At 40.8% G+C, this 72,089-nt stretch overlaps 1 protein-coding gene across 1 annotated transcript; it reads left to right on the top strand.

Annotated features, from left to right (window-relative positions):
* Positions 1 to 38,742: 38,742 nt before the first annotated feature.
* LOC114383899 lies at positions 38,743 to 42,748 on the top strand. The gene is made up of 4 exons (XM_028343609.1): positions 38,743 to 38,964; positions 39,061 to 39,891; positions 40,021 to 40,494; positions 42,596 to 42,748. The coding sequence occupies exons 1-4, from the start codon at positions 38,743 to 38,745 to the stop codon at positions 42,746 to 42,748; spliced, it is 1,680 nt and encodes a 559-aa protein (XP_028199410.1).
* The last annotated feature ends 29,341 nt before the right edge of the window (positions 42,749 to 72,089 follow it).

The following is a 72,089-nucleotide window of genomic DNA, read 5'->3' as shown; positions in this document are numbered from 1 at the left end:
ATTTACGAATGCTAGGCAATGACATTCATGGGGGCTCCGAAAAAGGTGGAGAATGGAGGATTGCACTTGAGGGTCCACACTTAGGCAATCATGAAGCATAGCTCCAAACTCGAAGTTGGAGGACACATGAACAGCGCTAGGCAATGACATTCATGGGGCTCCGAAAAAGGTGGAGAATGAAGGATTGCACTTGAGGGTCCACACTTAGGCAATCATGAAACATAGCTCCAAACTCGAAGGTGGAGGACACATGAACAACGCTTGGCAATAACATTCATGGGGCTCCGAAAAAAGGGGGAGAATGGAGGATTGCCTTGAGGGTCCACACGTAGGCAATCATGAAACATAGCTCCAAACTCGAAGGTGGAGGACACATGAACAGCACTAGGCAATAACATTCATGGGGCTCCAAAAAAAAAGGGGAGAATGGAGGATTGCACTTGAGGATCCACACTTAGGCAATCATGAAGCATAGCTCCAAACTCGAAGGTGGAGGACACATGAACAGCGCTAGGCAATGACATTCATGGGGCTCCGAAAAAAAGGTAGGGAATGGAGGATTGCACTTGAGGGTCCACACTTAGGCAATCATGAAACATAGCTCTAAACTCAAAGGTGGAGGACACATGAACAACGCTAGGCAATAACATTCATGGGGCTCCGAAAAAAGGGGGAGAATGGAGGATTGCCTTGAGGGTCCACACTTAGGCAATCATGAAACATAGCTCCAAAGTCGAAGGTGGAGGACACATGAACAGCGCTAGGCAATAACATTCATGGGGCTCCGAAAAAAGGGGTAGAATGGAGGATTGCACTTGAGGGTCCACACTTAGGCAATCATGAAGCATAGCTCCAAACTCGAAGGTGGAGGACACATGAACAGCGCTAGGCAATGACATTCATGGGGCTCCGAAAAAAAGTGGGGCAGGACCGAACGGTCCACCGGGTTTTTCCACCTGAAAGGCAAACATGCTTTTTGTAAAGAAAAATAAATCATTCGCGAGAGCACCATATCTTAGAGAAACAATATACTTATGCCAAGGGTAATCTTCCTTGTAACCGAGAATGAAGGGCAGGATGTTAACTTTTAGCTTTTAAATGAACATGCAAGGGAAACATCGGGCTAAGCTGAAAATAAATCACTCATAGTGTATAAAACTCACACATGCAAGTGTTTTATCCTATTCCTAAACCATAACTGCACCATGACTCTATTTTGCACACGACTTCCTATCGAATCAAAGATCAAACGTACGATCACGGACCAATAGGATTTTCTCGAGGGTAGTGTTTTTTGGAGAGGAAGCTGGGTGTTTCGGTCTTTTCCTCTTTGTTCAGGTGGGGTGGGATATCGCCAGTCGAGAACGACCTTGAATGGCAATCTGAAAGGAAGAGACACCAAAAATGGGTTTTCCTTCGCCGGCAGTCACTTACCCTGCCGAAAATTTATCTGGTCTGAAGATCTTCCGTTCTCTCTCTTCCATTGATTGAGAATTGCTTCTTTTCCATTTTTACTTCCTTTCGACCTTTGATCGGGAATCCTTCTCTTTCTTTCTTTTTTATTGTTCTTTTCTTTATTTTCATCTTTTTTCTTTTTCTTTCTTCCCATTTCTTCCTTCTTTTTTTTTCTTCTCCCCCCATCCCTTTCTTTGGGAAATTGGGTTTTAGTATTCTATTCTCTCTCCCTTGAGGAGATTCCGCTGTCCTTTGCTTCGGGGGAAAGAATGAGGATTCCTTTTTTACAGGCCAAGGTTCAAAAAGGTCTAAGGTTGTGTTTCAATGGGGTCTTTTATCGTGGGAACCCAATCTTGATATCTGGGGCGAAACAAATTTGGGTGTCAAGGTGTCGGTCTCGGGCCGAACTCCCCTATCACTCCATAAGGCACGCGTGACAATGATGATTTGAAAATAACGTGCAAAATTAGTCATGGCTACAGCCAGGTGGGCACTCAAGCATCCCGTTTATGGCATTGTGATACTACGGTTGGGAATTTACACAAACAAACCCAATGTTTCCCAATTATGTTCTTTTAACAGTTCAATGAATTCATCCATTCTTATCTCGGTTATTCCGGAAAATAAACTCTTAGCATCAGTCCCTTGTTTCCAGAAGATACGTTTGCTCTTTACGAATGATTTATACTTCTTAACTATAACATGTCGACCTTCGCAGTCTTTCTTTCTTTTTCCTTTTTGTTTCATTTTTATATATTCACAAAATTATACACCTATGGTCCTCTATGAAGAAATTTTCTTTTGTATATCTACACTCTTATTCATTACAAACTTTTTCTATATACGCATTGGAACTCTCTCTCTTTACATCACATGGTCAAACCCTATTTACATTCAAAGATCTTTTTCGTTTTTCTCCAACGCACACCTATGGTTCATACAAAAGTTTCTTTATATACACTCGTTGTTCACACACACAAGAATTCCTTACCACGCATCATTTACACACAAAAAATCCTTTTATACACACTTTCCTTTTACACATATATATAAACAAAAACCTTTTTCTTTTCTTTATGAACATGACTTTTATTCACAACGCTTCTTTCTTTTTATTAGGATTTTTGGTTCATTTTATTTTTAGGACGACGTTCCTAAATGAAAAACTCTACACGGTTCTGGAATTTCAACAAACGCTATTGACAACAACGAAATAAGCACTAACGCAATAGTCCAAACAAAATATATGCACAAAACAAATGACAAATCGTGACATCAAAAAACAAACGTTAGTCCCTCAAGTCATGTAAATGATAAAGGATGAAACATAAAAGAACATGAATTTGGGGATCCCACGGTCATGTGGCTCCGCATGCCACCGGTCTCTTGGGACACGGTAACAAAAAGTGGGGTGGTCGACAAAAGCAGGGCTTTTGCTCCTACGTATCCTCAATTTGTGATGAGGAACTCAGACCTACGTAGTTCTTGATAACTGTGAGACTAAAAATAGTCTCGGTGATTTCCTCACTAAAATGCAAACATGCTTTAGTAAAGAGACAAAACTTCCAACTGATCAGAGCAACATATGCTCCTTTTTTTTTATGAAAAATGATGTGTCTATCGGGGAAAGAGAGTATGCTGATGAAATTTTCTCATAACCATAAATGAGATTTTGGATGTTAGCATTTCCTTTCTAAACGACCATTTAGAGGAAACACTGGGTCCAACAAAAATAGGAGAAAATCACTCAAAGTGTATCAACCTCACACAGGTAAGTGTTTTATCCGAATTCCGAACCATATATAGTCGTGATTTGATTTTGCAAATCATTTCCTATCAAATCAAAGATTACATGCGTGATCATGGATCAATAGGACTTATTTTGGGAATGGTTTTTAGGTGGGGAATTTGGCTTTGAGTGTTTTTGCCTTTTCCTCTTCTGTTTTTGTTTAGTGCGTGGCGAGAAAGTCGCTAGCGCACAGGATTTTGTCGGCAATCAAAGGGAGAGGACCACTTTAGGTCGTGGTTTCCTTTTTCTTGTTTACTTGGTGACAATTATGTACTGTTCAAATATTGTCTGGTCCAAAGACCTTTCTGGATGTTTCTTTTTCTTCCGATCCTTGATAAGGAATTTTCTTTCCTTTTTTTTGCTTTCTCCCACTTTTTGATTGGGAATTTTTCTTTTTTTTCTCTTTTTTTTTTTGTTTTCCGAGGGCAAGGATTGACATTCTCACCCTGGGTCAAGGTTTATGATAAGTTGGGATTTTGGCTCAAGGCTTGTAGAACGGCTGGTCATGATATATGTCAGGGTTTGGCCAGCGGTTCGGGGATAAAGGGGATGTCCTACATTATTTCCATGATACACATGCAACAATGATGATTAGGAAATTTTATGCAAAACTGGTCATGCATGCACCCATGTGGACACTCAAGCATCAAGTTTTTTATGGTCATGTGACACTAGGGCTCAGGATTCATTTTCCCTATTTAAGTTAACCCATTGTTTCCAAAATATGTTCTTTTATCAATTTGTGCATTCATTCGAGTCCATTTTGGGCGTCCAGGAAAATTTTCACAGCATTCACCCTTCAGGTGTATACACATTCTTTCAAAAACTAGTTATGATCAGCAAATTTTTTCAAAGAAAAGTTGGAAGTCATCTTTTTTCAAAAGCATGTTGTTTTTTAGCTAGACAACCTTTATTATATTTTTTTTTCTATATTTTTTTTCTTCTTTCTTATTCTTTTCTTGCTGCTCCCTTTGCTCTTTTTTTTTTCATGAGGTATTTTGCTACCTAAACATACATATATATGTTTTGTGAGATATTTTTGCTATATATATGCATATCCAAGGTATCTTTCTACCTAAACATACATACATACATACATATATATATATATATATATATATATATATATATATATATATATATATATATATATATATATTTTGTGAAGTACTTTTGCTACATACATGCATATCCAAGGTATCTTTCTACCTAAACATACATATATATATTTTTTGTGAGGTATGACTACCTTCCGAGCTTGTGCTTGTTTTATTTAAATTCCTAGGATCATGAGCAACTAGGTGTGTCCTGCTATGACTTGACAAACAAAAAGTGATCAAATAACAAGCAGAGATTTAAAAGGTACTAGGTTGCCTCCTATTAGCGCTTCTTTAACGTCTTGAGCTGGACGCTTGATGGCTTGTCGGTCACGGACCTAGTACTTTGCTTACCTTTGGCTCTGGACTTGGTCGCCTATTGCTCGGCCATGGGTCGTAAGCAACGCTCTAACCTTTTTGTGGATTAGCTGAGGTGAACTCTAGAGGTGATGGCGGTGCGTCTGTTGCCTGCTGCTGGCCATCCCCAGGCTGCTGTGGTGTTTCGCCCTGTGCCTGCCTGGAGACGCAGTACTTCTTGATGAAAGCTCGATTAGTAGGGGGCCTGATGCCCTTGCTGGGGGCGACAGGCACTCCGTAGAATTGATAGAGGTTCGTAATTAGAGCTTGGCAACCCCAAGACCCTGTTGGACTTCTTCGGGTCCACTGGGTGTCTTGCGGGCGCGATCCCTGCAAACAATAGATGAAATCAGAAATCAGTTGAGCGATGTGCATACTTATCTATGTCATGATGACGTGACCTTGCCGGGGGGAACGGGCACCCTATAGGACTACAGAGGCCCGTAACCAGAGCTGGAAACCCCAGGGCCCTGTTGGACTTCTCCGGGTCCACTGAGTGTCTTTGTGGGTGCGATTCCTGCAAACAATAGATGGTATCAGAAATCAGTTGAACCATATGTATGCTTACCTATGTCACGATGGCATGACCTCGTTGGGGGAACGGGCGCCCTGTAGGATTGACAAAGGCCCGTAACCAAAGCTGGAAACCCCAGGGCCCTGTTGGACTTCTTCGGATCCACTGGGTGTCTTGTGGGCACGATCCCTGCAAACAATAGATGAAATCAGAAATCAATTGAACCATGTGCATACTTACCTATGTCATGACGGCACAGACCAACCGATACATCTACAGGGGGAAATTGGCATTGTGGTCGCCGGGCAGAATGTTACTAAATAGCAACGTCATCCATATCCATGTAAAAGTGGTCATGTTGGTGCGCATGATCCACACTCGTCTTTTTGCAGCGGCAGGGGTGAAATCTTGCCCCGGTATGCATAGTAGATGCGTGATAGCCTCCCTCTCTGGATGTGCTCGCACAGTTGGTCGCCCTCCAATATCAGGGGGTGGCCCAGTAACTGATAAAAGGAAACTACTGGCCCCTTAACTGGGAGCGCAAGTCTCGGTTAAGCATCTAAGGGCAAAGGAACTTATATTCTCCTAAGGTGTGGATATGGAGCACCCTAAAAATGAGGATGCGTAGCCCTCTAAAGGCGAGGGCGTGCAGCCCTCTGCAGGTGAGGATGTGCAGTCCTCTGATGGCGAGGACATATAGTCCTCTAAAGGTGATAGGTACTAGTACCCAAGGGTCCACCTTTATGAGAAAGCAAGAGATCAACTCATCGAGAGGGCCGGTCATCCAACAAGATTGGACACGAGATGTAGGAAATCTATGCAGGTAACATGATTTTTAGGGATGCAGACGCATGCAACCTTTGTCGTGAAATTTGGTAATGCTGGCCTCATATGAAACAATGCAATGCAATGGAAAGTTGTACAATGTTCATGACATTCTTTCCCTATTTTGTGATTTTGATTTTGATTTAAATTTTTTTTTTGGAAAACACAGATTGACTGTCCTTTTGAAAAAGGTGATAATTCATGCAACTTTATCCTATCTTTGCAAACCTCTCCGGGAACTCCCTCAGAGTGTATGTTCTGTTTGATTTAGTCACTTGACCATTTTGGAGTGACGACAATGGAGCCGTTTGACGTTTAATCAATCTATTTGAAATTCCAGGGTTTGTCTCCCCCCCTTTTTTCTTGTTTAAAAACTTCAACGGGTGAGAACTTTTGATCTGCCCTTATGTTCACTTGAGGCTCATGCACGATGCCCCTCATTGCCCCAGTGTTAGGCTTTGAGGTACCAATTGTTATCTTTTGTCATGACCTTGTAGCTGGGAACCTATTGGGTGAAAACTTCTAATCTGCCCCTAGGTTTGCTTGAGGTTTTTGCATGGTGCCTTTCGTTGCCCCAGTGTAAGGCTTTGAGGTACAATCGTTGTCTTTCGTCATGACCTTGTAGCAAGGAACTTATTGGGTGAAAACTTCTAATCTGCCCCTAGGTTCGTTTGAGGTTTATGCATGGGGCCTTTCATTGCCCCAGTGTAGGGCTTTGACGTACGATTGTTGTCTTTCGTCATGACCTTGTAGCAAGGAACCTATTGGGTGAGAACTTCTAATCTGCCCCTAGGTTCGTTTGAGGTTTATGCATGGGGCCTTTCATTGCCCCAGTGTAGGGCTTAGAGGTACCAATTGTTGTCTTGTTTTCACAACCTCGCAGTGAGGAAGAATGAAAGATGCAGTTGATTCTTGCAAAAAGAATTTTCCAAGGACGAGAAATAGTTGAAGGATCTTTCAGTTGATGGATTAAGTCAAATGACTCCTATGTAGAAGCAAGATGTTTTGATGTCTTGATGATGCTAAAGGATCAAGTGCTTCTAAGTTTTACTCAAGACAAGAATCCAAGAAAATCAAGATATATGATCAAGTTGATCTCTAGAATCTTTAGGAAGAAGTTTCCAAATTGAAAATACAAAAGGTTTGACCAAAGAATTCTATCATTTCAAATTGAGATTTTCTCTATGGTAATCGATTACCGGCAGTTGAAAATGTTTATCACAGTCACTAGAAATTTGAATTCAAAATTTATAATGTGTAATTGATTACCAGAGGGGATTTTCAGAAAATAATTGCCAAGAGTCACACCTATTCAAAATTTTTATGAATGACCATCAAAGGTGACTTGGAAACACGAACTTAAAGGGAGTTTTCATTGCCCAAAAAGTTTTATCCTCTTAAAAGATTAAGATTTTTTCTAAACTGAAATATTTTATCCTCTCAAAAAGATTCCTTGGTCAACCACTTGCATATTCAATAAGGAATTTTGATTGATCTTCATTGTACAATCTATATCTTTTAAGAGAGATCTCTTCTTCTCTTCTTCTTATTTCTGAAAAGGGATTAAGAGACCGTGGGTCTCTTGTTGTAGAGGATTCTTGAACACAGGGGAAGGGTTGTCCCTGTGTGGTTCAGACTTTGTAAAAGGAGTTTTACAAAGAGAGTGGAAAATCTCAAGTGGGTTGCTTGAGGACTGGACGTAGGCACGGGAAGTGGCCGAATCAGTATAAATCAAGTTTGCATTCCTCTCTTCCCTTAAACTTCTTTTATTTATTGCTATTTATCTTTTGCTTTAAAGAAGTTTATTTTGAATTGTCTTTTGAGTAATTCATGTTAAGGGTGCATTGTTAATCCGAAAAGAGAGAGTGGAAGTTTAATTGGGGAATAGCCTTTGTATCTTAATTCAACCCCCCTTTTTTTTCTTAAGATAACTGAGGCCATTTGTCCAACATCCTATTCTTGATAACTCATTTCTCTCTAAAAAGACAAACTTTCCGGAATGATAAAATGAGGTCACATGAACGTCTTGAAAACACAGTCAATCAAATGCTTTTTTTTTTAACCCTTTTTTTTTATTTTTATTTTGAAACTTATTTGTTTTGAACTTTATTCGCTGTTTTACGGCACCCCCACCAACGTGCAAGACGAGTAATCTCTGATTGAACGGTCTTGGAAGTCCAAACTCAGGAGCACAGGTCGCTTGAGCAAACAGACCAATGGCTTGCACCCACATTCCGGTGAAAGTTGAATAAGCAAAGATGCGTTTGTGAGAGGATGAGGGACAAAGATATCAACTTCATCCATTTCATTTAACATTGTAACTGTGGTTTACAATAATGGTACAAACTTGAAAATCCTGATGAGTCATTAGAGACATCTAACAACAGCTTTTAAAATTGCCCCATGTGTGGCATCTCTTGTCAATGTCAGGATTTACACGTGATTCTCCTCAAATTTCAGCCAGCCCGCATCAATTAGACCTTGCACCTTACGCTTCAGAGCCCTACAATGCTCAATGGAATGTCCCGGGGCTTCTCCGTGACAAGCACACGTTGCGTTCGAGTCGTATTCTTGGAGAAATGGAGGTTGATGAACCTTGGTTGGGGTTATGGCTACCATTGAATTATCAAGTAGATATGGGAGCAAGTCAGCATAGGACACTGGAATTGGGGTGAATTCTACAGGCTTTCTCGCTGCAAAATTCATTTCTTGGTTGGTGCTCTTGGTTTGTGCTAAAGGTGATGTTCGTCATTGGAAGTGCGGAAGACAGACTTTGTGGTTGTTTTAGGGATGGCCTTTGTGGATAACTGGGCGGTGGGTAAGGAGAAGGTTGGTTATTGGCTGAGTAATGACATTGTTGGGTTGGTGGGAAACTTGGCTGTATAGGAATGGCAGTCACAGCACGGGCTTCTCCTTCATCCTCACCCTCTTTATTTTCCCCAGCTTTTTTTTGCATTTATCAAAGCAAGATGATCAGATTTGCCTCTTTTCAGACCCACTTTGATCCTTTCGTCGGTGAAGACCATATCATCAAAGCTTGAAGGTGTGTAGCCCACCATCTTTTCATAGTAGAATACTGGTAATGCGTCTACTATTATTGTCATCATTGTTTTTCTCTGTCATTGAGGTGCCACTTGAGCTGCCAGGTCTCTCCACCTTTGGGCATATTCTTTGAAAGATCTGTGCCCCTTTTTGCACATGTTCTGTTGTTGCATCCTATCCGGAACCATATCAAAATTGTACTGATACTACCTAATGAAGGCAACCATTAGGTCCTTCCACGAGTGGACTCGAGAAGGTTCCAGGTTAGTGTACCAGGTAACAGCTACCCCAGTAAGATTTTCTTGGAAGGAATGTATCAGCAGTTCCTCATCTTTTGCGCATGCCCCCATCTTCCGATAATACATCCTTAGATGGTTCTTGGGGCAAGTAGTCCCCTTGTACTTGTCAAAGTCCAGCACCTTGAACTTGGGAGGGGTGATGATATTGGGTTCTAGGAACAACTCTTTTAGGTTAGCAAAGGCATAATCTTCACCTCCTTCAATGGCCCTGAGCATTTCCTCTAAATGATCCAACTTTTCCATTTCTGCCATAGATCGAGGGTTTTTACTTGTTGTGGAATGCAAGAGGTGTAGCTGGGGGTGATACTAAGGGCCTTCCGAAGTGTTTTCAAGGGGTATACCACTAACTGCTTGCCCTTCAGTGGCATATCCGAGCCAAGGCTTGAAGTCGGCTAGATTGTGATGGGGAATTTCATGCGTCTCCCCCACGGTTTAAGAGACATGTGCATGATCAGTTTGGGGTTGCTGGCTCTCAATGGGTATAGGAGTGGAGTTATTGACATTCTTATTGGGAGTGTACGCCACATTGGGTGGCGTATAGTTGAAAGGCAAGCCATATGGCGGGAAGGCGTGCTCGTTTTGAATTTGCACATCATGGGGGCCGCCCATACTTCCCAAATCTTTGCCTACCATATCTGAGGCTGGATGATTCATTTGGTTGATGCCGGATGGGGACGTCGGGTTCACCTTAGCAACAATGCTGGTAGCGGCAATTGCAACTGCATTGGCTTCCATTATCTTCTTCACGCTCATCATGGCCTCCATCATTGCGGCCATTTTCTCTTTCATGGCCTCCATGTCGGCCTCCATCTACTCTTGTACCTCCTCTGCTTTACCCATTACTCTAGCTCTAGCACAGGTTCGGTGAGGGCACCGTAAAACATGCTCTTTTTTTTCTTTTTTATAACAATGATTAGGTTCTCTTTTTCTTTTCAAGGAAAGAATGCAATGAGCAATGCAACCAATGAACAACTTGGATGTATGCGAATGATGCACAATTGAAGTATTGCGAATTTTTACACAGGATATGGGGTTGAATCAATTTAGATTTTCAACATGGTCCATGACATCTCCGTCAAGGTGAAACTGGAAGTAACAGGGACATCGACAACCCTAAATGTGTTTGGCAGTAGACGAAGGAGCGATGTAACACGATCCATCTTTTGCCCCAATTTTTTGCAAGATGGTTACTTCCATACTTCAACTTGACTCGATGAACCTTTTTGTAAAAGCACGAGCTTGGTTCAACCCCATAACCCAGGGAATGGCAATTTTGATCGCCAATACTTCAACAACATTTCATAGGGATGAAAGACTCGAGAATACGCATGCTATGCATGGAAAATGTAATTATGAGATTGAGATGCCCGAAGAGACATCCTTTCTTAATTAACCACGCATTAGGTACCATGCTCAATCATTTTGTTTTGTTGTTTGTGTTTTTTTTTTAATTTTAGAAATGGGTTTATGATCCCAACATGGTTGGCTCATGGTACCTAACACATGCAACTAAGAATGCATCATGAATTTTCATGCTTTCTTTTTTGTTTTTGTCTTGCAGGGGAAAACGTAAGGGTTACGCATGAGCAAACATGAAAACAATTAGTATGCAATTTGTAGATCAAAAAGTTTGTTGAACGCATATGCATGATGATGCAATGACTCATGCAAAATGTGATGCTGGAATATGATAACGAACAAATGTAGGAACGATATGTTCATTATGATGCCATGAAGAGATGCTTATGCGATGCATGATATGAATGCATTTACGGACACGAGAGCCCAGAAAATCATCTCTCCTTACTTGCACCTTTAGGGGCGCAGCGCCCCATGTGTGCAGTTAAGAAGACGATATGGATCTTCCGACTTCCCACGACAAAGACGAGACCCACATACAACGCATGTGTGACGGTATGATGCAGATGTGCATGCATGAAACGGAAAGAAAACACAACAAAGGGGTAATTTACATATACGAGACCAACAAGATCCATCTTTTTAATACTACGTTTTAGGCATTATGGCGCCTCAACGTGTGTATTAAAAGTGATGTATCACTCTAGAGAAACAAAATATCACTAGGAAAACTATAAACTAGTGCTATTTACCAAAAAAATGCATGAGAACGAATGGCACGGAGCGTGTTTGCTCTTTGCCCCTATTTGGGAACCTATAGGACAATATCTAGGGGTCTCTAATAACTACTCCCCAACAATTCATAACTCACACGGCTGTTTTCTAGAGGTATCATCACTCAAGATAATAATATTGTGGCGGTATGGAATACCAGCGACAACACATTATAAAGAGAGAAAGCTCTAGATGAGGTTTCACTATTATCAAGCAAGTCGGAGACCTAGCATGATGATAGATTCACCTCCACTCCTTAAATTCCCATGAACCTGGGTATAGGGCCCCTTTTTTACTCAAACCCGTGGGCGCTTAGAATGCAGTGTAAAGAATGCGAAATAGACAACAGTTATTTACATTTTACACAGTTCAACAAATGCACACACGAAGTTTCACAAATCCACAATTCCTTAAAATAGGCCTAACTCACAAAAATAGTCCCCAGTGGAGTCGCCAACTGTCGCAACGTGCCCTTTTGCGGGCGAGGCTCACGGGTGCGCTTTCCAAAGGAGGAAAGATGCGCGGAGTCGCCACCAACGTTTATTTGTGGAAAACGTCGGGAAAACCGAAGGAAACCGGTCAAAATGAAAATTCTAAGTTCGGGAGTTGTATTTACGCTTGAGGAAGGTATTAACACCTCTCATGTTTGTCTCAAAGGACAACAACCTATTTTTTAGAATTGTGGAAATTGCGTTACCTTAACTTTTATTTCTTTTTATTTTTTGAGGTCGACAAAAGCGGGGCTCTTGCTCCTACGTACCCTCTATCAAAGAGGAAATCAGACCTACGTAGTTCTTTCATATGCGTGAATCAAGTGATTCTTTTTACTTGAAGGGTGATCATTTTAAGGCGTTGGACCTTAAAAATGATCCATTTTACTTGGTAAGAAACTGAAATGATAAACTTTCAAAAACCTATTTTTTGTGGACGAGCTTGACTAGGCGAGTTGATTTTAGCCTTAGTTTCACTTTAGTTATTAGTCAATTCAATTAAGAATGAGAAATCCCAAAGAGAAAACGTCCGATTGATTTTTTGCTTTATTTTACTAAAAGGTATTTTTTGATTATTATATTATTATTTTACCTCTTTTTTTATTTCCAACGTGGTTACGGCACGACCGAATGGTCGGAATTCATTTTAATAGAAATTAACGAATACTACAATTCAAATGATCGGTGGAAATTTATTTTATTTTTAGATTAGGCGAGAAATGACTTAAATAAATGACTTAAGCACGTCAAAAGGGGGTATAGAAAGCGAATGAAAACGAGAATAAAAATACATGAAACAAAATGTGGACCACCACAGGTACATAGAATGAATTGAAAAGCTCGGTTTGAAGTATTTACCCGTTGAAGACTGAAGAAAACGAAGAACGAACAATGAATGTTGAAGAACGGTCGAGAATCTTTGCATAATTACTCCTGGAAACGTTACGGAAGCGCCTCGGCTTGGATTTTCTTCACGAAAATAATTTTCCTCAGCAATTTCGAGAGAACAAGAAGTGCCAAGAAGGATGAACCCCTTCTCCCTTCACTCCTCCCCCTATTTATAGCAAAATAGGGGAGGAGCTTGCCACCCAGCTCGCCCAAGCGAGCCAGGTTGCTTCCTCCAGAAGCAACAACCTTTTGGAGGAAGAATCTGGAAGGCCCAAGTGGGCCTGATTGCTATTTGTACCCCCCTTTTTACTAAATGCAGCCCCTCTACCTTTTTTTGGTAATTCTTTTTCCGTAACGTTACGAAAATTTACGAATTTCGTAACGATACTTATTTTCCTTCCGCAAGGTTACGAGTCCTTACGGATTATGTATTTACTCTTTTTTAGCTTTCGAAGAAGTTACGAAAACGCACGGATTGCGAAAAATACCTCCTTTCGATTTCTGTCACATCACGGAATTTTCACGGATCGCGTAAGCCTACTTCCTTTTGATTTTCGGCACGTCTCGAGACTTCACATATTGTGCAACAAAGGGTGCCAAATATCTCGAAGCGTCCAATCAATGGTTGTATATCATCAAATTATAATCCCCGGACGAAATTAGGGTAAGACAGTAGTAACCACAAGGTATTTCATTTTTACAAGTTTGAATATTTTTTTTCTCTTGTTGCTAATAATATGTTACTCTAGCTTATTGTGATATCATTGTGTGTGTGTGTGTGTGTGTGTGTGTCAAGAATGATATGCTTTATCAATTCAAGATACATTACATAGCTTTTCACTAGACTGTGGAATTTAGAGATAGAGATAAAAACAATAATAGGAATTTTATATGAATCAAAAGTGATTATAGGTACAAAGTTTATCTATTTATATTATGTTTAGTTAGAAGTTTAACTAACTTATAAAAAAACCTAGCTGACTATTACAACAGACATGCTAGCTCAGCTATGCTACCTCTGCATAGCTGAGCCTGACTAAACCAACTGCTAGAACAGTACAGTCTAACTACTAATACAATATATTCTATCATAGACCAATGTGCACATACAATTGTTTTCACATCTTCATATTTGGGTTTCACCATACAAGGTCCAAGTGCTTCATTGGTATGGTGCATAATTGACATGGTGTAGCCGTGTAGGTGGACCTTGTTAAAGCAGGAATCTTTTATGAATAAAATGGCTTGGAAGGCACTTATATTAATGTTTTTTTTATCATATGGAGTAAAATTTATTCTTCTTCTAATGCATATATCTAATAATGATATTCTGATTCTATTATGCCATTGTAATGTTAATACCAAACATAGAACTCTAACTTTTGCTTATGAAAGGGGGTAGCTGAATGAAATCACTGATTTTATCAGTCTGCAATATTGATGATCATATTCAACTGTGTGAGCTAGTGGATTTTTATTTAGGAGTGATGTTTGAAGTTTAAGATAATCATGTATGTGTTGACTGTTTCATTCCTCTTTTGTAGTGAGAATACCCAAATTATTGGGGATGTGCTGGTTTATAGAAATCTTGGTTTACATTTCGGAAACATTCACATAATGGATGCCACATATGTGTAGGAGTTAGAGTCATATGTTGGACATAGCAAGTATGGAATTTTTTTCCCACGTGTTGGAACTCACTATGTGGTAGATGAGATTGCTGGAGGTGATTTTCATGGTGACACCTACTGGGTTTCCAAACATCCTCAGGTTCCAATTTCAATTTCAGTTTAGAAGCCTTCATCATTTTCTTACTATATCTGATTGTATGGAAGGAATTTTACTCCCTATAGTGGTTCTGTTTTTACTAAATGGTAATTGTCACCTTTTATATTTTCCTTTTCCTCGTTAGTAAAGTCAAATGAAATTTCTTGCAATGCAGATAATAAAATTTGAACATCCAGGGATTTTTGTTTGTTACTTCAATTTTTAATTTAGTTAATATTGCTTAACAAATTATTTTTTGTTGTTACTTATGTAAGTTTCTTTTGATAACATTTTACAGTCTTGATAACAATACTTTTATCAAGAGCCAATGAACCGGCAAGCAGCCTTCCAGTCATATCCACTTGGTTGGTGCAGACCAACCGGCGGGCATCATGCACAGACAAATCAAACTTCCAATCATCATCCAGTGCACCTTCAAATGGTAGACTGTCACTAGACAATTGGGTCAAATCATAGAATAGGGATTGGTCAATGACCATTTTTATCCCATAGACCTCATAAATCAAAGTTCTTTCTTGAATTTCAAGGTTAGAATAAAAGGCTTTTACCAATTCATAATATACAGGCAATTTTAAAGACATAAAGGGAATGAGATTTGAGTTATGAAATGCTTGAATGCATTTGAAACTCTCATCAGAAAAGAAATCCATATCTATGAACTTAGGGTCAATGATAGAATGAGAGGAAAAGAGGTTTGAGTACCGTGTACGTTGTTCTTCTGATGAGAACAATGAGGATGAGGAAATGGAGGAAGGAATTGGAGTATCCTGAGCCTCGGAGTGTCGTTGGCTTCTACTCGAAGAACCTTTTTGCTTCTTTGATGGTTCCACCATTTGAGAGAATTATTCGAAATTTCAATCAGTTGAAATGAAAGAGAATGAAAAAGATGAATTTTGGGCTTTGTAGGACGTGATTTGGATAAGAAATGAGTAAGTTATGGCAGAAAGAAAATTTGGGAATAAGGGTTTCGCGAGAGAGACAAAGTTGCAGTTTTGTGAATTCTGAAATTTGAATTTATAAGCACCAAGGACGCATTGTAAGCGATTACATCTTTTTCGTAATTGATTACACTTAGCCTGCCTTGTTGTAATCGATTATACATTGTGGTAATCGATTACCAGAGAGCATTTTAGCAGAATTAAGTGCTGAATGAATTCTTAGGGTGAAAGGATTTGAAAGGGGTTCAAAATACTTTATATCTAAAAAACTCTTATATGAAAATAAATATATATAACATAATAAATTTTTGAAAAACTTTATGAATGACTTTTTAAGCAAGTAATTCACATATCATAAAAAATCATGCAAGAATCATAGACATCATCAAATATTTGTTTAAAAAAAAACTTCATGCTTTAAAAAAAATAACTCAATCAAACATATAAGCAAATATTCACAATAGCAAAAAATCAAGACAAACAAATAAAATTTTGTTAGTCATCATATATCAAGTTAATTTAGAAGAAAATTTTCAACCCACTTAATTTAAAAGAGAATGGTTTTGATGTTACCTTTTTCATGATTTAAGTGCTTAGATCTTCAAAGATGGAAGTCAGACTTTTGCTTTTCGCTTAATCTTCTTGAGAGATGTTCTCATCGCTCTCATAGTCCTTGGATAGAAGGTTGATCTCCTTCTCCGAACTATCGGATGAGTCATTGTCATCCCAAGCAATATACGCCTTCTTGGATCTTCTTTCTTCATGGCTTTTCTTCTATGGCCATGATTCATTTGTGGGGCAGTGTGCCTTTATGTGACCGGGTCGATTCCACTTATAGCATTTAAGTGTTGGGGAACCTTCTTGAGATCTCTTCCCATTGTCGAAGTTATGGCGTCTCTCCATTCTTCTATTTTTAACAAATTTATGAAACTTCTTCACAAAGAGTGAGAAGTCCTCTTCATCATCAGATTCTTCTTTTTCTTCTTCTTCTTCTTGCATTGAGAAGGGGGCTTTAAGTGCTATGCTTCTTTTCCTTTTGTCGGTCTCTTAATTTTGGTTGAGACGTTGAAGTTCCATTTCATGTTCCTGCAGTTTGCCAAAAAGAGTGGCAAGAGACATAGAAGAAAGATCTTTACTTTCAAAAATGGTAGTTACCTAGGGCTGCCATTCCCTACTTAAGCATCTCAAAACTTTATTAATTAAATCTTCATTAGGAAAGGTTTTTCCTAAGGAGGCAAGGTGATTAACTATATGTGTGCATCTTTTCTGCATGCTTTGGATGTTCTCATTAGTGTTCATCCTAAATAATTCATATTCATGTGTAAGGGTGTTGACTCTAGATCTTTTCACATCAGTGGTGCCTACATGTGTAAGTTGGAGAGTATCCCACATCTCCTTTGCATTTGAAAAGTTTGACACTATAAAATATTTATCTATTCCTAGGGAGAAAGTGATGATGTTTTTGGCTTTAAGATTATATTGGATTCTTCTTTTATCCTCTTCAGTCCATTTATCTCTAGGTTTTTCTGTTGTTGTACTTGTGCTTGCATCTACTATGGTGGGTACATAAGGTCCTATTTCTATTGCTTACCAAATGTTTAAATCTATGACTTCAATAAAGATTTGCATTTGGGTTTTACAATAGTGGTAACCTTCACCATTAAAGATAGGTGGCCTATGGATGGAGTTTCCCTCGGGAAACAGAGAATTTGAGGAGGCCATGAATCTTGAAGTTGTGAAACTTTTCTCAAGATACCTGCTCTGATACCACTTGTTGGATCAAGTGGCCTCAGAATAATTAAGAAGGGGGGGTTAAATTAATTATGAACGTGTCTTGACTAATTAAAAATTTATCCTTCTTAATGTTACTAGATTCAATTAGGCTTTACTACTAAGTTATGCAAAAGTAAAGAACAGAAACAATAACTTAGACAAAAATAAAGTGGAAATAAAAAGTACACAACAGAAAATAAAGAGTGTAGGGAAGAAGAAGACAAACACAAGATTTATACTGGTTCGGCCACAACCCGTGCCTACATCCTGTCCCCAAGCAACCACCAATTCTTGAGATTTCCAATAACCTTGTAAAATCCTTTACAAGCAAAGATCCATAAGGGATGTACCTTCCCTTGTTCTCTTTGAACAACCAAGTGGATGTACGCTCCACTTGAACTGATCCACAAGAGATGTACCCTCTCTTGTTCTCAGTATCACAACCCAAGTAGATGTATGCTCTACTTGTACCACAAAGGATGTACGCTCCAATGTGTTAAGACAAAGAATTCTTAGGCGGTTAGTCCCTTGAATCTTTGTAAGGGGAAACAAAAGATATCTCAGGCGGTTAGTCCTTTGAAATCTTTTGCTTAAAGGGAAAGGGAGGAATCAAAAGAATTCTCAGGCGATTAGTCCTTTGAATCTTTTGTCAAGAGGGGGAAGGGAGAATCAAAAGAATTCTTAGGCGGTTAGTCCTTTGAATCTTTTGTCAAGAGGAAGAATGGATGAAAAGATAGCACACTTTTGTTTTCTGCAGAATTTCCACTTGCAGAAAAACAAAGTTTAGAAAGATTTTTGGCAAAGAAAAAGCAATGGGCAATGGTTAAAGAAAGATTGTGAAAAAGAATTGTTTGGAAGAATATCATATATGTGTATTGAATGTGTGCCAAAGTCATGCTTTTATAGACTCTTCATGTTTGGTCAAAGAAACCATTGGAAAAGTTGTGACTTTAGAGAAAACCATGTTAAGAGTTATAACTCTTAACTTTTTCTTCAAAACTATTCATTGTTAATCGATTACCACAAAGGTGTAATCGATTACACAATGCATTTTATGAAAATTTGTGACTCTTCACAATTGGATTTGAATTCCAACATTCAGATTCACTTGTAATCGATTACTAATATAGTGTAATCGATTACATTGTTTGAAAATCATTTTGGAACGTTGCAAACCATTTGAAAACATTTTGAAAACCAAACTGGTCACTGGTAATCAATTACTGATAACTGGTAATCGATTACCAGAGAGTAATTACTCTGGTAACTTAGAAAATTTGAGAAAATTCTTTTGTAAAACAAAACTGTGCTATTTGGTTTTTGAAAAAATCTTTTAACACTTATCCTATATGAAGTGTTGACTTGTTGCTTCTTGATTTCTTCTTTTGAATCTTGAATCTTGGATTGGATTCTTGATGCTTGATCTTGAAGTCTTGAATCAATCACTTGGGCTTTTGGCATCATCAAAATTGCTTGGTTCATCATCATGAAGCTTTCTTCTACATTTTCTTGGATAAGAGTGAAAGCCATAAGATTTTGAAGAAGGCTTTCTTTTAAGTTGTTGTCTCACTCTTATACAAAGTTGGACTAGCTCATCTAGGTCTCTATATGGAAGGAGTTCAACCTTGTCCCTCACTTCCATGTTAAGCCCACTAAGGAACCTAGCTACGCTTGTTCTTTCCCTTACTCCCTTGTCTAAGCCTTTGGAGATTGTCCATAAGCTCCCTTTTATAGTAGGAGGCAATGTGCCTTTTCCTAAGGGCACTTTTAAGATCATTGCAATACTCTACTGGAGGATCCCCATGAATCCTTCTTTCCCTAACAAGGGAAGTCCACCAATAAAGGGCATACCCTTGAAAGCTAAGGGTGACCAATGGAACTTTTCTCTCTTCACTAATATGATGGCAAGCAAAGAGTTGTTCAACCTTCATTTCCCAATCTAGGTAGGCCTCAACATTATCTTTTCCATGAAAATAGGAGAGGCTATTGTTAACCTCTTGAGGCCTTCTATCCTTTTCTCTTCTTTGGGAGTGATGTTTAGTATGTGACCTATGCCGCCCTCCATAATAGTTGCTAAGTTCTTCATTTGAACTCTTGCAAGAGTCATGACTACTATAGGAGGCATGTTTTTGTCTTTTCATTTCTTTCATTATTTTTCTTCTTTCTTCCTCACTTATTTTATCTCCTTCATCTTGAATTATTTCTTCCACTTTTTTTTCCTTTTTATTTTCTCTCTTGTTTATCTTTCCATAATTTAAGGGATCTAAAATCATCTAATATCCTATACAAGGGGTCCTTAGGAGTATAACCCTCACCATTAACACTATATGAATAATGAAGACTCATGTTGGTTCCTAAGTTGTGGTTCTTTCTTGTTGGGGGTTTGAAAACAAAAGGTAAAAGAAACTATGGTTGAAAATAGCCAAAATAAACACTAAAAGTGGTGTGAAAGATAAGGTAAAAACTAATTGGTAAAAAGCAAGCTATATAGGCAGTTTGACAATGAAAGGTAAAGGAAATTTAAAGCAAGCTAGATGGTTTCCTATGTGAAGGCTTAGATGACCCTTTGGAGGTCCCAACTGGCTCTTCACTTAGTCTACAAAATTTACACTAAGCTATTACACACAAATAGAGGTTTGGATGGTCTCTTGGAGACTCCTAATACACCCATGGAGAATGTCCAAATACAAGGAATTGCAATAAAAACAATTCAGCACTCAATTGTTCTATTACAACAAATTTAACAAAGCAATTAAGGTCTTCAAATTTGTCTTCAATGCTTGTTTGTTTTCTCGAGTGTTTCACTCAAAATTTGGTAAGGCTTTGATTGCTTCAAGTGCAATGGTGCTCCTAGGATGGTTAACCTCCAATACTAAAAAATCTTCCTTTAAGCAATGCACCAATTTCCTCTTCCAATCCTTATTGTAGGCAACACTTAAACACACACAAAAAGAAGAAGAAGACAAGCAAGAAACCAAAAAATGAAATGGAAGCTAAACCAAAAGGAAATTTAACATGACATTAATTCAATAAGATTCAAGGAAAAATAAAGCAAAAGAACCGCACCACAAGCCAAGGTGGAACACAAAGGAAGTCCTAGAATGACACTAGATTAGATTGACAAATTAAAAACAAGACTCAAAGCAAAATTATAGTTATGTAATTTTGGAAACACATCTAAAAGATGAACAAAGCCAGGAAGTCAAATAGGCTTGTAATACAACTCAAAATAATGAACAATTTTCAAGCAAATCAATAATACACATTTTCTTTTTTTGTTGTTCTAGACGTGTTTTTTGGTGTTAATCTTTATCACCTTTTCTTGCTCATTTCTTTTTCGTTTTTGTTCATTTTTTCCATTGTTTTCATCCAGGTGTCTATTTTATCCAGTTAGAATTTCAGCTTAAAACTCGAAGTATTCAAGCCATAGCATAGTTAAGAAGACAGTGTGCCAGAACTGATAGCAACCAGAATTTGAACCTAGAAATCAAGAATAATGTTTATGTTGTTTGAGACTTGGATAGTTACAATTTGTGTTTGCTTATGCTCAATTATCATGGATAACACAACTCAAGAGAGCTTAAGACTTATTTTGATTCACAAATCCAGCAACAACTCAACACCGCAACTCAATTTCCTCATAGGCATCATATAGGAAACTTAGAAAACAAAAAAAAAAGTTCAACAACAAGACAACTTCTAGGAATTGATTTAGAACATGTTATGACCTAAATAACATGCATGAATTAGACTCAAAATTCAAATGATAGGCTAAGAATTGCAAGAATAAATGAATAAATGTATCTAGAATTCAATCAACAAAATCAAAATTGAACTCAAACTTAGAACACAATGTGACAATTATTATGACTAAACATGACTTAAGACAACATGAATGAAGTGATTCACACTTAGATTTTTGTGTTTTCTTTTCTAATCAATATTTTGCAAGAAAATTGAGATCTAAAGGTTCAACACAAGAAGATTATGATTGTAAAAAGATAGAACCTAAAATCAACACAAAAACATGATTCAATAGTAGATCAATAAAATTTGAATCATAGAAATGCAAGAACAAGTGTAGATCTAAAATTTAATTGGTTTATTTTTTTTGAACCTACTCTAAACAACACCAAACCATAAGAAAAAGGAGGAGATACATAGAGAAGACGATGAACAACAAGTAAGTAAAGTGAATTGACCAAACAAAAGATAAAGGAAGCAAAAGAACATCACCTAGATGAAGATGCTCTTGATACCACATGATGTAGCTCCATGTAGAGCTTGTAGGCCTTGGATCTTCTTCATCAATGGAGTCCTTTGCTTCTTGAAGATCGATGGCAGTGGAATGGAGAAGGAGGAAAGGTGATTAGAGACGCCACTTCAAGGAGAAGATGATTCAAGAACAAGCTCACCACCATAGGAAGCCATGGATAAGAGCTTGAAGGTAGGAGAAGATGAGTGGAGGGAGAGGGAGAGAATGGGCATGAAATTTATGCCTCAAATGAGGTCTGAACTTTGAAGTGTAACTTCTCAAATGATCAAAGTTGAAAAATGCACACACAAGGCCTCTATTTATAGCTTAAGTGTCACACAAAATTGGAGGGAAATTTTGAATATTCTATTCAAATTTCACTTGAATTTGAATTTGAATTTGTGGAGCCTAAATTTCATTAATTATGATTAGTGAATTTCAGTTATGGTTGTCATACCCTAATTTCGTCCGGGGACCTTTGCTTGATGACATGCGACTTTTATTTGGTCCTTGTAAGGTGCTTGGCACCCATCATTAGGCAATTTGTGAAATTCCGGGACGTGCCAGAAAACAAAAGAAAATATTGATGCACAATCCGTAAGGTTCCGTGACACACCGGGAATCAAATGGAAGCATCGTTGCACAATTAGTGAGGTTCCGTAACATTCCGTAAGTCAAAAAAGGGATGATTATGTAATCCACAAGGTTCCGTAACATTACGGAAAGAAAACAAGTATCGTTACGAAATTCGTAAGTTTCCGTAATTTTACGAAAAAAGAATCACCAAAAAAAAGGCAGGGGGGTGTACTTAGTAAAAATGGGGGTGCAAATAGCAACCAGGCCCACTTGGGCCCTCCAGAAGATTCCTCCAGAAGGCTGTTGCTTCTGGAGGAAGCAACCCTGCTAGCCTGGGCGAGCTGGGCGGCAACCATCTCCCCTATTTTGCTATAAATAGGGGAGGAAGTGAGAAGGAAAAGGGTTCAGCCCCTTAGGCACTTCTCTCTCTTTCGAATTTGCTTGGAAAAATTGTTTCCGTGAAGAAAATCTAAGCCGAGGCGTTTCCGAAACGTTTCCGTAACGTTTTCCGTGAAGAATTTCGCAAAGGTTTCGACCGTTCTTCGACGTTCTTCATTCGTTCTTCATCGTTCTTCGATCTTCAACGGGTAAGTACCTCGAACCAAGCTTTTCGATTCATTCTATGTACCCGTGGTGGTCCACATTGTGTTTTGTGTATTTCTATTCTCGTTTCATTTACTTTTTATACCTTCTCTTGACGTGCTTAAGCCATTTTACTTAAGTCATTTCTCGCTTAACCTAAAATTAAAATAAATTTCCACCGAACGTTTGAATTGTATTATCCGTTAACTTCGATTAAAATGAATTCCGACCGTTCGGTCGTGCCGTAACCACGTTGGAAATCAAAAAAGAGGTATAATAATCAAAAAATGTCTTTTAGTAAAAATAAAGCGGAAAATCAATCGGACGTTTTCTCTTTGGGATTTCTCATTCTTAATTGAATTGACTAATAACTAAAGTGAAATTAAGGCTAAAATCAACTCGCCTAGTCAAGCTGATCCATAAAAATAGGTTTTTGAAGTTTATCATTTCAATTTCTCACTAAGTAAAAATGGATCATTTTCAAGGTTCAACGCCTTAAAATGATCACCATTTTTAGTAAAAAAGGAATCACTTGATAAAAGAACTACGTAGGTCTGATTTCCTCATCGCAATTGAGGAATACGTAGGAGCAAAGGGAAACACCCTTGTCGACCACAAAAAGAGAAAAATATAAAAAGGGTATAAAGGATATAAAGACATAAAAAGGGAACGTAAAAATCAAAGTCATGTTTGCACATTCAATTAAAGGCTGCCGTCCCTTGGGACGGACGTGTGGGGTGCTAACACCTTCCCCGTGCGTAAATACAACTCCCGAACCTTTCACTTAAAAGTTCGTAGATCGCGTCTTTTCCGGTTTTTCCGACGTTTTCCTCAAATAAACGTTGGTGGCGACTCCGCGCGTATTCCTTTCGTGGAACACGCATCCCGCGAGTCACGCCTCGCCCTCCCGCCGAAGGGTAGGTTGCGACAGTTGGCGACTCCACTGGGGACTGTTTTTAGAGAGTTAGGCCATTTAACCTTGTGCAATGTTTTACCGTGACTTACTCCTTTGTTGGGTTTCCCTTCATTATGTTCTTATATATATAACTCATTGATGTTTTTTTTGCATTTTTAAGTGTACGCTTGAGGTAAATATTTATTCATTTTATACACACAAACACTAACACTATTTGCACACACGGTGAGTTGAAAAAGGGCCCTATACCCGGGTTCGTGGGAACATAAGGAGTGGAGGTGAATCCATGATCATGCTAGGTCTCCGACTTGCTTGATTACAGTGAACCCTCATCTAGAGTTTTTCTCTTTGAAAACATATTGTTGCTAGTAGTCCCTACTGCTACAGTATGTTCTTCGAAGGGGATGATACCTCTAGAAACCATCAAGAGAGATATGACTACCTTGGGGGTTATTACTAAAAGCCTAGTTAGTTCCTTCCCATATAGGTCCCTTTAAATAGGGGCACGGAGCAAACACGTTGCGTGCCATTTTTCACACTGCCATGCATAAGTATCATATACCCTTTTGCTTATATTTGTTTGTGAATATTGTCGTACTATGTACATCCCCGTGTTGTGCCTTTCACACATGCATCATGCGTGGGTTTCGTCTTTGATCCCCTCACTTTAGCAAACCGACGGAGGGTCCGTGTCGCCTTCTTAAAAACATACGTTGGGTGCCACGCTGCCCAAACGTTGTATCCAAGAAGGAAACAATTTCTCGGGCTCTCGTATTCGTAAATTGCATCTGTGTCATATGCATTTCTTCATGCATTCATCCATTCCACCCATGATAGATGTCGGAGTTTTGATTCGCACTAGATTTTATTTCACTTTAGTAAAACATGGGATCAAGTCAAAAGCCTTCGCTTAAAAAGAGGTTCTATCAAGTCAAAATCAAGAGCTTAGAGGTCACTAGTTTACGAGAGTTGGGGCAATTAATGGGTCAACTTCAACGGCAAGCCTTCCGCAAAGCCTATGGTAAGATTTGGGACCTAGCTAGGGTAGAAGTCTCCATGGAACCGATTGCATCCCTTTCCCAGTATTATGACCAGCCCCTAAGGTGCTTCACATTTGAGGACTTCCAGCTAGTGCCGACTGTGAAAGAGTTTGAAGAAATCCTGGGATGCCCACTGGGAGGAAGGAAGCCATATCTTTTCTCTGGGTTCTATCCCTCCACGACAAGAGTTGCCAAGGTAGTGAAAATCTCAGCACAAGAGTTGGACCGTGTAAAGCAAAACAGAAATGGAGTAGTCGGAGTACCAAGGAAGTGTTTGGAGGAAAGGGCAAAGGCCTTGGCAAAATCAAGGCGAATGGGCTTCTTTTATTGACATCTTGGCGCTTTTGATCTTTGGAGGTGTCCTCTTTCCAAATATGGAAGGTTTAGTGGACCTAGCAGTGATTGACGCTTTCCTCGCCTTTCATCATGGCAAGGAAAGCCCGGTCGTCGCCATTTTGGCCATGCATGACACGTTCGACCAGAGATGTGAAAAGAGTGGCGCAAGAATTGTTTGTTGTACACCGGCTCTCTATGTGTGGCTGGTTTCACACCTTTTTCTCCAAGAAGGTAGGCCCGTCTATCCGCTACAAGGTCACCGCTCGTGCGTCGAAAAAAGAAAGACGAATTGGGACTAACTCTTGGCTAGCATAGAGGGGCGTCTGTTAATTGGTTCCCTCGCTAGAAGGAAGGAAGAATCAGGATTCTATCTTCGTGCGAAGGATTTCCAAATGTTCCCTTAATGGGAACAAGGGGTTGTATAAATTATAATCCTGTCCTCGCCATAAGACAGCTTGGCTACCCCATGAGAGGAGCGCCATTAGACGAAAGCATCACGCCTTTCATTACACGGGGTTTCAGTGACCCCAATGCAAAGGTACACCAAGGAGTTCGCAAGGCATGTGATGCGGTGTGAAGAAAGGACAGAGAGCTTAGGGGAAGCAGTAATGGGATCATCGGCGGCTATCATAAGTGGCTGAGAGTCCAGACACAAGGATTGGATTGGCTCCCAAATCTAAAGACTGTGAGAGATGATGAGGTTAAAGCTTCGGAAGAAAGTGATGAGGTACAAGCCCTAAAGGCAGAGCTTGAAAGAGCTCGGGTAGTCAAAGAGAAGTTCAAGTCCATAGCCATCAAAGTCTGAAGAGAGTATGATGAACTAAGGGACGTCAATATGGCCACCGCTGAAGCCTTGGAACGAGAAACCAAGAAGGCCCGAATGGAAGAACACGACCAAAACAAAGTTTTGAGGGGCTTTATAGGGCAGCAATAGTGAGCTCAAGCTCCGAAGAGGTGAAAGGAATCATCACGGGTCAAAGGCATGATCTTGAAGGACGAGCTAAAGGTTTGCCTTAGGTCGAAAAGAAATTTGTCCCAACAGTTAAGCGAGACTGAAGGGAATATGTGGGCCATCATCGATAAGTGCAAAGAGAAGCTAAATCTAGCGGCGACTCATGAGCAAAGGCTAGAGGATGAGTACGCCAAGATATCAGCAGAAAGGGAAGCAAGGGAAAGGGTAATTGATTCATTGCACCAAGAGGCAACAATGTGGACGGACCGATTTGCTCTTACTTTGAACAGGAGTCAAGAACTTCCCCGATTGCTAGCCAAGGCCAAAGCAATGGCGGACACCTACTCCGCCCCCAAGGAGATCCACAGACTTCTCAGCTATTGTCAGCATATGATAGACTTAATGGACCATATGATTAGAAACCGCTAGGAAGTTTGTATTGTCGCTCAGATCTTGACTAGTTATAACTTTTTGAATAAGATGAATTTATCCCACGTTTTTACTCCAAAAATCAGTGCGAATCAAGTCACTCCCGCATTTTATCTCTAGCATACATTGTATGTTGGTCTCGTCCTTTGTCACGGGAAGCCAGAAGGTCCATATCACCTTCTTAACTGTACACATAGGGCACTGCGCCCCCAAATGCGCAAGTAAGAAGAGATAATTTTTCGGGCTCTCATGTCCGTAAATGCATTCATATCATGCATCGCATAAACATCTCTTCATGGCATCATAATGAACATATCGTTCCTGCATTTGTCTGTTATCATATTACAACCTCACATTTTGCATGAGTCATGGCATCATCATGCATATGCGTTCAACAAACTTTTTGATCTGCAAAATTGCATACCATTTGTTTTCATGTTTGCTCATCCTTTTGTTTTCCTCTACAAAACAAAAACAAAAAAGGGGAAGCGTGAAACTTCACACTACATTCTTAGTTGCATGTGTTAGGCACCATGAGCCAACCATGTTGGGATCATAAACCCATTTCTAAAAAAAAAAAAAACACACAACAACAAAACAAAATAATTGAACATGGTACCTAATGCATGGTTAACTAGGAAATGGTGTTTCTTCGGGCATCTCAATTTCATAATTACATTTTCCGTGCATAGCTTAAAGTATGCCCGAGTCATTCATCCCTATGAGATGTTGTTGAAGTATTGGCGATCAGAATTGCCATTCCTTGGATTATAGGGTTGAACCAAGCTCATGCTTTTACAAAAAGGTTCATCAAGTCAAGTTGAAATATGGAAGTAACCGTCTTGCAAAATTGGGGCAAAAGATGAATCGAGTCACATCACTGCTTCGTCTACTGCCAAACATATTTAGGATTGTTGATGTCCTTGTTACTTCCAGTTTCACCTTGACAAAGATGTCATGGATCATGTTGAAAATCTAAATTGATTCAACCCCATATCCTGCGTAAAAATTCGCAATACTTCAACTGTACATCATTCGCATACATCCATGCTTTTCATTGGTTGCATTGCTCATTGCATTCTTTCCTTGAAAAATAAAATAAAATAAAATAAAATGAACTTAATCATTGTTATAAAAAAGAAAAGGACACGCTTTGCGGCGCCCTTACTGAACTCGTGCTAGAGCTAGAGTAATGGGTGAAGCAGAGGAGGTGCAAGAGAAGATGAAGGCCGACATGGAGGCCATGAAAGAGCAAATGGCCACAATGATGGAGGCCATGATGAGCATGAAGAAGATAATGGAAGCCAATGCGGTTATAGTTGCCGCTACTAGCGCTGTCGCTAAGGTGAACCCGATGCTCCCATCTGGCCTCAAGCAAATGAATCATCCAACCTCAAATATGGTAGGCAAAGATTTAGGAAGTACGGATGACCCCATGATGTGAAAATTCAAAACAAGCACGCCTTCCCGCCATATGGCTTGCCTCCCAAACTATACACCACCCAATGTGGCGTACATTCCCAATGAGGATGTCAATAACTCCACTCCCATACTCATTAAGAGCCAACAACCTCAATCTGATCATGCACATGTCTCTCGACCCATGGAGGAGACACATGGAATGCCCCACCACAATCTAGCCGACTTCGAGCCTTGCCTCGGATATGCCACTGAACGGCAAGCAGTTGGTGGTATACCCCTGCAAAACACTTTGGAGGGCCCTCAGTGTCACCCATAACCACAACCCTCACATTCCACAACGGTTAAAAACCCTCATGCTATGGCAGAAATGGGAAAGAGGAAAGGCTCAGGGCCATTGAAGGAGGTAAAGATTATGCCTTTGCTAACCTAGAAGAGTTGTTCCTAGTACCCAATATCATCACCCCTCCCAAGTTCAAGGTGCTGGACTTTGACAAGTACAAGGGGACTACTTGCCCCAAGAACCATCCAAAGATGTATTGTCGGAAGATAAGGGCATACACAAAGATGAGGAACTGCTAATACATTTCTTCCAAGAAAGTCTTACTGGGGTAGTTGTTACCTAGTACACTAACTTGGAACCTTCCCGAGTCCATACTTGGAAGGACCTAATGGTTGCCTTCGTTAGGCAGTATCAGTACTATTCTGATATGGTTCCGGATAGGATGCAACTACAGAACATGTGCAAAAAGGGAGACGATAATCGTGATGGTAGACACATTATCGGTACTCTACTATGAAAAGATGGTGGGCTGCGCACCCTCAAAGCTTTGCAGATTTGGTCTTCGCCAGTGAAAGGATCAATGTGGGTCCGAAAAGAGGCAAATTTGATCATCCTACTAGGACGACTGAGAAAACTGGGGCAAATAAAGAGGGTGAGAAAGAGGGAGAAACCCATGCTGTGACTGCCATTCCTATACGGCCAAGTTTCCCACCAACCCAACAATGTCATTACTCAGCCAATAACAAACCTCCTTACCCACCACCCAGTTATCCACAAAGGCCATCCCTAAATCAACCACAAAGCCTGTCTACCGCACTTCCAATGACGAAGACCACCTTTAGCACAAACCAAAAAACACCAACAAAAAGGAATTTTGCAGCAAAAAGCCTGTAGGGTTCACCCCAAATTCCGTTGTCATATGCTAAACTTGATCCCATATCCTCTCGATAATTCAATGGTAGCCATAACCCCAACCAAGGTTCCTCAACCTCCATTTTTCTAAGGATACGACCCGAACGCAACGTGTGCTTATCATGGAGGAGCCCCTGGGCATTCCATTGAGCATTGTATGACCCCGAAGCATAAAGTGTGAAGTCTAATTGATACGGGCTGGCTGAAATTTGAGGAGAATCGCGTGTAAATCCTGACATTGACAAGAGATGCCACACATGGGGCAATTTTGAAAGCTGTTGTTAGATGTCTCTAATGACTCATCAGGATTTTCAAGTGCAAGCCATTGGTCAGTTTGCTCAAGCGACCTGTACTCCTGAGTTTGGACTTCCAAGACCGTTCAATCAGAGATTACTCGTCTTGCACGTTGGTGGGGTTGCCGTAAAACAACGAGTAAATTTCAAAACAAATAAGTTCCAAAATAAAAAAAGGGGTTCAAAAAGAAAAAGGGCATTTGATTGACTGTGTTTTCAAGTAAAAATATAGACGTTCATGTGGCCTCATTTTATCATGCCGGAAAGTTTGTCTTCTTAGAGAAGCGAGTTGTCAAGAATAGGATGTTGGAAAAATGGCCTCAGTTATCTTAAGAAAGGGGGGGTTGAATTAAGATGCAAAGACTATTCCCCAATTAAACTACCACTCTTTCTTTTTGGATTAACAATGCACCCTTAACATGAATTACTCAAAAGACAATTCAAAATAAACTTCTTTGAAGAAAAAGATAAATAGCAATAAATAAAAGAATTTTAAGGGAAGAGAGGAATGCAAACTTGATTTATACTGATTCGGCCACTTCTCGTACCTACGTCCAGTCCTCAAGCAACCCACTTGAGATTTTTCACTCTCTTTGTAAAACTCCTTTTACAAAGCCTGAACCACATAGGGACAACCCTTCCCTTGTGTTCAGGAATCCTTTACAACAAGAGACCCACAGTCTCTTAATCCCTTTTTAGAAATAAGAAGAAGAGAAGAAGAAATCTCTCTTAAAAGGGATAGATTGTACAATGAAGACCAATCAAAATTCCTTATTGAATATGCAAGTGGTTGACCAAGGAATCTTTTTGAGAGGATAAGACAGTTCAGTTCAGAAAAACTCTTAATCTTTTGAGAGGATAAACTTTTTGGGCAATAAAAGCTCTCTTTGAATTCATGTATCCAAGTCACATATAAATAGACCTTTGATGGCCATTCATAAACCATTTGAATAGATGTGACTCTTGGAAATTATTTTCCGAAAATCCCCTCTGGTAATCAATTACAAGACTTGTGTAAACGATTACAGGTTTTAAAAATTTGAATTAAAACATTTTCAACTGCTGGTAATCGATTACCAGAGAGCAAATCTCAATTTGAAATGATAGAATTCTTTGGTCAAACCTTTTGTTTTTCAATTCGGAAACTTCTTCCTAAGATTCTAGAGATCAACTTGATCATATATCTTGATTTCTTGTCTCGAATAAAACTTAGAAGCACTTGATTCTTCGGCATCATCAAAACATCTTGCTTCTACATAGGAGTCATTTGACTTAATCCATCAACTGAAAAAATCCTTCAACTATTTCTCGTCCTTGGAAAATTCTTTTTGCAAGAATCAACTACTTCTTTCATTCTTCCTCACTACGAGGCTATGAAAACAAGACAATGATTGGTACCTCAAAGCCTTACACTGGGGCAATGAGGGTCATCGTGCATGAGCCTCAAGTGAACCTAGGGGCAGATTAGAAGTTCTCACCCAATAGGTTCCCTCCTACAAGGTCATGACGAAAGACAACGATTGGTACCTCAAAGCCTTACACTGGGGCAATGAGGGGCACCATGCATGAGCCTCAAGTGAACATAGGGGCCGATCAAAAGTTCTCACCCATCGATGTTTTCAACAAAAAAAAGGGGACAAACCCTAGGATTTCAATGGATTGATTAAACATCAAATGACTCCATTGCCGTCACTCCAAAATGGTCAAATGACTAAATCAAACAAAACACACACTCTGAGGGAGTTCTCGGAGAGATTTGCAAAAGATAGGATAAGGTTGCATGGACTATCACCTCTTTCAAAAGGACAGTCAATCTGTGTTTTCCAAAAAATTAAATCAAAATCAAAATCACAAAATAGGGAAAGAATGTCATGAACGTTGTACAAACTTTCCATTACATTGCATTGTTTCATATGAAGTCTGCATTTACCGCATTTCAAGACAAAGGTTGCATGCATCTGCATCCCTAAAGATCATGTTAACTGCATAGATTTCCTACATCTAATATCCAGTCGTGTGGATTTGGGATGACCGACCCTCTCGATGAGTCGATCTCTTGCTTTCTCATAAGGGTGGACCCTTGGGTACTAGTTACCCTCACCTTCAGAGGACTACATGTCCTCACTTTCAGAGGGCTACACACCCTCGCCATCAGAGGACTGCATGTCCTCACCTTCGTAGGGCTACACGCCCTCACCTTTAGAGGACTACACGTCCTCGCCAACAGAGGGCTGCACGCCCTCACCTTGAGAGGACTACACGTCCTCGCCTTGAGAGGACTACACGTCCTCACCATCAGAGGGCTGCACGCCCTCACCTCCAGAGGACTACACGTCCTCGCCTTGAGAGGGCTACCCGCCCTCGCCTTGGGTACTAGTTACCCTCACCTTCAGAGGACTACATGTCCTCACTTTCAGAGGGCTACATGCCCTCGCCATCAGAGGACTGCATGTCCTCACCTTCGTAGGGCTACACGCCCTCACCTTTAGAGGACTACACGTCCTCGCCAACAGAGGGCTGCACGCCCTCACCTTGAGAGAGGACTACACGTCCTCACCATCAGAGGGTTGCACGCCCTCACCTCCAGAGGACTACACGTCCTCACCTTGAGAGGGCTACCCGCCCTCGCCTTGGGTACTAGTTACCCTCACCTTCAGAGGACTACACGTCCTCACCTTCAGAGGGCTACACGCCCTCGCCATCAGAGGACTGCATGTCCTCACCTTCGTAGGGCTACACGCCCTCACCTTTAGAGGACCACACGTCCTCACCTTCAGAGGGCTACACGCCCTCGCCATCAAAGGACTGCATGTCCTCACCTTCGTAGGACTGCATGCCCTCACCTTTTGAGGACCACACGTCCTCACCTTCAGAGGGCTACATGCCCTCGCCATTAGAGGACTGCATGTCCTCAGCTTCGTAGGGCTACACGCCCTCACCTTTAGAGGACTACACGTCCTCACCAACAGAGGGCTGCACGCCCTCACCTTGAGAGGACTGCACGTCCTCGCCAATAGAGGGCTGCACGCCCTCACCTTGAAGAGGACTACATGTCCTCGCCAACAGAGGGCTGCACGCCCTCACCTCTAGAGGACTACACATCCTCGCCTTGAGAGGGCTGCACGCCCTCACCTTTAGAGGGCTACGTGTCCTCATTTTCAGTGTGCTCCACATCCGCACCTTAAGAGAATTTAAGGTCCTCTATCCTTAAATGCTTAACCGAGACTTGCACTCCCGATTAAGGGACCAGTAGTTTCCTTTTAACGGTTCCTGGGCCACCCCCTAATATTGGAGGGCGACCAACTGTGCAAGCACAACTAGAGAGGGAGGCTATCACGCAGCTACTATGCATACCGGGGCAAGATTTCACCCAGGCCGCTGCAAAGAGACGAGTGTGGATCATGCGCACCAACATGACCACTCTTACACAGATATAAATGACGTTGTTACTTAGCAACATTCTGCCCAGTCATCGTAATGCCGATCTCCCCCTGCGGAAGGATCAGTTGGTCTGTGCCATCCCGACATAGGTAGGTATGCATTATTTCCAACTAATTTCTAATGCCATCTACTATTTGCAGGGATCGCACCCACAAGACACCCAGTGGACCCGGAAAAGTCCAACAGGGCCCTGGGGTTTCCAGCTCTGGTTACGGGCCTCTATCAGTCCTACAGGGTGCCCGTACCCCCCGGCAAGGTCACGTCATCATAGGTAAGTATGCACATCGCTCAACTGATTTCTGATTTCATCTATTGTTTGCAGGGATCGCGCCTGCAAGACACCCTGTGGACCCGAAGAAGTCCAACAGGGTCTTGGAGTTGTCAAGCTCTAATTACGGGTCTCTGTCAGTTCTACGGAGTACCTGTCACCTCCAGCAAGGGCATCAGGCCCCCTACTAATCGAGCTTTCATCAAGAAGTACTGTGCCCCCCGGCAGGCGCAGGGCGAAACACCACATCAGCATTGGGATGGCCGGTAGCGGGCAATAGACACACCGCCACCACCTCTAGAGTTCACCTCAGCTCATCCATAAAAAGGTTAGAGCGTTGCCTACAACACATGCCCGACCCATAGGCGACCAAGTCCAAAGCCAAAGGTAAGCAAAGTATTAGGTCAGTGACCGACAAGTCATAAGGCGTCCAACTCAAGACGTTAAAGAAGCGCTACTAGGAGGCAACCTAGTAACTTTTAAATTTCTACTTGCTATTTGATCACCTTTTGTTTCTCAAGTCATATTGGGACGCACCTAGTTGCTCATGATCATGGGAATTTAAATAAAACGAGCACAAGCTCGGAAGGTAGTCATACCTCACAAAATATATGTATGCGTGTTTAGGTAGTGAAAAATACCTTAGATATGCATGTATGTAATTTAGGTAGCAAACAACTACCTCACAAAATATATATGTATGTTTAGGTAGCAAGATACCTTAGATATGCATGTATGTAGCAAAAAGATACCTCACAAAATACATATATGTATGTTTAGGTAGCAAGATACCTTGGATATGCATGTATATAGAAAAATACCTCATGAAAAAAAAGGGAAAAAAACAAAAATCAAAATAAAAAAGAAAAAATGAACTGAAAAGAAGAGAGCAAGTAAGGAAAGAAGAGAGCAAGTAAGAAAAAAAAGAGAAAGTAAGAAAAAGAAAAATAAGTTGTCTAGCTGAAAAAACCAACATGCTTTTGAAAAGAGATGACTTCCAACTTTTCTTTGAAAAATTCACTGATCATAGCTAGTTTTTGAAAAATGTGTGTACACCTGAAGGGTGAATGCTGTGAAAATTTTCCCGGACGCCCGAAATGGACTCGGATGAATGCACAAATTGATTAAAGAACATATTTTGGAAACATTGGGTTGACTAAAATAGAGGAAATGAATCCTGAGCTCTAGCATCACATGACCATAAAAATTTGACACTTGAGCGTCCGCATAGGTGCATGCACGACCAGTTTTGCATAAAGTTTCCAAATCATCATTTTTGCATTTGTGTCATGGAAATAATGTGGGGCATCCCTTTTATCCTTGAACCAAGCCAAACCCTGACATGTATCGTGTCTAGCCATTCTACAAGTCTTGAGCTAAAATCCTGACTCACCATAAACCTTGACCCAGGGTGAGAATGTCAATCCTTACCCTCGGAAGCAAAAATGGAAAAGAAAGGAAATTCCCAATCAAAGAGTGGGAGAAAGCAAAAAGAAAAGAAAGAAAATTCCCAACCAAAGAATGGGAGAAAGTAAAAAAAAGGAAGGAAAGAAAGTTCTTGATCAAAGAAACTAGAAGAAATGTGCAGAAAGGTCTTTTGACCAGACAATATCTGAACAATACAGAATTGTCACTAAATGAACAAAAGGAAGGAAAGGAAACCATGACCTAAAGTGGTCTTCTCCCTTTGATTACCAACCAAAATCCTGTGCGTCGGTGACTTGCTTGCCTCGCGTCAAATAAGAACAGAAAAGGAAAAGGCCAAAAACACCCAAAAGCCGAAAAAAAACCCACTAAAAGAACCCATTCCCAAGGGAAGTCCTATTGATTCATGATCACGCATGTAATTTTTGATTTGATAGGAAATAATTTGCAAAGTCAAGTCATGACATATCTATGGTTCGGAATTAGGATAAAACACTTACCTGTGCGAGATTGATACACTTTGAGTGGATTTCTTCTATTTTTGTCGAACCCAGTGTTTCCTCTAAATGGTCATTTAGAAACGAAATGCTAAACATCCAAAATCTCATTTATGGTTATGAGAAAATTTCATCAGCATACTCTCCTTCCTCGGTAGACGCATTGTTTTTCACTCAAAAAGGCATATGCTGCTCTAATCAGTTGGAATATTTGTCTCTTTGCTAAAGCATGTTTGCATTTTAGTGGAGAAAACACCGAGACTTTTTCAAGTCTCATAAGTTATCCAGAACTACGTAGGTCTGAGTTCCTCGTTGGAGGATACGTAGGAACAAGAGCCTCGCTTTTGTCGACCACACCACCTTTTGTTGTCATGACCCAAGAGCTGGTAGCCCGCGGAGACACCTTACGGTTATCCGCACCTCGTCATTCAGTGACCCCAAGTGTGATTGATGAGCAGAGGCTAATGTGGTCATCTGCGCCCTTTCCGGAGATGTCAGCATCTTCCGGTGGAGACTTTTTCAAGTCTCACAAGTTATCTAGAACTACGTAGGTCTGAGTTCCTCATTGGAGGATACGTAGGAGCAAGAGCCTTGCTTTTGTCGGCCGCCCCACAATCTCTGTCATACTAACCCTGAGGTCATGTGACATGCGGAGACAAAATTTGGTCATTCCGCACCCCTTTGCAATTCAGACACAGTCGTGTTCGATGGCACGCAGAGACAAATTATGGTCATTCTGCACCCTTTTGTCATCCAGAGGCGGCGGGCCCGATGACATGCGGAGACAAAATTTGGTCATTCCGCACCCCTTTGCCATTCAGACACAGTCGTGTCCGATGGCACGCAGAGACAAATTATGGTCATTCTACACCCTTTTGTCATCCAGAGGCGGCGGGCCCGATGACACGCGAAGATTTACATCATCTTCCGCACTTACAAGATCTGTCATACTGACTTTTGAGTCACGCTGACGGGCGGAAATACCCGAGTGGTTATCCGTATAAACATTCTTTTGCTATCTGTAAGACAGAACGCTTGATAGCATGCAGAGACTGACATCGTCTTCTGCACCTTTTGTTCCCTCGGGAATGACAAGCCATTTGCATGCGGAAATTTTATGGTCACCCGCGACTCTCGTCAACCGAGAGGAACAAAATTAGTGTCTTATCTTTACTTTCCTTTTATCTCCAATAAAAGACAAGTAAAGAGGGGCAACTGTCATACCCTAATTTCGTCCGGGGACCTTTGCTTGATGACATGCGACTTTTATTTGGTCCTTGTAAGGTGCTTGGCACCCATCATTAGGCAATTTGTGAAATTCTGGGACGTGCCAGAAAACAAAAGAAAATATTGATGCACAATCCGTAAGGTTCCGTGACACACCGGGAATCAAATGGAAGCATCGTTGCACAATTAGTGAGGTTCCGTAACATTCCGGAAGTCAAAAAAGGGATGATTATGTAATCCACAAGGTTCCGTAACATTACGGAAAGAAAACAAGTATCGTTACGAAATTCGTAAGTTTCCGTAACTTTACGAAAAAAGAATCACCAAAAAAAAGGTAGGGGTGTACTTAGTAAAAATGGGGGTGCAAATAGCAACCAGGCCCACTTGGGCCCTCCAGAAGATTCCTCCAGAAAGCTGTTGCTTCTGGAGGAAGCAACCCTGCTCGCCTGGGCGAGCTGGGCGGCAACCATCTCCCCTATTTTGCTATAAATAGGGGAGGAAGTGAGAAGGAAAAGGGTTCAGCCCCTTAGGCACTTCTCTCTCCTTCGAATTTGCTTGGAAAAATTGTTTCCGTGAAGAAAATCTAAGCCGAGGCGCTTCCGAAACGTTTCCGTAACGTTTTCCATGAAGAATTTCGCAAAGGTTTCGACCGTTCTTCGACGTTCTTCATTCTTTCTTCATCGTTCTTCGATCTTCAACGGGTAAGTACCTCGAACCAAGCTTTTCGATTCATTCTATGTACCCGTGGTGGTCCACATTGTGTTTTGTGTATTTCTATTCTCATTTCATTTACTTTTTATACCCCCTCTTGACGTGCTTAAGCCATTTTACTTAAGTCATTTCTCGCTTAACCTAAAAATAAAATAAATTTCCACCGAACGTTTGAATTGTATTATCCGTTAACTTCGGTTAAAATGAATTCCGACCGTTCGGTCGTGCCGTAACCACGTTGGAAATCAAAAAAGAGGTATAATAATCAAAAAATGTCTTTTAGTAAAAATAAAGCGGAAAATCAATCGGACGTTTTCTCTTTGGGATTTCTCATTCTTAATTGAATTGACTAATAACTAAAGTGAAATTAAGGCTAAAATCAACTCGCCTAGTCAAGCTCGTCCATAAAAATAGGTTTTTGAAGTTTATCATTTCAATTTCTCACTAAGTAAAAATGGATCATTTTCAAGGTCCAACGCCTTAAAATGATCACCTTTTTTAGTAAAAAAGGAATCACTTGATAAAAGAACTACGTAGGTCTGATTTCCTCATCGCAATTGAGGAATACGTAGGAGCAAAGGGAAACACCCTTGTCGACCACAAAAAGAGAAAAATATAAAAAGGGTATAAAGGATATAAAGACATAAAAAGGGAACGTAAAAATCAAAGTCATGTTTGCACATTCGATTAAAGGCTTCCGTCCCTTGGGACGGACGTGTGGGGTGCTAACACCTTCCCCGTGCGTAAATATAACTCCCGAACCTTTCACTTAAAAGTTCGTAGATCGCGTCTTTTCTGGTTTTTCTGACGTTTTCCTCAAATAAACGTTGGTGGCGACTCCGCGCGTATTCCTTTCGTGGAACACGCATCCCACGAGTCACGCCTCGCCCTCCCGCCGAAGGGTAGGTTGCGACAATGGTTCACCCCACTAATCCAAGATCAAGTCCTAGATTCTCCACTAAGTGTGCTTAGGTGTCGTGAGACATGTAAAGCATGAAGGACATGCACAAAGTGTAACTATATGATGTGGCAACGGGGTGTTGCAAGCAAATGCTCACCTCCCCCTTCGGCTGGTCCAAAATTTAATTGGATTGGGCTTCTCCCAATTCAATTAAATTTCTCTCCCAACACACACATCAAATAGTGCACTTAATGGATGTGAAATTACAAAATTACCCCTAATACAAAAACTTTTTAAGGTGCCCTAAAATACAAAGGTTGAAAAATCCTACATTATTAGGGTACCCTCCCTACACTATGGAACCCTAAATACAAGGCCCAAAATTAATGAAACCCTTATCTAATATGTACAAAGATAAGTGGGCTTATACTTAACCCATGGGTCCAAAATCCACCAATGCCTGAAAAACCCCTTATTCTATATATGATTGTGTTGGATGAGTCGATGGGGTGTATGCTGGGACAGCACGATGAGTCCGGGAAGAGGGAATGGGCCGTCTATTACTTAAGCAAGAAGTTCACGGCCTGTGGATGAACTACTCTTTGCTTGAAAGGACATGTTGCGCCTTGGTATGGGCAGCCCACCGTCTAAGGCAATACATGCTGAGCTACACCACTTGGCTGGTATCCAAGATGGACCCAGTCAACTATATTTTTGAAAAGCTCGCTGTCACCGGACGGATCGCTTGGTGGCAGGTTCTGCTGTCAGAGTTCGACATTGTTTATGTCACTCAAAAGGCAATAAAGGGAAGCACCTTGGCAGATTACCTAGCTCAGTAGCCCATCAATGATTACCAACCTATGCATCCGAAGTTCTCATACGAGGACATCATGACCTTGTTCAGGGAGGAGGTGGAGGATAAAGATAAGGACAAATGGATAGTATGGTTCGATGGCGCGTCCAACACACTAGGCCATGGAGTAGGGGCGGTGTTGCTTACCCCCGACGATCAATGCATACCCTTCACGGCTAGGTTGGGCTTTGACTGCACAAATAACATGGCCGAGTATGAGGCATGTGCCCTTGGGATCCAAGCAGCAATCAACTTCAAGGTCAAGCTGCTCAAAGTGTATGGAGACTCAGCCTTGGTGATTCACCAATTGAGAGGAGAATGGGAGACTAGGGATCATAAGTTGATACCCTACCAGGCCTACATCAAGAAGCTGATAGAGTTCTTCGATGACATATCCTTCCACCACATTCCTAGGGAGAAGAATCAAATGGCTAATGCGCTTGCCACTCTAGCATCCATGTTTCAGCTGACTCCGCATGGGGACTTGCCGTACATTGAGTTTAGATGTCGCGGCAAGCCCGCACATTGCTGCGTAATAGAAGAAGGGCAAGATGGTAAACCTTGGTACTTCAACATCAAGCGATACATCAAAGACAAGGAATACCCACAAGGGGCTTCTGACAATGACAAGAGAACATTGAGAAGGTTAGCAACCAGTTTCTTCCTGAGTGGAAGCATTCTATACAAGAGGAACCATGACATGGTTCTGCTCCGATGTATGGATGCCAGGGAGACTGAGCAAATACTGGTGGAAGTTCACGAGGGTTCCTTTGGAGCACACACCAATGGGCATGCTATGGCCCGAAAGATCCTAAGGGCAGGGTATTACTGGCTCACCATGGAAAATGACTGTTGTATCCATGTGAGAAAATGCCACCAGTGCCAGGCATTCACGGATAATGTCAATGCTCCACCCATGCCTTTGAACATCTTGGCAGTGCCTTGGCCATTCTCCATGTGGGGAATAGATGTGATTGGGGCTATTGAGCCCAAGGCTTCGAACAAACATTGCTTCATTTTGGTTGTTATCGACTACTTCACCAAATGGGTTGAAGCTGCTTCATACGCTAGTATGACAATGAGTGTGGTGGTCAGGTTCATCAAGAAGGAGATAATTTGTCGGTATGGGTTACCCAGGAAGATTATCACGGATAATTCCACCAATCTAAACAACAAGATGATGAAGGTCATGTGTGAGGATTTCAAAATCCAACACCATAATTTCACGCCTTACAAGCCCAAGATGAATGGGGCAGTTAAGGCTGCTAAGAAGAACATCAAGAAGATAGTTCAGAAAATGACCGTGTCATAAAAGGATTGGCACGAGATGCTCCATTTCACGCTACATGGTTATCGAACCTCAGTGCGCACATCAATTGGGGCAACTCCTTTCTCCTTGGTATATGGGATGGAGGTCGTGTTTCCGTTTGAAGTAGAGGTCCCTTCTTTAAGAGTTCTGGCTAAGTCAGGGTTGAAAGAGTCAGAATTGGCCCAAGCACACTTTGATCAACTGAATCTTATAGAGGGTAAAAGATTGGCTGCCATGAGCCATGGACGGTTATATCAAAGCCGGGTGAAGAACACTTTCAACAGGAAGGTACGCCCATGCAAGTTCAGCGAAGGGGATCTCATCTTGAAGAAAGTATCCCAAGCTCAGAAGGACCATAGGAGAAAATGGGCTCCAAATTACGAAGGACCATTCGTCATGAAGAAAGCATTTTCGGGAGGAGCATTAGTGCTTGCCAGCATGGATGATGAAGAACTGCCTTCGCCCATGAATTCCAATATCGTAAAACGATATTATGCTTAGTGCTTGGGGTAGCTAGATGAGTCAATACATGATTGTTCTCCAAAGGCTCATTGGGATCTCCAAAGTTTTCCAATCCTTTGCATTTCAACATTAATAAACATTTGGATTGATGATTTGCATTTCAACTTCTTGTGTTGTGTCTTTTTACTTCTTTAGAGTACACACTCTCGATCTTGAATCCAGAGCCATTTGGCTCCATCAATGGGGTGCCATAAGCGTTTAAGTAAAATTGAACATAATAACACTTGTTTAATTGTTGCACTTAAACTTCCTAAGCATAAGCATGCATGCATTTACATCTTGTCATCCTGCGGATCGGAGGGTAAATAAAGATTCAGTTTGAGTAGTGATCAATATCACACCAAATTGGAACAAAGGTAAGTGAAAGGTGATATAGGTATTTTGTGGTTTGTTTCACATTTTACTGCATGATGCCATTTCCTTTAATAAAAAGCTTAGGGGCAGGTATAAGCAGGTGCTAGGCCTATGATCAATCAACCATCATCCCACGTCTGGCTCAAGACGTTAAAGAAGCGCTACTAGGAGGCAGCCTAGTACCTTTAAAATTATTGCTTTATTTATTTGTCTATTATATTTGAATAAGCCTATTTTTTTAATTATTGCGACCATAGGATTTTAAAATATATAAATATGACAAGGGGGGTAATCAAATTTTTGCAAAGAATTTTTTTTAAAAAAAAAAGAAGAAGAAGAATTAGCTCGCCTGGGCAAGCTGGCTCACCTGGGAGAGTATGTATGCATCAAAAGTTTAAAAAAGGGGGGAGGGGTGAAGCTTCATTCACCTCAAAACCTTCCCCCACATTCAAAAAAATGTTGTGCTCACGGGATTCATGAGTTTTATAGCCCTAGGTCTCCATTCTAGCCTTTTTGCTTCCATTTGTTGTGTTTTGGTTCTTCCCTACAAGTAAGTGCACTATCCCTTGATTCTTTGGTTCTCCATTGATTTATTTTAGTGCTCTAGTGGTCTATGTTTGGCAAATTTCTGAGGCCATTCATGTTTGGATTCATGTTTAATTTGTTGAATTGGGGGTTTATAAGGGATGGTCGTAGGCCTAGTGTGAATTTTGAGATGCAAGGGCATGTTGCATTGCCCCCGTTCCTTACTTTTTCATGCCTAAACATGCGCCCACCAAGTGTTCGGTGAAATACCTTAATGGCATTTGCACATGATTTTGTGAAACTTTGCTTGTGGAACGAATTGATGCATGTGTGACTGCCATTTTGAGTGTATGGACAGTTTGTAGAAGCTAGAATAAAGTGCCAAAAATAGGACTTAGGCCTAAGAATCCAAGCTTTTTGGTCTTGAATGTAAAATTGCATAAAAATGAGAACATGTTGGTGAGGTTTCCTTTAGGCTAGCACTTGGTTCGGGCTACATCATGATGAATACTTTGCACCTAGGTAGGAAAATGCCCTTTCAGGAATGAAAAATATATGTGAATAAAATGTGGACATATAGCAAAAAATATATGTATTATATGCTTTTCAAAAAAAATGTGAATAGGTAGGAAAATGCCTTTCAAAGATGTTAATAGTTAGCAAAAATCCTTTGCAAAACAATATGCATGTGAGTAGGTAGCAAAAAGTAATAAAATATATACTTGTGTTGAATAGGTGGCGTACAAAAATACCTTTCAATAAGTGTACCTATGTGAATAGGTAGCATGGGATGTCTTTCAATATACATGTGAGTAGGTAGCAAAAATATATATATGTATGATAGGTAGGTAGCAAAAATGCCTTGCAAAATGTATATATATAGAATCATGAAAATGCCAAAAAATGTGTGTGTGTATGTATGTGTTTATGTAGCATCAAAAAATTCTTTTCAAAAAAGTAGGTATATGTCATAAAATTCCTTTCACCAAGATGTATGTATGTGCATGTATATAGATGTGAGTCATAAAATGGCACACATCAACGCGTAAGTTTTTAATTACACGATGACGTTTGCGTTGTTAGAGGAAGAGTGCAAGGGTGCACCATTTTTGTTTGATTAGCCTTTATTGTGATAAATTGATATTTCTTGTAAACTAACTTTACAAATGTTTCCTTGCAGGAAATGGCTCCAAAGAAGCTCCCAGCCAAGAGATCCAGGAAAGATGCCACTGGAGAGGGTTCCAGTGCGGCCCCACAGGCAGATATGGACTTTGATAGACACAGGTTCTGGAGTGCAGGGCACCAACAACGGTTTGAGGCCATTAATGGCTAGTCGTTCCTCAGAGAGAGGCAAGTCCAGCTGAGGGACAAGGAATATGTTGAGTTTCAAGAGGAGATTGCTCGAAGGCAATGGACCCAGCTCGTATCACCCATGGCTAAGCTCGATCCTAACATAGTCATGGAGTTTTATGCTAACGCCTGGCCTACAGAAGAGGGAGTCAGAGACATGCGCTCCTGGGTGAAGGGCCAGTGGATTCCCTTTGATGAGCATCCCATCAATCAGTTTCTGGGGCATCCACTGGTTTTGGAGGAAGGCCAGCACTGTGAGTTCTCTCATAGGAGGAGTCAGGCCTTCAGCTTCGATGAGGAGGCTATCAGTCAGTTGTTATGCGTTCCAGGGCAGGACTTTGCCTGGAGCATAGCGAGGAGACGGGTGCGGATCATGCGCACTAGCATGACCACCATCACGAAGATCTGGATGATGTTGCTGCTTAGGAACATTCTCCCTAGCGATCATACCTTTAGAGTCAGACCAGTTTCCACTGTTGAATGACCCTAACAAAGCATGCATCTACGTGATCTAGGTAAAGTCATACTAGAATGAAAATCAGATAGCACAGAGAACACACAAAACATCATTAAATAGATAGAAATATATTTACATCAGGTACCTACAGGAAAGATCCAACAGAGGATTTAGCTTTCCATACTAGGAAGCCTTCTTAACAATAAAGAGAAGAACAAGATGAAAGATTGCAAAAATACAAGTGGTGAGGATGTCTCCTTCACCTCTAGGATCTCACAATCACTCACAAACTCATCTCAAGCTCTCAAACTGGCTGCTGCTTCAAGCTCTGGTCTCTGTAGATCTTCACACAGCAAAATCTCTCAAAACTCTTTGAAACTTGGACCTTTCTCTCTCTAGAAACCCTAGACATGCAAAACTCTGAACCGCAGTCCAAACTCTCTTCACAAAATCTGATTTCAGGCTTAAATAGGTGGCCTTGTTCGTGCTCGTGTGCTTAGCGCACGTATGGACCGCTTAGCGCACGTTAGTGATTTTTGGCTTAGCGCGCCTTACTCGCTTAGCGGATGAACTAAAGCGATGTGCTTAGTGAATCTGTACAACTCATCTTCTTCTGGATTCTTCCTCGCGCTTAGCCCAGGAGTGTTGCGCTTAGCAGATGCTCGCTAAGCCAGCAAATTGGCTTAGCGAGAAGGTGAAAACAGCCTTTTCCAAAGCTTGCCTAGTTAACCTAAAATTGAGAGAAAATTATTATTGAACACACAAAATAAAAGTACTAAGTATTTATTACCTATACTTAACAGAAAATACTTATAATCTTACAAAATAACCATAAATTGGGAGAGTTTGATACAATTTATACAAGTTTTATACACAAAAGTTAGTCATTTTCACCGACTAAGAAGTCCCCCAAATTTACAGTTTTGCTTGTCCTCAAGCAAAAAGAGAACAACTCACTTGTCCTCAAGTGACAATGACATGCAGTGACTATGTACAAAGGTGTATGCTACAAAGTGACTGATTGCATGATAAGAGAATGGAGTAAAATGCCCTCATCACTTGTCTTTCACAAGGTATGCAGTTATCCAAAGAGAAGAATAAAATGTAACCTGAACAGATAGATGAAGTTAGGCATAAAACAGATATCAAGGAAAGTAGCTTAAACCACAGTCTCACGGCTACTGTTTCACTCAAGCACAAGTGTTTAAGCTATTCATTAATAACAACTAGCAAGAGGTCCAATCTTTGAATTTCATCTTATGCCATAAAGTCAGAAATGTATAAACAGAATCAGAAGGACTTTCTCAGGTTTGTAGTGGGGCTTGGCTACAAAAATCATTGGTTTTTCTAGGATTCAAAGGCTTAGATTCTAAGAGAGCACAGATCCTTGAATTATCCCAAGGGTCTTGTATTATACAAGTAGCTTTCTCACTATTTTTTCCTCTTAAGTTGCTTTTTACCTTATTGTAACAGCACAATTTATTCTTTTCTTTCTCTTTTTTTTAACATACAACTTATTTGTTGTGTGTGCTGATGCTTAACCTTTTTCTTTTCATTCTAATTGACTTTCCTCCCCCAAATTTAGAGTAAATTTGCCTTGAACCATATGCTCTCCTAAAATCTAAACAAGGTATCAAGAGATAATTATTTAAGTTTAGGGTTCAAATTTTTTACAGTATCATTCAGCTCAAAAAGGGAGCAAAGGATGCAATTATCATTCAAGGTAAGTTGTTTGGTCAAAAGAGCTTGTGTATGTACAATCATGGCCTTCATCATGTCCTCATTTATACATTTCATTCTAAAATTCAGAGATTCATGCAAAGATTATTACTCACAGCTAGTCGTTCACTCCCAGTTTAAGGTCATACTCTCACCGGTTTTGGTTCAAGCTTTTCTTTCACAATCAATCTGTCTACTGACTAACAATTCTAATTGCAAGTTCACATTCTTGTTCTTTCTTTGTCTAACATACACACTTACTCAAACTCATGATAAGAAACACAAACTCCATCACAATCATGCATTCAATTTAAAATAAAAGCATACAACCATTTTCATAAGTCAATAAAAGTGCTTCACTGCTATACCATTAAAAACCAAGTTGAACTATTCAAAATGCTTTAGAATAAGCATACTAACTATTCATAAATAAAACTAACAGTATATGTAGACATAAAGAAAATACTATACAAAAAACCAAAGTTATAATAATAAATCAAAAAGAAAAAGTATCATCAGGAATCAAAATTCCTGTGACTGGTCCTGTGTGTCCTGTGTCTGACCATCCTCCTCATCTGTTAGATGCCATATTGGAGTAGCTGGAAGAAAAGTGTCCAAAGGCAGGACTGGTATGGTCTGGGCCTCATGTATCTCTAAAACAGGAGTGGAAGAGTATGCTGCGTGCTGAGGTGAAGATGGATCCACTCCTGGAAATGCTGCATCAGCTGATGTCGGCATTGGTCCAGGATGATCAGCCTCATTGGATCTCGTCTCTAATCTTCTTTTTGCAAAATCAAAAGCTCCAGGGATGGTGGCTTCAGATGAGTGATCATTTTTTGGTTCTGGCTCATGCTGTTGAGGTGCCTAGGCTGTAAAACTTTCATTATCTCCCACAAAAGAAGGTCGGGCTCCAGGCCAGGCCACCTTCTCAAAGAACTACTCTATACTCATAATTAGCCTCTGTTGAACTAGTTCCTGCAAGCTTTGTATAATGAGAATGTGTCCTTCAAAAAAGCTTTGAAATTTGGCATCTGAAGTCTGAGAGCTCTGGGTAGATAAGTCTGCTAAAGCTGGAAGTGGGGCTAAAGTAGAAGATGCAGGGATGCCAGCTATTGGTGCAAAGAAAGAGGGAACATCAGTTGCTCTGAGCTTGATCTTCCTTGCCTCTGGAAAATTAACTGTTTGGTCATTCGTATTCCAATAGTTCCTTATGATATAAGCTAAGTCAATGGTCAGCCTTAGGTTTTCATAGGAGGTAAGAGCATCAGATCCCACTCCCCTCGATCTACACAAGGCTGTGATTAAAGTTGGGAAGTGTGGCGTCCCTAAATTAATGACTGGTTTGATAGTAATGATTTAAATAACAAAAACCATGGTAATTTTTTTTCTTCTTTTCCCTTTTCATATCTTTCTCGTTTTCACAATAACTAGGTGTAGAAGGAAAATCCTCACTATAAAGTCCTGAATGGCCAGTTCACAACTCTATTCGGAGTCATTTCTTTCTTACCGCTCATAATTGTCTACATTATTTTGCTGTTTCAAAAGGAATAATATACCAGCCATTACTTTAGGTCGTCACGTGAAAATAAAAGGATAAAATACAGTCGATAAACTCTTTTACAAATAAAGTTGCTAATGCTTTCTTTTCAAATAACAAGATTGATCATAAATGCATTCATCATTTAAAGCTGTCCAAAATATGGGAGTTTTACAAAATGCGTAGTGTCATCCAGAGGAAAGGTGTCCACAGTGGTGGCTTCAGCCACATGTATACAATCATCAAATTCCTATACAACAGGTCTACCCATACAAAAACAAAAGAGTAAACCTAACAGTCAGTCCTAGATACACCCACCCTCAAAAAGTATATAAAACTAGTCCATGGAACTGTCCACTATGATGAAGAGCCTCCACTGGTCGCCATCTCTCTCGGGCCACTATCCTCTGTAGAGTCTGCCTCAGATGCCGACATGACTTCCTCGGGAGAATCCACCTCAGGAAGTGGGTCCTCATCGCCCTCTAGAAAGTCAAGATCATCCACAGCAGGCTCAGAAGGTAGCTCCTCGGGATCCTCCTCAGGGTCTTCCTCGGATGATGTCACCTCGATCACTTGGACTGACTCCACTAGACGATATGGTGTAGGCGTGGGTAGTATCCACTCCACAGTGCGCTGAAGCGTACGCGCCGGTTCATCTGGATGCACCAATAAAGTAGCCGTAAATCGAATAGTGCCCCGAAATCGGCACCTCGTGTTGCCTTCGAGGGTCTCCCAAGCTCCCCCTAGGCACTCCATCTCTACTCGATCATGGATTAGCTGCGCCGCCATCATGATCTACAAGGAAGAAAAGAAAGGGGTAGACTCTTTCACAAGAATCTAACTATGCCGCAACACAATGCTTCTCATAACCATTACATGCAAGTAAAAGGGGTATCTTAAGGCTTTTCATCTCTGGTAATTGATTACACAGCCTTGGTAATCGATTACCAGAGGCCAAACTCGAATCACACAGCTTCAGGACATGAAAACCTGAAAAAGGCACTGTGTAATCGATTACACATACCTGGTAATCGATTACCAGTGACCCATTCCTCTGTGTAATCGATTACACAGAATGGTAATCGATTACCAGAGGCCTCTACAACCTGCTGCCTTCAATTCTAAGCCTGGTAATCGATTACACCCCCTTGGTAATCGATTACCAGAAGCCCTCATGGCTTCCTGACCTTGTTTTCAAGCCTGGTAATCGATTACACCCCCTTGGTAATCGATTACCAGAGACCATCTTAGCCTCCTGTCTTCATTTTTAAGCCTTGTAATCGATTACCCACCCTTGGTAATCGATTACCAGAGGCCATAACCCATATATCACACAAGATTCACAGCTGGCCAGCCACCACAAGCCTCCTTGCTTTGTGGTCTTTGTTCCTTTTATCTGTTGACTGCCAGGAGCTCGCCTGCTTAGGTACATCACAGGTTCTCATTGACTGACTATGCCCGGGTTGGGTCGGGATTGGTCAAGCTTGGTTTTGGGCAATAGCACCCCACCTGACGTCCCCAAGGTCTCCTGACCCCCGCGACATATCTCCAGGTACCACTTTGTGGTCAACGAATAAAAGCAGGAAGTTTCACCCTTCTACACTTGCTCATCTCAAGCTTGTAGGATTATGGGGTACCCATCACATGTGGTACTAGGTGGCGGTCGGGCGATGGTGCACAACAAGTTTTCCACCTCCACAAATCGCGCATAAACCCACCATCCCCTATTGCCCACCTCCATCTGAGCTCACGTACTCCCACGTAGCCCATATCCTCGTTTCTCTCAACACAGGGTCCCCATCAATCCTCCCAAGCTTCCCCAACATCCAAGTAACTCAACATTCAAACAACACAAACCATCACAGCCAAGAAAATAGGGCAAAGGCAGAAAACTCTGCCCAAAACACCAACCAAAATCACAGCTTTTCTCACTTAAAGACCCCAGTAACAATTCCTTCGTTCCAATTCGTTAACCGTTGGATCGACTCCAAAATTTTACTGGAAGTCTCCAGTACATAAGCCTACATTTTGACCGTTGGGATCTATTAGAAAACATCCAGAACTCATTCTACATTACTCTTTCCACAACCAGCAAATACATAACATTTTTCTGCACTTGTGCAAAATCTTGCTGCACAATTTCACAGCAAAAATCTGCACAAAATGCAGATTTCGAAAACCACACTTCCCCTCATCCAATCTTGCCCAAATCAAATCCTACAAGTCCCAAATCATGTATCAATCATGTCTAAACCAAAGTCAAGCTTCAAACCACAGCAACACAAAATCTAGGTGTCCAAAACCCCTCAATTTAATGGATTTTCTAGGCTTGAGAAGTGAAATTGAGAATGAGGTAAATTTGAAGCAAACTCTCACCTCACACAAGTCTATAACATCAATTTAAACTTGTTCAAACTGGATTTACGCCTAAAATTTCATCGAATCAAAATTTGACTCCTCAACACCCAAATTTACCCTAGAAATGGCTCTTTGTTCACTTTGGTCATTTGTTTTTCTCTCTAGCACAGCCCAAGCTTTCTCATAAGTCCTAAAAGACATTTTGAGCTAGGATTTACTCACTCTAACCTCCAAATACCACAGAATCCAGATTTAACCTTCCAACCCTCAAGGTCTCACTCTTTTTCCACTCACAACACCATACTCTCACCTTCTAACCCTAGGTTAACTCTATCCTTCATCTCTAACAGTTTTCCATAAGCAATTTCAGCACATAAGCATCACAAGCATCATCATAAAAACCCTAAAACTGAATGGGTATGTTTAACTCATCCAAACATGGCAAGTTCAACATGCTTTCCACAAATTTCTTCACAAATAATCATCATAAAGCAAAAACCTAGCAAGACTACCCATCATATCTCCCAAAACCCCATACCCACGAAAATCAAAGGAGAAAGAAGTCCACCCAAACCTGAAATTTCGAAGTCCCACACGTAGAGACACGCTTCACGACTCCGAAAATGCCCTCCTTTCGCGATTTGGAGCAGAAATGGGCACTAAAGGCTGAAGCTTTGTTGGGAAACAATGGTGGATGGGAGAAAAGGAGAAGAAGGCTACGTGAGAGAGAGAGAGAGCTTCTGAATTTTTTTCTCTTGGCTGAGTGAGGAGAGAGAACAGCTTTTGGTTTTTTAAAAAAAAGGTTTTCTCTTTTCCTATTATTTTATTTAAGCTATGCCACGTGTCTCCATTTGAGTGGAGCAAAAAAGGGCCCACTTTCTCTTTTGATTGTGACCCATACTCAGCCACAAAAAGTGAGAAAAATCTGACCTTTGAAACGCTAAAATCCTGCCTCAGTTTGCGTGTCGTTTCTTTGGTTCCAGTTCCTCACGTTTCTCTGCGTCTGTCGAGGCCAGTTTTCGAAAGTAATCAATATATATATCAAAACGCTCAGAATAAGACCCCAAGCGTGGTTCAGAGGTTGGTTTCGTTAAATTTTAAGTCGCACGCAAAACAATGATTTTTAAACTAATTAATTAAGAATTAACCCATAACCTCCCAGTTATGGACTTCTCTTTCTTAATTAGCCTAACCCGCGTATCTTACCCCCACTATTCCTACTTCTACCAAGAACATTTAGGCATATACACTGAATAATACACACACACACACACACACACACACACACACACACACACACACACACACACATATATATATATATATAATCATTCAAAATACATCGTTTTCAAAAATTTCGGGTAGAAATTTCTAGGATGTTACAAGAAGCCTAAGTGAGAAGAGTTAGCCTGAGTTATCATAGTCATTTGTCCAGAGATAAAATAACCAATGTTCATGTCCATCCTTGTGATTAAGCCATAGACCAACCTAGCTCTGTCTGTGTTCAAATCTGAAGTGCGGGAGGTAGGAGCTAGATTTGAGTACGAGAAGATGCTCCATGTCTGAGCCAGGGTGGTAAGATCTTTTCTGAGGAGCTTCCATGGCTGGCCCTCCATGTTTAGAATAAAGCCCTTGCCCAGAATGCACAGACTAGCCTCCATCTCTCTGGGATCATACCTTAGTCTGCAAAATCTAGAATAAGTGGGTAAAGATTCCCCCTCCTCTAATAACACTGGAATCTGGAGGAACTCATTTAAGCTGTCTACATCTATCTTGATTAAATGGCCTCTTATTTTAGCACATTTAAGAGCTTGATTTGCTAGACTATAAAAATTAGAATAGAATTTCTTAACCACTACCACATCTATGCTTCCTTCCTGAAGGTTGCTGAGACGTTTGTGAAGGTTTCGCCTCTCCAATTCTATTTTAAACTCATCAAATTTAGAATGATACAGTTCCACATTCCTTTCCGAAAGGATCCCTCGGTCTAAAATATTATCGATATATCAGTTCCAGGTTTCCTCTGATTGAAATATCCTGTTATCATTCTGATCCTGTGGTCTAGAATCACTACTCTTACGTTTCTTAGAGGCCATCTGCATATAAAGGAACCAAACAATTAATCAGGACACGATTATTCATAATTTTATAAACTGAAAAAGACACTGGCCGCTTAGGGAGACATAGTCTGCTTAGCTGGCCTTTGTAAAAAAAACACTATCTCTTAGCGACATGTGGAGCCACTTAGCAGAAGTTGCAGAATTTTTAGATTCTATAGAATTGGCTTAGCGGGAAAGTGCCCGCTAAGCTGAACATATGCTACAAGGATTTGCGCTAAGCTCCTTAAAGGTTGCGCTTAGCGGCACCAACTCTTCAAAAATTTCACTAAGTGTTGGCAGCTTAGCGAGTGAAGCTCGCTTAGCTTAGCAAATGCCGCAACCAATCACGCTTGGCTCAGGGAAGCTCGGCTTAGCGTGCGGCTTTCAACAAAAAAATTGATTAATTTACCTGGGCTTAGTGATTCAGCCTAACTTAGCCACAAGTAGGTCAGCAAGAGGATGAGTGTTCATCCTCAAAAGATGAGCTCGCTTAGCGCGGTAAGCGCGCTTAGAGAGTTCTTCAGAGAAACGCTTACATACAATGAGTATTGATGAAATCGCTTAGTGCAGCATGCTCGCTTAGCAAGTTCATCGCGTTTTTTAGAAAATGCAGCTCATTTTCTTGCACTTTTCAAGCCTCTAAAAGGCATATCATACGTGCAATGTGTGCGTCATACTCAATTCAATATACTAGCGTGTATAGCCCTAATCTTAAACTAATTCTAACAAAACATAAAAACCCTAAAAATCTAAAGCTACAGTTAAAGTCTTCTATCCTAAAGTTAAGACAAGAAAAAGAGAAAAAGAATCAAGGAACTTACTTGGATGGTGTATGATTGATGCTTCAAATTCGAAAATGCAAAAAGAAAACACAGACACAAAATGTGCAAATTTTTGGAGAGAGAGAATGCAGAGACGAAGTTTCTACTGATGTGAGTGTAACTGTTGTTACACTCACTTAAGCAGTTTTTCGATACTTTCGCTTAGCGGACCGCTGCGCTAAGCGAGCAAGAGAAATGTTTGGTTTCTCAACAAGGCTTGCTTAGCGGACTCGTGCGCTTAGCCGACGTTTCAAATTCAAAATCAGTTTTTTTTTTTTTTTTTGAATAGAGACTTGGCTTAGCGCGAGGGTATGTCCGCTTAGTGTGGTCTACAAATCAGAAAAGCTGCAACTCTCGCTAAGCCAGGCTCTAGCCAGCATAGCTAAAATGATGCATCTTAAGTACAGAGGAGCATGCGCTTAGCTGAGAGGGACTCGCTTGGCACTCATATTGCTGCAATGAATCTCGCTTAGCTGGCATGACTGGCACTTAGCGTCATGGACCTCAATTATGGCCGTAAGGAATTGTGCTTGGTGACAATAGGTCACACTTAGCCATGGATAAGCTGTCGCTTAGCAATCAGGCTGAAGCTTAGCTGAATTCATATTGAATTGAAGTTATCTTAGCTCAACCTTGGCTAGCTTAGCGGACCAAATCAGCCTCAGATGCAAGGGTTGGGTGCTAAGCGCTTGAGACTCGCAACTTAGCGCATGAACAGAGATGCGCTTAGCACGAGGCATGCGCTTAGCGAAAGGACTGTTTTTCAGAAAATCTTTTTCTAAGTTATTTTTCAGTCCTTTTTCCTTGAAATTGAAACCCTTATGTTAATCATTCAAAGATTGGCTGATATACTCCTATGTACAGACTATATAGCAAGTTCCAAATGATTTAATTGCATAAAAAGCAAAGATAACAGAAATTAAAACTGGGTTGCCTCCCAGGAAGCGCTTCTTTAGCGTCATTAGCTTGACGCTTTTACCTCACTGGGTGATCTTATGTTTTGGTTCCTACTTTTAGAACCTCTTGGCCTCCTTCCATTACCTGTAAGCAAACATTGTGTTATGGAGCAGGCTTGTCTTCAAAAAATAAATCAAAATCAATTTTCCGATCTTCAAAACCTAGCTCCAGCTTCCTCTTCCCCATATCAACTATGCAGCTTGCGGTCAACATGAATGGCATTCCCAATATTACAGGGATGTCAGTATCTTCAGAGATATCCATTACCACAAAGTCTGCCGGGAAGATAAAATGTTTTACTCTAACCAAAACATCTTCAATTACTCCATATGGCCTAGTAATGGAGCGGTTAACTAATTGTAAAGTCATTCGAGTGGGCATTATTTCCAACTCTCCCAATCTTCTGCACATGGAGAGTGGCATCAAATTGATACTGGCTCCCAGGTCAATAAGAGATTTTCCCACATTGACTTCCCCAATTGAACAAGGAATAGTTACACTCCCAGGATCTTTATGCTTGGGTGGAAGGATCTTTTGGATCATAGCACTGCAATTTCCTTCCACTATGATGTTTTCCTGATGAATATATTTATGCTTCCTTGTTAACATATCTTTCAAAAATTTAGAGTAGAGTGGCATCTACTGCAAAGCTTCTCCGAAGAGCATGGTTATTTCCAGTTTCCTGAAAATATCTAAAAATCTTGCCAGATGACGATCTTTTTATTTCTTGGAAGGTATCACAGGGTAAGGTACTTCCACACCTTCATCCACAACTTTTTGACTCCTACTCTTCTTTGCATTCTTATTATTTTTTTCATTTTCTATTTCTTTTTCTTTTTCTTGGTCCTTCTATTCTTTATTCTTAACCATTGTTTGTTCCTCTTTTTCTTGATTACTTTCACCTCTCACCTCATTTTTCTTGCCATCAGTACTTTTCTTGTCATCATTTTTCTTCTCATGTACAACATTATCCTCATCCTCAACCTCCACAAACCTTTTACTCCTTGCCATCATAGTTTTGCATCCCTCCTTGGGATTCTGTTCTGTATTTGCCACAAAACTGTTGGATGACTTGTCAGCTATCTGCTTGGCCAGTTGTCCCACCTAGACTTCAAGGTTCTTCAGTGCTAACTCAGTGCTTTTATGATTTGACATTGTTACCTGCATAAACTGAGTCAAGGTCTCCTCCAGCTTAGTAGTTCTCTGGAATATGTTAGGTCCTTGTTGGATTGGCCTGTTTGAAGGCCCACTCTGGTCTTTGTTGAACTGATTGCCAGGGTGTGTCCTCCAATGTCCTTGTTGATTATATGGACCCTACTGGAAGCCTGAAAATCCTCCTTGAGTATACTCTTGTCGCTATTGATTTCCCATATAATGAATTTCTTGAGTGTTTTCTTCAGTGGGAGTACATTGGCTTGTTTCATGAGCCTTACCACAGATGGTACAACCTGTAACCTGCAAAACAAAAGAGTGTGTAGGTTGACCCATAGACAACTTAGTTGGTAGCTTACCAAGTGTTTTTGTTAAAATTTCTAGTTGCTTAGAAAGCAACTTGTTCTGTGCCAATAACGCGTCATGTGATGATAGCTCTATCAAGCTTTTCTTCGTGGGTTTGTGGGTTCTGTCTCCTAGAATGGCATGATCACTAGTTGACATGTTCTCAATTAGCTCTGTTGCTTCTTCCGGGGTCTTCAGTTTTATCTTTCCCCCTACAGAAGCATCTAACAGTTGCTTGGTTTGTGGTCTTAGCCCATCTATAAACATATTCAATTGGATTAGCTCAGAAAACCCATGAGTGGGAGTTTTTCTTAACAAGCCTCTGAATCTCTCCAATGCTTCACTCAGGGATTCATCAAGAAACTGATGAAATGAAGAGATTGCAACTTTCCCTTCTGCAGTCTTGGACTCTGGGAAGTATTTCTTTAGGAACTTTTCAACAACTTCTTCCCAGGTTTTTAGATTGTTGCCCTTGAATGAGTGGAGCCACCTCTTGGCTTCTCCTGCCAATGAGAATGAGAAAAGGCTGAGCCTAATAGCTTCGTCTGGTACACCGGCAATCTTAACAGTGTTACATATTTCAATTAACGTTGCCAAGTATGCATAGGGGTCTTCGTTAGGTAATTCTTGAAATAAGTTCCCCTGTATTAAATGAATTAAGGAATGTGGATAGTTGATGTTGTTAGCTTGCACTTCAGGACGTGCAATGTTGGTAAAAAATTGTGGTACTCAACTACTTGAATAATCCTCAAGGGTAATCCTCTGGTCATTCTCTTCTGCCATGGTAATGGCTTTAGGTAATTGAGTGGCAGATTCCCTTGATGATGGTGAAGCAGGTGATAATAAGTCGGAGAAATGAGTCTCCTCTTCAAGAATGGATGCAATTGTTCTGTCTTGCAGAAGTTTCCTTCTCCTCTCGGCCCTGTTCCTTCGCAACGTAGCTTCAATTTCTAAGTCCAGAGGAACTAAATTTCCTGTGGGAGATCTATGCATATACAATACTAACAGAATAGTGGTTATCCAGTTAAACAAGAAAAGACAAATAGAAATTATGAACGAATATTCACAAAAACAATCAAAGAATAACAAATAAATAATAGACACCTAAAAACAAGCTAACTTCCCAAATAAAAAGAAGTTCCCCCGCAACGGCACCAAGAACTTATTCGGCTTCCGGCAAGTGCACCGGATCGCACAAGTAATATAAAACGGTAAGAATCGAGTATCGAACACTCGGGGAACTAGTGTTATTTGGTAAGCTATTTCAGAAAATAGGCGTCTAGTGTGTAAAAGTAAGTGTGAACATGAACAAGTGTATAAACTATCTGTGCAAAAAGAAAGAAAATCACGCGAGAGAAATGATGTGTAAAAACAAGTAGAGAACATGTTGGTCTTCCTAATAGGTGCCTATTGCTAAAAAGATATTCTCTATCTAACAATGCTCATGTGTTCTTATGGTGTCTCCTAAGATACTAAACCCCGATTCCCCATGATAGTTTAGCCTAGTCCTGATCAAGCCTCGTCCGCAGATTCCTCTTGTAAGACTAAACTCAACCAGGACCGCATTAAGACACACATACTCAATTGACTTATCGCACCCCAATTCCTCATGAAAGCACAACAACTCAGCTCTGCACTATCAAGGACTTTAGAGTCAGACCAGTTTCCATTGTTGAATGACCCTAACAAAGCATGCATCTACGTGATCAAGGTAAAGACATACTGGAATGAAAAGCAGATAGCACAGAGAACACACAAAACATCATTAAATAGATAGAAATATATTTACATCAGGTACCTACAGGAAAGACCCAACAGAGGATTTAGCTTTCCATACCAGGAAGCCTTCTTAACAACAAAGAGAAGAACAAGATGAAAGATTGAAAAAATACAAGTGGTGAGGATGTCTCCTTCACCTCTAGGATCTCACAATCACTCACAAACTCATCTCAAGCTCTCAAACCAGCTCCTGCTTCAAGCTCTGGTCTCTGCAAATCTTCACACCGCAAAATCTCTCAAAACTCTCTGGAACTTGGACCTTTCTCTCTCTAGAAACCCTAGACATGCAAAGCTCTGAATCCCACTCCAAACTCTCTTCACAAAATCTGATTTCAGGCTTAAATAGGTGTCCTTGTTCATGCTCGTGCACTTAGCACACGTATGGACCGCTTAGCGCACGTTAGTGATTTTTTGCTTAGCGTGCCTTTCTCGCTTAGCGGATGAACTGAAGCGGTGCGCTTAGAGAGATGAAGCAGTGCGCTTAGCGAACCTGTACAACTCATCTTCTTCTGGATTCTTCCTTGCACTTAGCCCAGGAGTGTTGCGCTAAGCGGATGCTCGCTAAGCCAACAGATTGGCTTAGCAAGAAGGTGAAAACAACCTTTTCCAAAGCTTGCCTAATTAACCTGAAATTGAGAGAAAATGATTATTAAACACACAAAATGAAAATACTATGTATTTATTACCTATACTTAACAGAAAATACTTATAACCTTATAAAATAACCATAAATTGGGAGAGTTTGATACAATTTATACAAGTTTTATACACAAAAGTTAGTCATTTTCACCGACTAATAGCAGGCGGCTAATCACAGAGGGCTGGTGCAGCTGAACAAGACATTCTACCGGTACAATGTGCACCAGCAAAGTTAGGACCCCAATCTTTTCCCTTGGCCTACCCCCGAGCAGTTCGGGGCCACGATAGCCTGGCCTGGAGATGAGGTTAGAACCCACAAGGACCCCTCGGGACGATGGAGGAGCTCAGGAGGATGATGACATGGCTGACGTGTTGGATTTCTTCACCTGATGAGGTAGAGTTGCATGGCCAGGACGCTGAAAATTGTGATTTTGTTTTTATTTGATGTTATTGCTTTTAGTTGTTATTTTGTTATTTCATTGTGGTAAAACTAAACTTGGTGTTATTGCTTTCAGTTGTTATTTTGTTATTTCATTGTGGTAAAATTGAACTTGATATTGTTGCTTTTAGTCATTTGTTATCTCATTTTGACTAATTTTACCGCTTCATTCGCATGCCTTTTATTCCTTTAGATAAACTGTGATCTCGGTTACCAACTTTGCCCAGGTTACAAACTTTTTCTAACAAAAAAAAGAGAGAAAAGAAATTTGCTTGAAAGAAAAAAAACACTAACTAAGCCAACACGCTTTTGAAAGAAAATGACCATCAGTTTTCTTTGGAAAATTCACGGGTCAGAACATAAAAAGATTTTTGAAAAAAATGTGTGCACCTGAAGGGTGAATGCAATGAAGATTTTTCCTAATGCCCTGAATGGACTCAGATGTGTGCGTAACTTGATAAAAGAGCATTATTTAGAAACACTGGGTTGATTTGAGCAGGGAAAACAAACCCTAAGCCTTTGTGTTTATATGGCCACAAAGATTTATGTATGACTGTCCACATGGATGTATGCATGATCAGTTTTGCATAAATTTCTAATCATCAGTCATATATGTGTCATGGAAATGATTTGGGGCATTCCCTTATTCTTGAACCGCTTGCTAAACAAATATCCTGATATACGTCATGTCCCGCCATCCATAGGCCTTTTGAGCCAAACCTCAATGTTTTGGCCATAACCTTGACCTAGGATGGAAATTTCCAACCTTACCATTGGAAGAAAGAACAAAAAGATCTTACCAAAAAAAAAGAAGCTTATTTTACCTTGGGTTATAATTGTGCTTCAAAGGAAAAAAAAAAAGGAAAGGAAGAAAGTCAACCAATCAAAGATTGGACAAAAGCAGAAAAGGAAAAAATATAAAAGAAAAAAATAAATACAGAGAGGATCTTTGACCCCAAGCAATGTTTGAACAATGTGCAACATTGTCAAAAGCAAAAAGAAGGGAAATAGTAACGATAACTTGGTTAAAACTCGAGGGATGCATGAAGCAATCACCTTCTTAGTTACCAACCAAATCTTTGCGTCTGCTCGTGCTCCGCATCGAACCAAAGAGAAAAAGAAAAAACGAAAAAGGAAAAGGCCCAAACACCTAAAAGCCAAAGTGGTTTGATAGGAAATGACTTACAAAATCAAATCATGACATGTCTATGGTTTGGAATTAGGATGAAACACTTCCCTGTGCGAGATTTTTATACACTGTGAGCAATTTTCCTCTATTTTCAATTGGACCCGGTGCTTTCTTCTAATGTTCTATTAGAGATGAAATGCAAATGTCCCAAATCTCATTTGTGGTTATGAGAGATTCTATTAGCATGCTTTCCTTCCCCAGAAGTCACATTGTTTTTCTTCAAAAATATATGTTGCTCTGACTGGTTTGGAGGTTTTGTTTCTTTGCTAAGCATGTTCGTGTTTTAGTGAAAGATCTACCAAGACTATTACAGTCTCCCCGTGCCTTCTAGAGACAAGCGAGTTTGTTGGCATGTGGAGAGAAATTATGGTCATCCGCTCCCCTTGCCTTCCAGAGACAATCAAGTCCGTTGGCACGCGAAGAGAAATTATGGTTATCTGCCACCTTCACCATCCAGAGACAATCAAGTCCGTTGGCACGCAAAGACAAATTATGGTCATCCGCTCCCCTTGCCTTCGAAAGACAATCAAGTTTGTTGACACGCGAAGACAAATTATGGTCATCCACTCCCCTTGCCTTCCAGAGACAATCAAGTCTGTTGGTACATGGAGACAAATTATGGTCATCTGCCACCTTCGCCATCCAGAGACAATCAAGTTTGTTGGCACACAGAGAAAAATTATGGTCATCTGCCTCTTTTCGAAGACTCCAATGTCTTGCGACCGAGACTATTATAGTCTCTTTTGCCTTCCAGAGACATGCGAGTCTGTTGGCAAGCAGAGACAAATTATGGTTATCTGCCCCCTTTTCGAAGACTCCAATGTCCTTCGACCGAGACTATTACAGGCTCTTTTGCCTTCCAGAGACAATCGAGTTCGTTGGCAAGCGAAGACAAATTATGGTCATCCGCTTTTATTGTTTTTAAGACTATTGCAGTCTCCTTTGCCTTCCAGACACAAGCAAGTCCGTTGGCATGCGGAGACCAACATGATCATCCACTTTCTTTGTTTTCCAGACTAATTACAGTCTTATTTTCTTTTCGGAGACAATCGAGTCTGTTGGCATGTGGGGACAATCAATGTCCTCCGCTCTTTACCTTTTCTAAGACTATCAAAATCTTTCATCGAGACTTCAAATGTCTCCCTTATTTTGCATGACCTCAAGGTCTAGTGTTGATATACCTGATGCCTTTTATGCTCTTTCTTTTGACAGGTTTCGCTGATTGGGCTTTCGCTAGTGGTCGATTGGGTGGTGAGTTCGTTCGAACAAAATTAGTGTCTATATCTTTACTTCCCTTTTATATCCAATAAAAGATAAGTAAAGAGGGGCAACTGTCATACCCTAATTTCGTCTAGGGACGATCGTTGACTGACATTTGGATTCTTGCCGACTGAATTAAGCTGCTTAACATTAATTGTTGCGTAACCCGTAGGGTTTTGTGACGTTTCAGAAGGAAGTGTGCAAAATACTCAAAATGGGGGCAAAATGGTCACTATGGGGACCTTTTCCAGCCCCTGGGCCCACTATAAAGCTTAGGGGTGAAGCAACCAGCTCGCCTGGGCGAGCTAGGTTGCTTCTGGAGGAAACAAGCAGCTTGTCGGGGCGAGCTGCTGTTGCACAATCCGTAAAGTTCCGTAACATTCCAGAAGCCGAAGAGGGTATGGTTGTGTAATCCGTAAACTTTCATGACATTACGGAAAGAAAACAAGTATCGTTACGTAATTCGTGAGGTTCCGTAACGTTACGGAAAAAGAATCAGCAAAAAAGGGCAAAGGGGGTGTATTTAGTAAAATGGTGGTGCAAATAGTAATTTTCAAATCTGGGCCCTTCTAGAGGTTTCTGGGCAATTTCTTGCTTAAGGTGGAAGAAACCTAACTTGCCTGGGCGAGCTAGGTGGCAACCACCCACCCCGTTTTGTTAAAAAATGGGCTTTCGAGACACCCGTAATGCTTCCGTAAAATTCCCATAACCCTAAATAAGCATATTTCACTTAATATGGGTGAGAAGGAAGAGAAAAAAGAAGAAAATCAAGTTCTATAGGCTTCCATAACTTTTCCGTAAATTACGAAAGTAGGGGGTGAACTTATCAAAATGGGGGATGCAAATAGCAATTTTCAAATTTTGATTTGGGCCTTCCAGACTGTTTTTCGAAGCTGGATTGCTTCTGGAGGGAGCAACCCAGCTCGCTTGGGCGAGCTGGGCGACAACCTCCTCCTCTTTTTTCCTATAAAAAGGCAAAATGGGGTTGTTCTCCTGGCTATGCATTTCAGTTGTTTTTGGTGAAAAAAATTGTTTCCGTGAAGAAAATCCAAGCCAAGGTGCTTCCGTAACGCTTCTGAGATGTTTCCGTATGCAAATCTGTAAAGGTTTTACTCCGTTCTTCATCTGTTATTCGTTCTTCAATGGCGAAGTTTCCAAATCCGAGACTTTTATTTCATTTCTTGTTTTTTTTTTGGCTTTCATCTTTATTTCGTTCAATTTCAGTTTCTTTTCTTCCGTTTTTAACGTGCTTTAACCGTTTATTTAAGCCGTTTTCTCACCTAATAAATGATAAAATGAATTTCAACCGATCATTTACATTGTAATCTCATTTAATCACTGTTAAAAGCAAAATCTAACTGATCATCCATGCTGTAATCTCGGTTAAACCAAAAAAAGCAAAATAATAATAAAATAATCAAAATATCTTTGAATAAAATAATCAAAAAAATCAATCGGACATTTTTCTTTGGAAGTTTCCTTGGATCAATTGACTAATAACCAAAGTGAAAATAAGGCTAAAATCAACTCACAAATCAAACTTTGTCTGCAAAAATCACCAAAAAACCGTTTTAGGGTCCAACGCCTTAAACGACCCTCTTTGCTTTTATAGGTTAACATGGACCGTTCAAAAGCATAAAATCAACATGTAACTTTACCACATTCGCGAGAACTACGTAGGTCTGATTTCCTCTTCGATGGAGGATACGTAGGAGCTAAAGCCCCGCTTTTGTCGACCTCATGAGATGGTTAGAGGACCAATGCCTTAGCTTTCTCACCAAGTAAAATGGATCATTTTAAGGTCCAACGCCTTAAATGACCACCTTCCAAGTAAAAAGAATCACTTGATTCGCCATTTTTGAAAGAACTACGTAGATCTGATTTCCTCTTCGATGGAGGGTACGTAGGAGCAAGAGCCCCGCTTTTGTCGACCTCAAAAATAAAAAAGGAAATAAAAGTTTAGATACATAATTTCACACAATTCTAATCTAAGGCTGTTGTCCTTTGGGACAAACGTGAGAGGTGCTAATACCTTCCTCAAACGTAAAGATAACTCCCGAATCTGGAATATTCTTCATGACCGGTTTCCTTTGGTTTTTCTAATGTTTTCCTTTCAATAAACATTGGTGGCGACTCCGCGCATTTTCCTCCTTTGGAAGACGCACACGTGAGCCTCGTCTTACTCGCTCGCAAAAGGGTAGGTTGCGACAGTTGGCGACTCCACTAGGGACTGTTTTTGTGAGTTAGGCTTATTTTAGGAAAGTGTGGAATTATGAAACTTTGTGTGTGCGTTTTTTCTTGAACTGTGTAAAAATAATAAATGCTGTCTTTTCCACATTTTTACACCGCATTCTAAGCACCCACGGGTTTGAGTAAAAAAGGGGCCCTATACCCGGGTTCATGGAAATCTAAGGAGTGGAGGTGGATCTATGGTCATGCTAGGTCTCCGACTTGCTTGATAATAGTGAAACCTCGCCTAGAGCTTTCTCTCTTTATAATGTGTTGTCGCTGGTATTCAATACCGCCGCAATATTATTATCTTGAGTGATGATACCTCTAGAAAACAACCATGTGAGATATGGATCGTTGGGAGTAGTTATTAGAGACCCCTAGATACTATCCTGTAGGTCCCTAAAATAGGGGCACGGAGCAAACACGCCGCGTGCCATTTTAAACACTGCCATGCATGTAGTCCTAAATGTCATGTACGCCTTTGCTTGCAATTATTTATGGATATTGTCGTTCTATGTGCATCCCCGTGTTATGCTTTTGCGCGTCTACATCATTTCGTCACGCACGCGTTGTAGTTGGTCTCGTCTTTTTGTCATGGGAAGCCGAAAGATCCATATCACCTTCTTAACTACACACATGGGGCACTGCACCCCCAAGTGTGCAAGTAAGAAGAGATAATTTCCCGGGCTCTCGTGTCCGTAAATGCATTCATATCATGCATCGCATGAGCATATCTTCATGGCATCATAATGAACATATCGTTCCTGCATTTGTCCGTTATCATATTCCAACATCACATTTTGCATGAGTCATTGCATCATCATGCATATGCGTTCAACATACTTTTTGTTCTACAAACTGCATACCTTTTGTTTTCATGTTCGCTCATGCATGATCCTTGCATTTTCCTCTGCAAAACAAAAAAAGGGAAAGCGTGAAAATTCACACTACATTCTTAGTTGCATGTGTTAGGTACCATGACCCAACCATGTTGGGATCATAAACCCATTTCACTTAAAAACAAAATGATTGAACATGGTACCTAATGCATGGTTAACTAAGAAAAGATGTTTCTTCAGGCATCTCAATTTCATAATTACATTTTCCATGCATAGCATGTGTATTCCCGAGTCTTTCATCTCTATGAAATGTTGTCGAAGTAATGGCAATTAGAATTGCATTCCTTGGATTACGGGGTTGAACCAAACTCGTGTTTTTACGAAAAGGTTCATCAAGTCAAGTTGAAGCATGGAAGTAACCATCTTGCAAAAATTGGGGCAAAAGATGGATTGAGTTGCATCGCTGCTTCGTCTACTGCCAAACACATTTATGATTTTTGATGTCCTTGTTACTTCTAGTTTCATCTTGATAAAGATGTCATGGACCATATTGAAAATCTAAATTGATTCAACCCCATGTCCTGCAAAAAAATCGCAATACTTTAACTGTGCATCATTCGCATACATCCATGATTTTCATTGGTTGCATTGCTCATTGCATTCTTTCCTTGAAAAAAAACAAACTTAATCGTTGTTATCAAAAAGAAAAGAACACGCTTTATGGTGCCCTTATCGAACCCGTGCTAGAGCTAGAGTAATGGGTGAAGTAGAGGAGGTGCAAGAGCAGATGAAGGCCGACATGGAGGCCATGAAAGAGCAAATGGCCACAATGATGGAAGCCATGATGAGCATGAAGAAGATAATGGAAGCCGATGCGGTTGCAATTGCCACTACCAGCGCTGTTGCTAAGGTGAACCCGATGCCCCCATCTGATCTCAACCAATGAATCATCCAACCTCAGATATGGTAGGCAAAGATTTGGGAAGTACGGACGGCCCCATGATGTGCAAATTCAAAACAAGTACGCCTTCCCGCTATATGGCTCGCCTCCCAACTATACACCACCCGATGTGGCGTACACTCCCAATGAGGATGTCAATAACTCCAATCCCATGCTCATTGAAAGCCAACAACCTCATCATATACATGCCTCTCAACCCATGGGGGAGACACATAAAATACCCCACCACAATCTAGCCGACTTCGAGCCTTGCCTCAGATATGCCATTAAAGGGCAAGCAGTTGGTGGTATACCCCTGCAAAACACTTTGGAGGGCCCTCAGTATCACCCACAACTACACCTCTTGCATTCCACAACAAGTAAAAACCCTCATGCTATGGCAGAAATGGGAAAGTTGGATCATCTAGAGGAAAGGCTCAGGGCCATTGAAGGAGGTGAAGATTATGCCTTTGCTAACCTAGAAGAGTTGTTCCTAGTACCCAATATCATCACCCCTCCCAAGTTCAAGGTGCAAGACTTTGACAAGTACAAGGAGACTACTTGCCCCAAGAACCATCTAAAGATGTATTGTCGAAAGATGGGGGCATACGCAAAAGATGAGGAATTGCTGATACATTCCTTCCAAGAAAGTCTTACTGGGGTAGCTGTTACCTGGTACACTAACTTGGAACCTTCCCGAGTCCATTCTTGGAAGGACCTAATGGTTGCTTTCGTTAGGCAGTGTCAGTATAATGGCTTCGGATAGGATGCAACTACAGAACATGTGCAAAAAAGGGGGGCACAAATCTTTCAAAGAATACGCCCAAAGGTGGAGAGACCTGGCAGCTCAAGTGGCACCTCAATGACGGAAAAAAATGATGACAATGATAGTAGACACATTACCAGTATTCTACTATAAAAAAATGGTGGACTACACACCTTTAAGCTTTGCGGATTTGGTCTTCGTCGGGTAAAGGATCAAAGCGGGTTTGAAAAGAGGCAAATTTAATCATCTTGCTTAGAGGAATGAGAAAACTGGGGTAAATGAAAAGGGTGAGAATGAAGGAGAAACCCATGCTGCGACTGTCGTTCCTAAATAGAAAATCCCTTACCAGCTCAACAAACATCATTACTCAGCCAATATCGAACTTGATGGAAGCTTGCTTGTGCAGCTTCTATGGAGGCTGGATCTTTGAGCTTCAATGAGGTCCTTTAATGGTGATTTTCCACCATGGAGATGCAGCGGAAGATAAAGGAGGAGAGGTAAGAGGTGGCGCCATCCACTAGGGAATAAGCCATGGAAGAAGGAGCTTCACCACCAAGATGAGCCTTGGATAAGAAGCTTGGAGAGGATGCTTCAATGGAGGAAAAGAAAGAGGGAGAGAAAGAGAGAGGGGGGAGCACGAAATTGAAGGAAGAAAAAAGGAGAGAAGTTGAACTTTGAGTTGTGTCTCACAAGACTCTCATTCATCAAAGTTACAACACGTGTTACAGATGCTTCTATTTATAGACTAGGTAGCTTCCTTGAGAAGCTTTCTTGAGAAAACTTCCTTGAGAAGCTTCTTTGAGAAAACTTCCTTGAGAAGCTAGAGCTTAGCTACACACACCCCTTTCATAACTAAGCTCACCTCCTTGAGAAGCTTCCTTAAGAAGATTCCTAAAGAAGCTTGAGCTTAGCTACACATACCTCTCTAATAGCTAAGCTCACCTCCTTGAGATGAGAAGCTAGAGCTTAGCTACACACCCCCTATAATAGCTACGCTCACCCCCATGACAAAAAACATGAAAATACAAAAAAAAAAGTCCTTACTACAAAGACTACTTAAAATGCCCCGAAATACAAGGCTAAAACCCTATACTACTAGAATGGCCAAAATACAAGGCCCAGACGAAGGAAATACCTATTCTAATATTTACAAAGATAAGCGGGCTCATACTTAGCCCATGGGCTCGAAATCTACCCTAAGGCTCATGAGAACCCTAGGGCCTTCCCTTGGATCTCTAGCCAATCTACTTGGAGTCTTCTACCCAATGCCCTTGCGGGGTAGGATTGCATCAGAACCTTCTCATTACCCACCACCCAGTCATCCACAAAGGCCATCCCTAAAATCAACCACAAAGTCTACCTACCGCACTTCCAATGACAAACACCACCTTTAGCATAAACCAAAACACCAACCAAGAAATGAATTTTGCAACGAAAAGCCTGTAGAATTCACCCCAATTTCAGTGTCCTATGCTGACTTGCTCCCATATCTACTTGATAATTCAATGGTATCCATAACCCCAGCCAAGGTTCATCAACCTCCATTTCTATGTGGATACGACTCGAAGGCAACATGGAGGAGTTCTGGGACATTCCATTGAGCACTGTATGACCTCGAAGCGTAATTTGAGGAGAACCGCTTGTGAATCCTAACATTGACACGCGACACCACACGTGGGGCAATTTTGAAAGCTATTGTTAGATGTCTCAAATGACTAATTAGGATTTTCAAGTTTATGCCATTATTGTAAACCACAATTACAATGCTAAATAATATGGATAAATTTGACATCCTTGTCTCTCTTATCCTCTCACAAACACATCTTTTCTTATCCAACTTCCACCAGAATGTGAGTGCTAGCCATTGGTTTGTTTGCTCAAGCGACCTGAGCTCCTGAGTGTTAACTTCCAAGACCATTCAATCAGAGATTACTCGTCTTGCACGTTGGTGGGGGTGCCATAAAACAATGAGTAAAGTTCAAAACAAATAAGTTTCAAAATAAAAAAATAAAAAAGCATTTGATTGACTGTGTTTTCAAGTAAAAATATAGACATTCATGTGAGCTCATTCTATCATTCCTGAAAGTTTGTCTTTTTGAGAGAGAAATGAGTTATCAAGAATAGGAGTCATTTGACTTAATCTGCCAACTAAAAAAAATCCTTCAACTATTTCTCGTCCTTGGAAAACTCTTTTTGCAAGAATCAACCGCTTCTTTCATTCTTCCTTGCTACCGAGTTGTGAAAACAAAGATGGATACCTCAGAGCCCTACACTGGGGCAATGAGGGGCATCGTGCATGAACCTCAAGTGAACCTAGGGGTAGATTAGAAGTTCTCACCCAATAGGTTCCCTGCTACAAGGTCATGACGAAAGACAACGATTGGTACCTCAAAGCCTTACGCTGGGGCAATGAGGGGCACCATGCATGCGCCTCAAGTAAACCTAGGGGCAGATTAGAGGTTCTCACCCAATAGGTTCCCAGCTACAAGGTCATGACAAAAGATACCAATTGTTACCTCAAAGCCTTACACTAGGGCAATGAGGGGCATCGTGCATGAGCCTCAAGTAAACATAGGGGCAGATCAAAATTTCTCACCCGTCGATGTTTTTAAACAAAAAAAAAGGGGGGACAAACCCTGGAATTTCAATGGATTGATTAAACGTCAAACAGCTCCATTCCCGTCACTCCAAAATGGTCAAGTGACTAAATCAAATAGAACACACACTCTGAGGGAGTTCCCGGAGAGATTTGCAAAAGATAGGATAAGGTTGCATGAATTATCACCTCTTTCAAAAGGACAGTCAATCTGTGTTTTCCAAAAAAAAAATTAAATCAAAATCAAAATCACAAAATAGGGAAAGAATGTCATGAACATCGTACAACTTTCCATTACATTGCATTGTTTCAAATGAAGTTGGCATTTACCAAATTTCACGACAAAGGTTGCATGCATCTGCATCCCTAAAAATCATGTTAACTACAAAGATTTCCTACATCTAATGTCCAATCTTGTGAATTTGGGATGACCGGCCCTCTCGATGAGTCAATCTCTTGCTTTCTCATAAGGGTTGACCCTTGGGTACTAGTACCCTCACCTTCAGAGGGCTGCACGCCCTTACCTTCAAAGGACTACACATCCTCGCCATCAAAGGGCTACACGTCCTCACCTTCAAAGGGCTACACGCCCTCACCTTCAGAGGACTACATGTCCTCACCTTTAGAGGGCTGCATATCCTCGCCTTCGGAGGGCTGCACGCCCCGCCTTTAGAGGGCTACGCGTCCTCACTTTCAGTGGGCTCCATATCCACACCTTAAGAGAATTTAAGGTCCTCTGCCCTTAATGCTTAACTGAGACTTGCGCTCCCGGTTAAGGGGCCAGTAGTTTCCTTTTATCAGTTCTTGGGCCACCCCTAATATTGGAGGGCGACCAACTGTGCGAGCACAACCAGAGAGGGAGGCTATCACGCAACTACTATGCATATCGGGGCAAGATTTCACCCATGCCACTGCAAAAAGACGAGTTTGGATCATGCGCACCAATATGACCACTCTTACACTGATATGGATGACGTTGCTACTTAGCAACATTTCATCCAGTGGCCACAATACTGATCTCCCCCTGTGGAGGTATCAGTTGGTCTGTGTCGTCCCGACATAGGTAAGCAAGCATATGGTTCAACTGATTTCTGATACCATCTATTGTTTGCAGGAATCGCACCCACAAAGACACCCAGTGGACCCGGAGAAGTCCAACAGGGCCCTGGGGTTTCCAGCTCTGGTTACAGGCCTCTGTTAGTCCTACAGGGTGTCCGTTCCCCCCAGCAAGGTCACGCCATCATGACATAGGTAAGTATGTGCATCGCTCAACTGATTTCTGATGCCATCTATTGTTTGTAGGGATCGCGCCTGCAAGACACCCAGTGGACCCGAAGAAGTCCAACAGGGTCTTGGGGTTTCCAGCTCTGATTACGGGCCTCTGTCAGTTCTACAGAGTGCATGTCGCCCCTAGCAAGGTCATTAGACCCCCTACTAATCGAACTTTCATCAAGAAGTACTGCGCCCCCAGGCAGGCGCAGGGCGAGACACCACAGTAGCCTGGGGATGGCCGGCAGCAGGCAACAGACGCACTGTTGCCACCTCCAAAGCCCCTCAGCTCATCCACAAAAAAGTTAGTGCGTTGCCTACGACCTATGGCCGACCAACAGGCGACCAAGTCCAAAGCCAAAGATAAGCAAAGTACTAGGTCCGTGACCGACAAGTCATCAAGCGTCTAGCTCAAGACGTTAAAGAAGCGCTACTAGGAGGCAACCTAGTACCTTTTAAATCTCTGCTTGTTATTTGATCACTTTTGTTTCTCAAGTCATAGTAGGACACACCTAGTTGCTCATGATCCTAGGAATTTAAATAAAACAAGCACAAGCTCGGAGTTTAGACATACCTCACAAAATATATGTATGTGTGTTTAGGTAGCGAAAATACCTTAGATATGCATGTATGTATCCCCGAACCGCTGGCCAAACCCTGACATATATCATGACCAGCCGTTCTACAAGCCTTGAGCCAAAATCCCAACTTACCGTAAACCTTGACCCAGGGTGAGATTGTCAATCCTTGCCCTCGAAAGAAAACAAAAAAAAGGGAAAATTCCCAATCAAAGAGTGGGAGAAAGCAAAAAAGGAAAGAAAATTCTCGATCAAGGATCGGAAGAAAACAGAAGAAACATCCAGAAAGGTCTTTGGACCAGACAATATCTGAACAATACAGAATTGTCACCAAGTAAACGAAAAAAAGAAAGGAAACCATGACCTAAAGTGGCCCTCTCCCTTTGATTGCCAACCAAAATCCTGTGCGTCAGTGACTTGTTCACCTCACACTAAACAAAAACAAAAAAGGAAAAGGCCAAAAACACTCAAAGCCAAATTTCCCACCAAGAAAACAAACCATTCCCAAGAAAAAGTCCTATTGATCCATGATCACACATGTAATCTTTGATTTGATAGGAAATGATTTGCAAAATCAAGTCATGACATATCTATGGTTCGGAATTAGGATAAAACACTTACCTGTGTGAGATTGATACACATTGAGTGATTTTCTTCTCTTTTTGTTGAACCCAGTGCTTCCTCTAAATGGTCATTTAGAAACGAAATGCTAACATCCAAAATCTCATTTACGGTTATGAGAAAATTTCATCAGCATACTTTCCTTCCCCGATAGACACATTGTTTTTCATCCAAAAAGCATATGTTGCTCTAATCAGTTTGAAGTTTTGTCTCTTTACTAAAGCATGTTCGCATTTTAGTGAAGAAAACACCGAGACTATTTTTAGTCTCACAGTTATCAAGAGACTATTTTGTTTGTTTTGTTTTGTGTTGTGCAGAGAAAGAAGAAGGAGAGACAGGAGTCAATTATTTCAAATCATTTTGGGTTGGAACTATTGTGATTGAGATCAATTAAATCCTCATGATGGGAAAAGGATGGCCTTCGGGAGTCATCATAGATTAATTACGAAAAAGGGCTAAGACGGACGAAATCAGTGTTTTATCTTTACTTTCCTCCTATCTCCGATAAAAGGTAAGTAAAGAGGGGCAACTTTCATACCCTAATTTCATCCGGGGACCATTGTTTGATGGCATGCAACCTTTGCTTGACCGCTTCGAGGAACTTGACACCCATCGTTCAGCATTTCGTGAAGTTCCGCGACATGTCGGGAGTCGAAAGGAAATATTATTGCGCAATCCGTAAAGTTTCGTAACATTATGTATATATTATGTTATTTTTTGTTTGTTTGTTTTGTTTTGTGTTGTGCAGAGAAAGAAGAAGGAGAGACAGGAGTCAATTATTTCAAATCGTTTTGGGTTGGAACTATTGTGATTGAGATCAATTAAATCCTCATGATGGGAAAAGGATGGCCTTCGGGAGTCATCATAGATTAATTACGAAAAAGGGCTAAGACGGACGAAATCAGTGTTTTATCTTTACTTTCCTCCTATCTCTGATAAAAGGTAAGTAAAGAGGGGCAACTTTCATACCCTAATTTCATCCGGGGACCATTGTTTGATGGCATGCAACCTTTGCTTGACCGCTTCGAGGAACTTGACACCCATCGTTCAGCATTTCGTGAAGTTCCGCGACATGTCGGGAGTCGAAAGGAAATATTATTGCGCAATCCGTAAAGTTCCGTAACATTCCAGAAGCCGAAGAGGGGATGGTTGCGTAATCCGTAAAGTTTCGTGACATTACGGAAAGAAAACAAGTATCGTTACATAATTCGTGAGGTTCCATAACGCTACGGAAAAGGAATCAGCAAAAAAGGGGGCAAAGGGGGGTCTATTTAGTAAAATGGGGGGTGCAAATAGTAATTTTCAAATCTGGACCCTTCTAGAGGTTTCTTGGCAATTTCTTGCTTAAGGTGGAAGCAACATAGCTCGTCTGGGCGAGCTAGGTGGCAACCACCTCCCCCGTTTTGTTAAAAAATGGGCTTCCGGAACACCCGTAATGCTTTCGTAAATTTCCCATAACCCTAAATAAGCATATTTCACTTAATATGGGTGAGAAGGAAGAGAAAAAAGAAGAAAATCAAGTCCTATAGGCTTCCGTAAGGCTTTTGTAACTTTTCTGTAAATTACGAAAGAAGTGAGTGAACTTATCAAAATGGGGGGTGCAAATAGCAATTTTCAAATTTTGATTTGGGCCTTCCAGACTATTTTTCAAAGCTAGATTGCTTATGGAGGAAGCAACCCAGCTCACCCAGGCGAGCAGGGCGGCAACCTCCTCCCCCTTTTTCCTATAAAAAGGCAAAATGGGGTTGTTCTAAGGGTCCCTGATCCCCTTGGCTATGCATTTCAGCTGTTTTTGGTGAAAAAAATTGTTTCCGAGAAGAAAATCCAAGTCGAGGTGCTTCCGTAACGCTTCCGAGATGTTTCCATAAGCAAATCCGAGAAGGTTTTCCTCCGTTCTTCACCGTTCTTCATCCGTTCTTTGTTCTTCAACGGGTAAGTTTCCAAATTCGAGACTTTTATTTCATTTCTTGTGTTTTTTTGGCTTTTATCTTTATTTCGTTCAATTTCGGTTTCTTTTCTTCCATTTTTAACGTGCCTTAATCGTTTATTTAAGCCGTTTTCTCACCTAATAAATGATAAAATGAATTTCAACCGATCATTTGCGTTGTAATCTTGTTTAATCACTGTTAAAACAAAATCTAACTGGTCATTCACGCTGTAATCCCAGTTAAACCAAAAAAAGAAAAATAATAATAAAATAATCAAAATATCTTTGAATAAAATAATCAAAAAAATCAATCGGACGTTTTTCTTTGGAAGTTTCCTTGAATCAATTGACTAATAACCAAAGTGAAAATAAGGCTAAAATCAACTCACAAATCAAGCTTTGTCCGCAAAAATCACCAAAAAACTGTTTTAGGGTGCAACGCCTTAAACGGTCCTCTTTGCTTTTATCGGTTAACATGGACCGTTCAAAAGCATAAAATCAACATGTAACTTTACCGCATTCGCGAGAACTACGTAGGTCTGATTTCCTCTTCGATGGAGGATACGTAGGAGCAAAAGTCCTGCTTTTGTCGACATCGTGAGATGGTTAGAGGACCAATGCCTTAGCTTTCTCACCAAGTAAAATGGATCATTTTAAGGTCCAACGCCTTAAATGACCACCTTCCAAGTAAAAAGAATCACTTGATTCGCCGCTTTTGAAAGAACTACGTAGGTCTGATTTCCTCTTCGATGGAGGGTACGTAGGAGCAAGAGCCCCGCTTTTGTCGACCTCAAAAATAAAAAAG

Source organism: Glycine soja, chromosome 14, assembly GCF_004193775.1.
Source record: "Glycine soja cultivar W05 chromosome 14, ASM419377v2, whole genome shotgun sequence".
Classification (NCBI taxonomy): domain Eukaryota; kingdom Viridiplantae; phylum Streptophyta; class Magnoliopsida; order Fabales; family Fabaceae; genus Glycine; species Glycine soja.
This window is presented reverse-complemented; position numbering and strand designations above follow the sequence as displayed.

Coding starts and splice junctions, on each gene's coding strand:
- LOC114383899 (XM_028343609.1), top strand. CDS start 38,743: ATGACCTTGTTCAGGGAGGAGGTGGAGGATAAAGATAAGGACAAATGG. Junction 39,892..40,020: donor TAAACAACAAGATGATGAAG/GTCATGTGTGAG, acceptor GTGTCATAAAAG/GATTGGCACGAGATGCTCCA. Junction 40,495..42,595: donor CGCCCATGAATTCCAATATC/GTAAAACGATAT, acceptor GTTTCCTTGCAG/GAAATGGCTCCAAAGAAGCT.